Source organism: Benincasa hispida, chromosome 9, assembly GCF_027475165.1.
Source record: "Benincasa hispida cultivar pf3 chromosome 9, pf3_genome.v1.1, whole genome shotgun sequence".
Lineage (NCBI taxonomy): Eukaryota > Viridiplantae > Streptophyta > Magnoliopsida > Cucurbitales > Cucurbitaceae > Benincasa > Benincasa hispida.
The window spans coordinates 52,614,189-52,686,277 of NC_143486.1; the positions used below are offsets into that span (position 1 = coordinate 52,614,189).

Below are 72,089 nucleotides of genomic sequence, written 5' to 3' on the forward strand. Positions count from 1 at the left end.
CCTATAGATTATGTCATCGAGACTCATTCCTTTATGGTAGTTTTTTGTAGAACGATGGTTCATTTTACTGAACACATCTCGTCTGGTGAGAGATACCTCATGATTTTGGTGACGCCAATAAAAAAATGGACCTAGCTTTCTTGTGGAAAATCATTAGTTGGCCCTTTTGCAGATCTCTGGCCAAATTTAGACAATAACATGATTCTTCCTAAATTATCAATGGAAGTGCCTTTGACTTAGGGAGAATGCGTGTGGGTCTTACAATCTTCCATTCACGACAAGGTCCCTACTCCGACCAAGTGTTAACTCTCAGACATTGTATAATTGAAGGTCAAGTTCACTAGAATGCCATAATAAAGGTTCCTAGAGAATTTGGCTTTACTGATTGCTATAGGGAGTGGCTTGAATTCGTAGTCAGCCAAAATGAGTGATTCCTTTACGATGTCAATTTATTTGGTGCAGTGATGGCTTCTCTATACACATATGATCATAATAGTTATCGTTCGAGCCTTTTGCAAAGCTTGGTATCCTTCAACCAACATTTTTCACACTATGGAAGGAAAATTATCAATTTCTTTATGGGACCTATGGTCATTTGGAGGTTTTATAATCAGGGGGAGCTTTTATGAGGTGGTGATTCCTTCCCTGGAAAAGGTCGAATCATCTTGCCCTTAGTGAGGGTCGAATCATCTGACCCCTAGAGAAGGTCGAATCATCTTGCCCTTAGTGAGGGCTGGATCATCTGACCCTGATGAATCGTCTCACTCTTAAAAAGGGTCAGTTCATCTGACCCTAATAAATCATCTCACCCTTAGAGAGGGTTGAATCATCTGACCCTACCAAATCACCTCACCCTTAAAGAGGGCATAAACTCGTTAAAGCATCAATGGATCTTCGGGTGTAAGCTTGGTGAATCATCAATGGATCTTCTGACTTAAGCTTGGTGAAGCATCGATAGATCTTCGAGCATCTGCTTGGTGAAGCATTGACGAATCCTTCGCACTTGAGCTTGGTGAAGCATTGGTGAATCCTCTACACTTGAGCTTGACGAACCATCAACAAATCCTCCGTACTTGAATTTGACGAACCATCAGCGAATCTTCCGCATTTGAGCTTGATAAAGCATCAATGAATCCTCCACATTTGAGCTTGACAAAGCATTGGCGGATTTTCTGCATTTAAGCTTGACAAGGCTCAGCAAATCCTCCACATTTGATTTTGACGAAGCATCGATGAATCCTCCGCATTTAAGCTTGAAAAAGCATTGGCAAATCCTCCGCACTTGAGTTTTACAAAGCATCGATGAATCCTCTGCATTCTATTGGCTTCGATCTTAGTGCTTGAGCTAATCTTGCATATAAGGAAAAGTTTGGTAGACCGAACATGGAGTCTGATAGATTAGACTTGATCGTGCAAATGAAGCAAAGCAAGGCAGACCAGACTTGATTGTGCAGTTGAGGCAGAGTCAGGAAAATTGAACTTAATCATGTAGATGAGGCAGAGATAGGCAAATCAACTTGATCTCTAGAGATGAGGTGGAGCCCAGTGAAATATATGAGGTAGAGCCCGGCGGACCGGAGTTGATCTTGCATATGAAGTAGAGATAAACAGGTCGAAGTTGATCTCGCATATGAGGAGGAGCTAGACGAACTGGAGTTAATCTCGCATATGAGGCAGAACCAAGTGGACCAGATTTGATTTTTGGAGATGAGGCGAAGCCAGACGGACTGGAGTCAATCTCGTATATTAGGCGGAGCCAGCAAACAAGAGTTGATCTCGCGTATAAGACGAAGCCAGGCGGACCAAACTTGATCTTGCATATGAGGTGGAGCCATACCAACATTTTTGGAGAGGAAGTGAAGTTGCACCGAAATTTTGGAGAAGGAGCGAAGCTGCACCAACATTGTTTGTGAGGGAACAAAGTTGCACCAACATTTTGGAGAAAAAAGGAAGGTGCACCAATATTTTGTAGAGGGAGCGAAGCTGCACCAACATCTTTTGTGAGTGAAAAAAGCTGCACCAACATTTTGGAGAAGAAAGAAAGCTACATCGATATTTTGAAGAAGGAGCAAAGCTATACTAAAATTTTAGAGAGAGAGCGAAGCTGACTTCAAAGAGGAAGTGGTGAAGTCTCCGAACTTGAAGATGGAAGAGCATTGATGAAACTTCTGAACTTGAAGATGGAGGAGCATCGACAGAACATCTGAGCTTAAATTCGATGAAGCATTGACAAATACTTCAAACTTGAATTTGAAGAAGCATCAGCGAATTTTTCAGGCTTGATTTTTAACATGCTTCGTCGAAGCCTCTGATCTTGAGCAAGTGAAGTAAAGAGACCCATACCAGAATTTGAAGCTGAAATGCCACTTCAGATAAGCAAAGCCTCAATGTTGAAGATAAAGGATGCCTTAAACCTAAGGATGAAAAAGCAACAATGAAGTCTCTGAGCTTTAAATTTGATGAAGCATTGACAAGTCCTTCAAACTTGAATTTTAAAAAGCATCGGAAAATTTTTTTAACTTGATCTTGAATAAAATCTATAGCTGAGGTTGAAGAGTCGAAGTATAGACGAGTGATGCTTTGAACTTGAAATAAGTGATGCGTTATTTTATGAATCGAAATATGGATGATATGCATTGATGGATTGCGTTGTGCACTCAAGTTTCCCCAGCGGAATCCAAGTGTAAATTTCTCTGAGTTTCTTGATAAGTCCAAGGTCAAACACAGGGACTTGTGAAAATAGTTGCGTTAGTAATGTTTATGAAAACTTTGTGGTAACCAAGTAAATAAATAAAGTGTGGGTGTGTTGTTGCATTGATGAAAAAGAAGTAAGTAAAGTCAGCGGATTTGAGAAAGATAGTTGCGTTGATAGATGCAATGAGTATGCGATGAACGGATTGAGAATATCTTTAGCTAACGTTACTCAGGAATGCGTCAAACTTTGCGATCATGTTATAACCATGCATAGCAAGTCATTTCCCAAAGTAAATGCGATGCTCCTAATTCTAGGATGCATGTATTGAATGCAAAATATCCATAGAGCTTATCCTTAAGTCTCTACTCTTGTCCTATGCATTGATGCAAAATGCATGAAAGCAAGGTGACCGCATACAATCATATCTTATTGCTAAGATGCATGCGATGCGTTAATAACAAATAGTGCACATTTCTAAGCGCCTATCTTCTATTTATGCATTCTAATCTGGTTTTTCCAAACCTAGATTTTGACCTGACCTTCCCAAGTCTAGATCCTGTCTTTAGACTACCCTCCCGAGTATCTCTAATTGACGAATGAAGCATATATAAATAAGATGATCGCAAAGATGAAGATTCTCTCGTTGTGCTAGCTAACTACTTCTCAACCCATTCAACTAATTTAGCTACTCATGCATAAATAACAGAGAGTGAATAGATATAGAGAAAGACATTCAATTCTTATAACTGAGTTGAGTACAAAATGACAATGGAAAGTAAAGGTAGAGAGCCTGGTAGCAATTCTTTGCTGAATGAGGCACTGAATCTCTATTCTGATCTACAAATGTTCTCGCTTCCACAGGCGTCGGCCCTCTCTCTGTCTTGGAGCTTCTGATGCTTTCCCAAGCTTACTGGAATGATCTACCGGCACACCTTCTTCCTCGCGTCCGCCGTAAAATGAAAGAAAACTATGGACAAAGGCGTGAACTTGTAAAGTGATGAAGTAATCGACTGCTTAACCCCTTCTCTGAAGAACACACTTGGTATTTATAGAGCTTCCATGGTGAAAGGCGGTTTCTCTCTCCCGGTTGTACAGATGGGATAGCTTTAATTCCTGATTGATGCGTCGAATAATTATTACGAATAAAGCTAAATGTACTTTGTGATCGTTATCGGCTGTCAACTTAATTTGGATCCGACTGTCATCAGCTTTCTATCCCATCGCTCTTAATTATCCTTTCACCCGGATGTGCCCACCATGTTGCACTAACCAAGTTGCGGTAATTCTTCTTGGGCGAATGTTTGCGAGCACGATCAATACAAAGTCTTGCGGTGAAGTTGCACTCGACCAATGTATTCCTATGATCGCACTCTTTGCATTGCGTTAACGCATATTCTGCACAAAAAAAAATGTAAAGATAAACTGCTCTAATGCGTTGGACGTATGAGACTGCAATATTATAGAATTTATGCTTAATGGACGCAATTTAACATATTTCATCAACGCAATCCAACATTGTTTAAGAACTTAGTACTATGATAACGTGCATTTCTACCCATTATCACACCCCCAAATTTAAACAATGCTTGACCTCAAGCATAAGCTAAAGATTCCTTTAGCAAGTTTACCGCAAAGTTTTCTTTCTCTAGATTTCTCAAGGATACTTCATTCAAATCCTATATGCCAGAATTTCCTTAAGTCTAATTCAAGTCTCTTCCTAAAATATTTCTAAGACTTAGGGATTGCAAGCTTAACTTCAAAAGAACTTTACTAATTCCGAAACATCGCATGATTTATTTCAAAAAGAAAATTTTCCTCCAGGGTGTCAAATGATTTATCCTTGCACAAAAATTTTCTTTATTGCTATTTTTTTCTGACCTTCCGCTGATCCGAGTGCCTTGCCTTCATTTTGGTTTGCTCCCACGTGTGTCATGCGGACATCCAACTACGAGCAATACACTCTTTCTCAGACTAAACTCATATCGATTTGGTAGTGGAGTTGTGATCATTGATTTATACGTTGATCTTGATGACTTACTTTCGTTTTGGCTTGCCCCACGTGTGTCATGCAGACATCCAACTACGGGTAAGTGCCTTTCACAACTTAACTCTTATCAATCATGGGTTTCCCATTGTGTTGACAGTGGAGTCGTTATTCTCAAAAAAAAAAAATTATAGCAAGGTCGAAAATAAATACCACACCCTTAAATTTAAAATGCGGCAATATCCTCATTACCAAAAGAAATTAAAATAGGTCATGCGATGGTCATAAAATGCGTTGTAAAGAGAGTTTGAAAGAAAGCTAGCAAACCCCTAACTTCTAGAAATATTTCATAAGGTGACTATCTTAAGATTAAGTTGACTCTGATATATACAAAAGACATAGAAGCATATTTTTCATCATTGAAATCTTACTTGGCAAAGAAACTACATGCGGTAAACTACTAAATTTATCTACTTGTCAAATGATTGTGGTAATCAAGGAGGATGCGGTGATAAAACTTTGAAAAGTGAAACACAATGTGATTGCGCAAAATTTGAAATAAAGATAATGAAGAGTACACCCCCCAAATTTGGCATTGTCGCCCGCATTGTGTATTGATGCATCCATCCTTACGGCGATCTTTGCTTCTATGGATTGCGGTCATAAAATGAGATCATTTGCTCATTGCAATCTTGTGCTTTAATCCTTGTAAATAGACAAAGAGATGGTCAAATGATTTTAAAACAAAACAACAAGTTTTTTTTTTTAGAGAAAGAAATAAGTGAAATACAGATAATAGTAAAGTGACGAAGAGTTAAATGTTCAAGAGTTGAGTAAGAGATAGTCCGGGTTTTTCAACTTTGCAGAGACTGTTTCTGGCTGGAAATCTCCTCTACAATATGCCTTGATCCATTGTCCATTAACTTTAAATATTCGACTACCATCCTCGGTGATCAGTTCCACTACACCATGTGAAAATATTTCCTTGATGATGAAGAGACCGTACCAGCGCGATTTTAATTTTCCTGGGAAGAGCCACAATCTCGAATTGAAGAGTAAGACTTTTTGCCTGACTTGGAGGTTTCTATCGCATATGCGTTTATCATGCCAGCATTTGGTGCGCTCTTTGTAAATCTTCGCATTCTCATATGCGTTGACCCTCTATTCTTCTAGCTCGACCAGCTGTAGTTTTTGCGCTTCCCCTATTTTTTTCAAATCAAAATTCAGTTTTTTGACCGCCCACAATGCTTTATACTCCAGCTTCAAAGGCAAATGACATGCCTTGTCGAATACCAACGCATAGAGGGACATACCTATTGGTGTTTTAAATGTGGTCCCGTATGCCCACAACGCATCATCAAGCTTTATTGCCCAATCCTTACATGAAGGTTTTACTACCTTCTCAAGTATCAATTTAATTTCACAATTAGACACTTCAGCCTGGCCATTTGTTTGCGGATGGTATGCGGTGGCCACTTTGTGAAGGATATTGTACTTGCACAGCAGCTCCTTTATATTATGATTGACAAAATGTGATCCTTCATCACTTATGCCGTGCCAAAACGAGTGAAAATATTTTTCTTGAGGAACTAGAAGACTACCACCACATCACTTGCGACACATGAAATTGCCTCTACCCACTTAGAAACGTAATCGACGGCCAATAAGATATAATTCTTGCCATGCAAAGGAGGGAATGGTCCCATGAAATCAATCCCCCAGACGTCAAATAATTCCAGCTCCAAGATAGTGTTCATTAGCATTGCGTTCTACCATAAGATTTTGTCGGTGCGTTGACACCAATCACATTTCATTGCGTAGTCAGCAGCATCCTTAAATAATGAAGGTCAAAAGAATCCACTTTGCAAAACTTTAACTGAAGTGCGTTGCCCTCCAAAGTGCCTTCCATATGGCAAATTGTGGCACTGTGACAATATGCGTTGTTGAGCAGCATTTGGTACGCATAATCGAATGATTTGATCTGCACCTCTTCTATAAAAATTCGGTTCATCCCAATAATAGTGTTTGTAATCATGCTTGAGCTTCCTCTGTTGATGGTAGTTGTAATCTTCAGGGAATTGTTCACAAACCAAATAATTAACGATGTCCGCATACCAGAAAAATTCTTCTTTTTTGCTTTTTTTCTTTTTGTCTGGACTGAACTTAAAGTTTCCTTCAAACGTACCCTTTACAATGATAGGGATCAAGTCATAACGTAGTTCAAAAGAATGTTTTCTTTTTGGGTCGTTCAGCCTTTAAGCTCATGCGGGTCAAGAGTAACATGTAGTTTAGGCTCTTATGATAAGGAGCTCTTTACATTTAAATTTCAAAAGCTCCTGTTTCATCATGACTTTGATCATCCTCTTCATTTGTAGGATTCATTAATATGATATGCTTTGGCTTCACCATGAAGAAACCTTCTGTATTTATATCAATAAACAACTTCCTCTTCATGCGTGAAGGGTCACGATTATGAATCTTCTCGTCATTGTTTCCTTCATGAAATGTTATTGCCTTCAAGGTTTTCATCTTTCTTTTATGTTGATCACTTATCACCTTGAGACAATCACAAGCAGATGTTAAAGGTCGATCTTTCTTTGATGTGGAAATACTTAACCTTTTAAAGACTGAAGTTCGAGCAGAAGTAGATGTTGGACATTGGTTTCCTTCTTCTATTATGGCCATACTCAATCTTTGGAAGACTGAAGATCAAATAGTTGAAGGCTTGATATGATCGAAGACAGAAATTCTTTGCTCAATTTCTTTTGAGTCATCGACTTCTTTAGCAGTTATATATTTGTTGTTAACCTCCACTATGCTAATAGCGTGACATGTAATAACTTCTGATACTTCCTTTGGATGATTATCAAGGAAGTTCCTTGGTAAGAATTCAGCCAAAGTTACTTGTCATTGAAGTTAAGGGTCTTTGTCTTCTTTATTAGCAAACTTAGGCTTCCATGCCTTTTTTTTCTCTTTCTTTTTATGAGTCTTGTTCCTTTTCTATAGCTTCGATAGGAGCGTGACTCTTTTTTGGTGAAATTTGGTTGTCTTCTTTTGACTAGTCACGATGATCCACCCTTTGTCATTATCTCCAACAAGCTCATCTTTCTTCTAGGAGTCTGTCGTTTGAATCTCTTGTTTGAACCGAAGAACTATAGGCTCAAAGATTCCAAACTGGATCATGCTTTTTTTTATCATAAGACGCAGACAGTGTTGAAACACTAGAAGTCATTGCTATTGTAGTGTGATTTTCCTGTGCTACTTCGTTTAGATCTAGCTCAATGTTTCTTTCACGAGCCAACCTCAAAATTAGCTCCTTCAGCATAAAGCACTTTTCCACTAGGTGGCTAACAACCCAATGGTACTTGCAGTAGTTAGGATCGCCTATTTTTCCTGCTTGTTCCGGGCGCTTGCATTCCAAAAGTTGAATAAGTTGTTTTTCTAGTAGTTGCTCTAACATGTCCGCAATATCAGAGTCAGGAAATGGATAAACCTTTTCCTGTCTTTCTTTAAGAGTTGGGCAACACTTCTCCCTGCCATCATGTTTTTTTTTAGACTTTGTTTCTTTTCGTTTGGAGGAAAATTTCAGTGGGGTTGCATGAATGATCATAGATTCTTTTGTGATACTATTCACGATCTTTTCAATGCCCTTGGTTTCATACTTGTCCTTTCTACCTTCTAGAACTAGGAAATCTTTAGTTCCCCTGTTGGTGATGTTCAACTCATGTCATAAGCGTTGTTGCCAATTCCTCAAATATACGAGGTTTTATCCCTTGTAAGATGTAAAGAAGCTCCTAGTGTATGTTGTTGATGTATATCTCCACTACGGATAGTTCAGTGAGTCGGTATAGTCCATACTTAGAGCTCTCCATCGGTTGATATAGTCGATGACCGACTCCCCTTTCTGCTGCTTGGCATTTGTCAGCTCTATCATGCTAATAGTGCATCTGGTGTTGTAGAAGTGGTTGAGGAATTCTCTTTCAAGTTGCTCTCAACTGTCAATCACCTCAGGCTCTACGTCAGTGTACCAGTCAAAAGTGTTTTCTTTCAGGGTTTTGACAAACTGCTTGACTAGTAGATCTCCTCTAGTACCCACGTTCTCACATGTTTCAACAAAGTGGGCGATGTGTTGCTTCGAATTGCCCTTTCCATCGAGTTGCTAGAACTTCGAGGGTTGGTACCCAACAGGCATTCTCAAGTTATCAATTATCTGAGTGTACGACTTGGAATACATAAAAGAGGACCGAGATGGGCTTCCATACTAAGTTCTTATAGAGGTCATGATCATGTCTTGTAGTTGTTGAACCGATAAAGTGGCAACAGAAGTTGATTGCTGTAGTTGGTTTTCCTACAACACTGTCTTCCTTTTGTCATTTGCTTTAACAGCAAGAGTTTGGCTCGACTCAGTAGCTTCACGAGTCTGCATTTGTTCTCTTAAGGCAGCAATCTCATGATCTCGCTCCTCAACAACTTTCATCAGAAAATTTATTTTTCTTTCCAGTTCTACCATGGCCGACTCAGTCGTTACATCAGCCATCATGACAAACACTATGTCAAGGTATGATTCTTCCTTTGATTGGTCAGAAGCAGAAGTAGAGTTATCGAATAAGAAATTTTCTCTTATGATAATCCCACCTTTAGGAGATTCCGTTAGTTGTTCCCAGATTTTCTCTACAGTGACAGAACCTTGTTCTTGCTACTGCATGATCTTCTTTGAACGACTGCAAGTGACAAGTCCTGTGTATGTGTTGCTTGCAGTTGTTGCTTTGGATGCAGCTTTCTTTAGTGCCATTTTTTTATTTTTTGATTTGGATAATGAGAGAGAGATGAGAGGTAGAGAGGACACACTAGGCGTGCCAATTTTTTCGCTTGAGGTTTCCGGTGAAACTTGTTTCATGAAATATGAACCTTTGTGTATTGATTTCAATATAGCAAGTACAATCTCTAATATATAATTCTTTGATGCGTTTAAAATAAAATTTAATCTTTAAGTTGGTTTATCTTTTTGGATGATTGGCCTTTAGGCTTGTTAATCTTCTTGAATGATTGGCCTTTAGGCTTGTTGATCTTCTTGAATGATCGACTTTTTGGCTAGTTGATCTTCTTGGATGATCGACTTTTGGGCTTGATGATCTTCTTGGATGATCATTCTTTGGGTTTAATGATCTTCTTGGAGAATCAGTGTTCGCATGAGGCTTCCAAAGAAACATATTTCGTGGAGTTGAACTTAAATTGATGTAGATGTTAATGTTGATGGTGATATGGTTCGATCTCTAATACTTGATCCGCTGACTCTCTCTCAGCTGAATGCGTATACTTGACTTGAAGAATCGGAGCGTGATGTTCTTGAAGTCGAAGTCTTGGAAGAGTCTTTGTATCTTCAAGAGACTTGTGTCTTCAAGGAGTGTGCAGCTTCAAGAATCTAGGAGTCTTCTGATTGTTGGGAGAATTCTCTCTAGGCTCTCTAGAATGTGGAATTGTTGACCCCCACAAATGAAGATAGCTCCCTATTTATAGAGTTCTCTAGTGGGCTTCGTGGTTGGTCCATGGACCTGGCTCTTGGGTTCTATTAGCTGGACTTGGACCTACTTTGGTCTTTGGGCCAAATTAAGCCCATTTTTGGACTCAACTGGACTTTACCTCAAATTATAGTATCAAATTTGGTCAAATTAATTTCACTCAATCCAACGTTTATGATGAAAACACGCAACATCATCGGACTTTGTCAATTTATGTCTTCAACTTCAATTTTGGGACACATGTCAACTTCTAATTTGTCTCAAGTTCAATTATTTGGAGTTTCGTCATTAATTTAGTGAATGACGTGGCAATTTTTTATTGGTCCAAAATTTCTCTTTCAACACTCACATATAGCATGTCATATATTTACTTAGATACTAGCAAAATGATACTAATATGCAATAAATGTGGGTGTTACTAAGTATATATAAGGAGTCGATGGGACTTAGCTTGCATTAAACATCTCAAAGTAAAATGTGGAGAAGTGTATATGCTTAAATGTGGGTAAGTGTAGCATACTAACAAATACATGGAGCATAGAAATACCAACAATCCAAAGAGTAAATTAAAAAAAAAACTATAAATACATAAATACATATAAAATTATAATAATATCAAAATAAACAAGTAAATCTTCATGAGTATATACAGGGGCCCATGGGATCTAAGTTATGCCTTAAACATTTAAAATTAAATATTGAAAAGTGTGGCAGATCCCAAACTCCAATTAAAAATGATATTTTCAATAATGTTTTCTTTTTTCACGCAAAAATTAAAGTTGATTTAAGCCCTACCTTCACCATGAGAAAAATCCTCCATTATAAATATTACGTAAGCTTGTATATATTCTAAAATCTTATAAAAGTAAAAATTTATGCTAAATGAAAATTCAACAAAATTATTATAAAATATGTTCAATCATCTTAATTTAAAGGATATCGATTGAGGATTTGACTGTAAATATCAAGATATACCATGGGTATAAATGGAAAACAATAATTTTACACACCCAAATGCAACTATATAATTCACACCAACGGACTTTCCTTCTTTTAATTTTAAAAAATATATTCTGTTGAGTGGGATGGTTTGACTGTAAATATTCCAATATAATAAGGGTATAAATGGAAAAAATATATCTTCACAATCCTCCCTAAAAATCTACTAAACATTTTTGCAACAACACTTTCAAATTGGGTATTTTTCATTATATGGGGTATCTTTTGTAGGTATCTTCATAATTTTCATTCGTGCTTTATTAACTTCATATATCATGGACACTACAACTTCTCAAACCTCACAACTCTCCTAAATATTAAGTTGTTGCTAAGTTAAATAACAAGTTTAGTTTAACTTTTAAGTTTGAGTCTATTTAAGCTTCGTTTGAGATTGTGTTTGTAATGGTAGGAAGTGATTTTGAAAAATTCTTAACCGCCTTTATTGTTTGGTAAATCAAATTATTAAATAATCTAAGAGAATTACTTTTAAAATTATAACGTGTGAAAGCTAATAGTAGTAGCTTTTAGATTCAGCTTTTCTAAAAATCTTCTAATTTCTTAACCATTTAAATAAATATATTATAATAATATTCTTCCATATTGATTTATTTTTTACTTGTATATTTTCAAATTTTAATGGATTCATTTTTTATAACAATTATTTTTCTTAAACTTTTATAAAAAAAAATAAAGATTAGAAACAATGAAAATAATTAAAATAATAAGTCTACTTTGGTTCACGTAATTATATTACCCAATTTAGTATAAATTTATCAATACCGTAATTAGTTTTTCTAATTTAAAAATAAAATTTACCAAATATTATTTTACTTTCTTCCACATCTATTTTTTTTTTAAAAAAAAAAACAGAGTTGGCAGCAATTATTTTAAAAGCTACAACAATCCCAAACGAAACCTAAATCTTTAAAATTTCAAAAGTGTTTAATATATCCTTGGTGCCTAATAAACTTTCAATTTTATGTCCAACAGATGCCAACATTTCAATTTAATGTTCATCTGGTCTCTAAACTTTAAAATATTTAATAAATTCCTAAACTTTTAATTTTGTATCTAATAGATCTTGACATTTGAAAGTGTTTAAAAACTAAAATCTCGTTTGATAACCATTTGATTTTTTAACATTAAGTTTATAAATACTACTTACATTGAAGGCTCGAAATCTCATTGTTGATGGTAATATCGAGGTTCCAAATTTATGAAAATATCGATGTTTATGGAAGTTTCGAAAAACTTTATGGAAATTGATATGAATTTGTTATAACTAGTTAATGAAACATTGATTGTGGCTCAAGTAGACTATAACTGACCATTTTTAATCACCATTTCTATAAAGTTAAACAACATTTAGATATATATTGTAAATATATATGTAAATGTTGATGCAAGAGCTAAAATTTAAAAAAAAAGTAAATGAAAAACTAATACCAAAATAATGTCAAATATTGATAATTATTAATTAATTACAAAATCAAAGGAGATAAGAAACATTTCCATACAAAATAATGGTAAATTTTTATTATAAAATGTACATGTCTAATACCAAAAAAAAAAAAAAAAAAAAAAACTTTGGAGTATCTAATCCACAATCTTGATAATTCTTAAATGAATATGATAGGACTTAAACAACATAAAGACCATATTATATTCTTTTTTGTGGTTTTTTTTCAAATGTAATTTCTTTGGAAATGAAAGTTTTGGATTGAAAATAAAGTTGACAATTAAAAAAAATTGAAATTAGAAAAATTAGCATATTGGAAAACCTAATTATTGAAAAAAAAATAGAAAAAACAATATATAAGAAAAACAATATGACATGTCCGCGATATTTAGAGATATATGGATGATATATCAACAAAAATTTGATCTCACAATATCTCTATTGGTTACTTGATTTTAGGGTAATTTAGCGGTATTTCAATAAAATATTGTGATATTTTTATTGGTCATGGTTGGAAATAACATTGACATGTGAAACTGTACGATTGACATGTAATCATGTTCATAAAACTTAAAAAAATTAAATTGAACTGACAAAGCAATTTTTTTTAAATAATAATTAAAAAACCTCGAAGTTTGCTCGAACTTTCATGGAAATGGAAACATACACATGCTTCCACCCATGAGCTTATATGTTTTATTATCCATACTTTCTAATTATGTTTTCAAACATCAAGTTAAGTTTTGCAAATTTAAAAAAGTATGAGTTATTCGAAGACCAATTGATTTTTCATTTTTTCGTTTTTTAAAAAGAGGATTTGTTTGGTATCCAATTGGGTTTTCTATTTTTTTAATTTTAAAAATATTTTTAAAATGTTAAAATATTTCAAAAGTACAAAAAAACCATTTTAGCAGTTTTCTGTTAATAGAAAAATATTTTTTCACTTTTGTAATATCAATTTCCACTTTCTATATGAAATTTGTTAGCGATGACAAAAGTTTAGATATCTCCACCATGATATGATATTGTCCACTTTGAATATAACATTCATGGGTTTGCTTTTGGTTCCACCCAAACCCTTCATAGTATTGGAGATAGTTGTCCTCCCTTACAAAACTATGATCATCCCCTTATTTAACTGATGAGTGACTTTGATCAATTTTGAACAATCCCCCTTCTCCCGTACAAAGGACCACCGAACATTCCTTCAAAAATTCATTTGATCTCCAAATTATACTTGAGTGCACTGCAAACTCAACCATGGACCATCCGAATTACATTTAAGTATACTACATGTCTAAAGGCTCAACCACGAACGAATATCTAGTCTTGATTACATCTTTCGAGACCTCCAGTTCTTTGTTTAACACGAGAGGATTCCACTAAAGGGCATGGCTTGGATACCAATTCACAACTAAAAAACATAGAAAAAACATAAAAAGTAGAGAATCGACATACAAATTTACGTGGCTCACTAGTAGTGTGTTATCTACTTCCACCGGGCAGAGAGAGAACAATTTTATTAGAGAGAATGATACAGAATTACAAAATAATAACGCCTCTCTTGGTCACTCAAAGCGTCAAATAACAAAGACATTCCAACAAATCTCCATATTGACTTGAATTCTCTCAATGATAACAAATATACCAGATGCAACACAACATTGTCAAACATACCCAGACTTCTCCCTCATTCTTCATAGCATCCCTAAGAGGACAATAAACAATTCAAATCATTCAATAAGTCCAAACAATATTGGAACTTGTCATGTGAAACCGGCTTGATGAACATATCATCAGAATTATCAACTGAACTAGTTTTCATCACCTTAACCGTTTACTCACTTCTTAGGAAGTGATAATATACGTTTACGTATTTAGTCCTCTCATGATGAACTTGATCCTTGGCTAGGCATATTGCACTCAAATTATCACAATACACAATTATCTAATCATGATGTAATCTAAGATCACCAACTAGCTCTCTCAACCATATTCCATCTTTAGCAACTTCTGCCAAGGTCATGTACTCTGTATCAGTAGTAGACAAAGTAACTGTAAGCTATAAGGTTGCCTTCCAACTAACAACAGAACTACCTAAAGTGAACATATAACCAACCATAGACCTCCTACCGTCAACTCTAGCATAATCAGAATAAGAATAACCGACCACTAAGCACTTTGTATCATTCCTATAAACAAAACTAGCATCATATATACCTCTAAGGCAACGAAAAATTCTCTTAACAGCATGCCAATATTCCTTACAGGTTGATCCATGAACCTGTTGATAACACATAACATGGGCAAGATTAGGCCTAATATACAAAACTCAAGACATATACTTCTTTTCAGCTTCAGACTGTGGTGAAAGTACAGATGACAAGCAAGCATTTGTAGTATTGGGAGTATCTATAAGCATAGTCGATGACATACCAAACATGGACAATATCTTCTGAATATAGCCTTTCTATGACAAAAAAAAAAAAAAAAAAAAAAAAAAAAAAAAAAAACTTGTTTTGGTCTCCGTCCCTATAGATCTCCATACTCAAAATTTTCTGAGCAACACTCAAATCCTTTGAATCAAACTCAATGCTAAAAAGATCCTTCAACTTCTAAATATTAGACTTGGACTTTATAGCTATGAGCATATCGTCTACATATAGAAGCAAATAAATCGTCGAACCATCATTAGCTTTGTTGTAATATACACAACAAAATACGAACTCCCTTTATAGCAAAGTCCAACCATATAGCTATCTGTACCATTTGTATCACTGCCTTGGAGACTGCTTTAGTCCACAAGGATTTCTTCGACTTACAAATACAATCTTCTTTGTTTGGACACTGAAACACATCTAGGTGGATTATATAAATCTCTTCTTCTAGCTCTCCATGTAAGAAAGTTTCCTTCACATTAGTTGCTTAAGTTCTAATTCTATGCGCTACCACTACTAGTAACTCCCGGTAAAAGTATGTCAAATGATAACTTGTCTTTATAAGAAATGTCTCTTAGAATTAAAATATTTAGAAAGAATTGTTGAGAAAAACATTGAGATCATAAGAAAATATGGCAAATTTTCTTCTACGCATTCATTGAATTCAATATAAAGCTCAAGAACATTCACATTACTAATCAGCTAAATGTGCAAGAATACAGATGAAAATAAAGGAGAAAGAAGATATGTGTTGGACGTATTATGCGGTTGAATGATCTATATGATGAAGAAGCAAGCAAACGCATAAGAGGGGACCACCAACTACTGAAACAACCAATGTGAAAAAGTTGTCTGACGCGCCTCTATATTCCTAAGTGGCAGAATGGTCCCTATGCTTAGCTTTATATATATACTGAACCTGAAAGAGAGAAAAAGAAGGGAATACAGAGAAACATGTTCATCCCTAATTTGGTGATGAACCTTCCATCCATTTCCTGAGAAGATCTTCCTCGAGAGTAATCAACTACAGCGCACATCACCTCAAATCAACGGAATACAAGAAATGGCTACTGGCAACTAATTCTCACTTCATTCATCCCTACTATTTTTTGTTCATTTTATATTTTCTATATTTCTTTTATCTTGTAATGAATCATCAATGGTTATTTAAGACATATCATGACTTCCATATTTTTATCATTCATCTTCTCCACTTTTATTTTCTTTACCATGTGTAACTAAATCATTAAAGGGTTGAGATGAGTTAATCCTCATTTCGATGAGGTCAATGATAAATGAAAGTTCATTTAATTTAATGTCAGCTTAAATCCAACTCTTGGTTCCATCTAGCTAATTGAACCAAGTGGTAACAATCAACTACATAAGAGAGCAAGTAATTGTGGATCTCACTAAATCAAGTAAGAAGTGTTGTAGAGATAAATATAACCTTGTTTGAAATAACCTAAAGCATACATCATAAAGATATGATATATGGGGTAACTCACCGAGAGGTGGAATCCTTTAAGGTTATGAACATCAACAAAAGTTTGTCGACGAGTTCAAAGGATTGATGATTGCTCATCTCAACTCCTTCATCTCCTATATTTTTCTAACGCCAACAGTTGGTGTGTTCGTTTTCATCCACCACCACCTTGCACCAATTATACATTGTTCTTATTAGTAATTTCTTTAAATTTACGTATGACACCACATACATCCTTCCATTTTTTTATCCTCTCTCTATGAAGTTGAGTAAAGAACTATTGCATAATATAGTTTTGTTTAATTAATCCCCGTGTTCGACCTCGATCCTCGTCGAGACTACCTCTATTGAGTTATACTTAGGCTTTTTAGAAGAAAACTTACACTTATTTCATGCACTATTGAACATTGATCGAGCCTAATTTCAAAACAAATCTTACTACTGGTGAGAAGATCTTATTATAATAAACTCGTTCTCTTTGTGTGAATTCTCTGACAACAACCCAAGCTTTATACTTAATACTCTATGTATGTGATATTCCTTCTTTTTTTTCTTCAAGACCCATTTACAAGTGATAATTTCTCTCCTTAGGTCATTTAACTAACTCTTAATTTCAATATTTATCAAAGGATTCCATCTCATCCCCCATAATAGCAAGCCACTGAGCAGACTCACTACATGAAACAGTTTCTTCAGCAACCTATAATGCAGTGTTCATCATATCTTCAAAATCATATCTTTTTGGAGGCCGAATACCAACTCTTTTAGCCCAAAAGTCTAGTCTCGGGGAGTTGAAAGGCGGGATATCACAAATTATACTTGGCTAATCTACATGTGGACTAGAAGTCTCAGACACAACAACTTCTGAAATTTTAGTCACTTCAATTTTTGGCAGCGTGTTAGTTTCTATAGTAATGTGTTGATCTTCTCCACCTTGGTGTTGTAATTCATTCACAATGGAAGTGAATTGCATCTCTACCTATTGATCAATACTGCTACTTTCTTCCACAACAGTAGATGTGACAACATATTTCATAATTGAGTTAAGCCTGGAATTCTCATCAAAAATCACATTTCTACTAAGTATAACTTAAGACGCCTAAGCTCTATATTCCTTAACTCCATCCCCAAAACCCATAAATGTGCCTTTTTTAGCTCTCGATTCTAATTTATCCTCATTAACATGATAGTAGACAGTACAACAAAAAAAAATCTTAATAAAGAACGATCTAAATGCATTTTACAATAAACAACTATGTGAGGTCCACGGTTAATTAGATAACCTGTTGCATTTACCGCTTCTATCCAAAGCCTTCTAGCCAACCCAGAATTAAAGAGTATGCATCTCACTCTCTCCAACGATGTCTAAGTCATATGTACTGCAACTCTCTATTATGGAGTATCCCTAACAGTATGATGACAAACAATCCCCTCAGCTTTATAGAACTCATTAAACTCAAACCCATAAAATTTCAGACCGTTATCAATCGACAATCTTTTGATCTTCTTCCCAGTTTGTTTTTCAATCAAGGTCTTCCACTACTTTAAATTTTTGAAGGCTTCACTTTTATGCTTCATCATAAATACCCAAATCAATCTTGAGTAATAATTAATTATAGACATAAAGTACATGCTACCTCTAATGGACTCAACTCTGAAAGGTCCCCAACAGTCTGAATGAATTTAATCAAGTGTCTGTTTTGTAGGATGAATACCCTTTAGAAACTTCCTATGATGAAGCTTCCCAAATATACAATATTTACATAATTCAAGATCTTGCACCTTGTGCCACAGAGAAGATCCCTCTTTAACAAAATTTGCATCCCTTTTTCACTCATAAGACCAAGTCTCATATGCCACAACTTATTCATATCCTACAACTTATTCATATCCTCTTTGTGAATGAGAAATGATGGACAACAACATAAACTATTATTGTTGAATCTAATAGAAAGTACAATGTTCCATGTTTTATACCTCTTAAAACCACATCAGAATCCTTGTAGACATATATAACTCTACCTTTACCTTTGAAACTATAACCCATACTATTGAGCACACCAAAAGATATCAGACTCTTCATCATTAATGGAACATGTCTAACCTCGTCCAAAGTGTAGTCCCATCATGTGTTTGTACCCTGACTGAATCGATTCCAACTATCTAACACACAGTACCATTAGCCATACAAACATTCCTTCTATCTATTTACTGATACGTTGAAAACCACTTTTTGTTTGGACACATATGATAAGATGCTCAGAACTAAGAACCCATATACCATCATAATGTGAATGTTCATTTACAACTAGGCTAGATCTTCTTTAGAATCGACCTTAACTTTTTCAAAATCAATATCAACTTGTGCAATAGAGACAGAAGCTTCCTTCTTTTCCTACTGCCTTTTTTTCTTGTGACACTTGATTTTTCAATGGCCTTTTTTTCTTTACAATAATGAAAAATGTCATCAGACTTAGGACCCTTTGACTTCAAAGACTTATGGTTCTAGTTCGACCTTTTTTTTTTATTTTACTTCTCATGTCCCTTGCTCCCTGTAGTAGCTAACCCATATGCCTAACTTTCTATACTTGAACCAACTAGAGGACCTCTCTACTAAGTAGTGTGGATTTCACTTCTTCTAAAGTCGGAGTTTCTTTTCCTCCAATATAAAAATCAACAAAATTCTCATATGACAAAGGTACAGACGTTAACAGAATTAGGGCAGCATTCTCATCATCTATCTTAACATCTATGTTATGCAATCTAACAAAGTTTTATTCAAGTAATTTAGATGATCATGAAGAGATGTATCTTTCTACATATGTAGATAGTGCATACATTGCTTTAGAAGTAACTTCTTGATTAAAGACTTCGTCATGTAGAACTTTCCAATTTCAACCAAAGACCAGCAATAATTTCTTGATCTACGACCTTGATGACAAAATCATCAGCCAAATATAGCATGATCGTCAAATGGGCCTTCTCTTCCAGAGTCTTCCATTCTTCGTCATTCGCGACTGCCTTCTTCGACTTACCAATCAATGGTGCCCACAACCCCTACTACTTTGGCAAAGATCGCATCTTGATTTCCCAATGAATTCGATTTTTACATTCACAACAGACATCTTTAATTGTCGAACATATGCAGAATTTTAAAATCCTAACGATTAGGCTTTAATACTAATTTGTTGGAGATGATGGAACTCTAGATATCTCCATGATGATATGATATTGTCCATTTTGAGCATAACTTTCATGGTTTTGCTTTTAGTTCTACCCAATAAGCCTCACACTATTGGAGATAGTTATTCTCCTCTGGTCATCCCTTATTTAATCGTGAGGGACTTTGAGTGCATTCCCGACAAAATTGATTGGTAACTAATGTCAAAATATTTTCTAGTTTTACACTTTAATTCCACATCAATTGTCGTTTTTAATTCAACTATTATATCTCAAAACCTTTTTTCAAAAATTGTCTTTTTAAAAAAAAATAAAACGATTTCAAAATTCAAAGTTAAAATTATGGGAAAATATGAACAAAATTAATTTGCTTCATAATTTTTTTTAAAAAAAAATCTTCCTAAGGAGTTTTTTTTCTTTTGTTTTTTTTTTTTTTACAAAGATACAAATTTAATGAAATGATATATATTTTCTCAAAAGACGCAACTCTATATCATATCAAAATAGACCAAAGATCAATTCTAACACAAAATTAAATATTTAAGAACCTATTAATCTCTTTTTATAATTTAAAAGACTTAATTAACACAAAACTAAAACATCACAAACTCATTAAACACAACTAATCCAACCATATTGAATAAGTTTGCAAGTTTATAGTTTTTCAACCCAAAAATAAGTAGGTGATCCAACACAGACTTTTGATTGAAAGGAATTATTGGAGTCTTCCCTCTCTTATTCCATTCCGTGGTCCTCATTCAAGAGATCACAACTAGTTGAATAATGATAGGAAGACACGTACAGAAAATGATAAGAAAACGTCCTCCAAAGTTGGTCATGGTATTGTCTTTTTGATTTGACACAATAGAAAGATGACAGAAAGGAGAAGAAGAGGGCCAACTGCATGGATGAGATTTGAGATTATAAAATCAAATGGAATGGGGCCATCCAATAACCCTGACCTATGCATAAGTATATTAAATGGGTTCTTTTGTATAACAAGGAAAGGATGAGTGTGTTGGCTAATGCCTTTTGAAGTTGCTTCTAATCTTGGGAATTTGGGATTCTTCAACTTAACTAGATTCCTTTGGATTCCTCTCTTTCCCATGTCCCACTTTCTCATACCCATCTTCTTCACACACACACCTGTCATCAACAAGTTAATGTCCTTTGATCTAATTTTTTTAAAGGATAAACTACTAATATCAACCTGAGTCGTTGAACTTTCAAAACGTACTTTTTTAATCTTTGAATTTTTTAATTTTTCAAAACATATCTTTTTTTAGTTTCCAAATTTTGAAGAATGAGTTTAAAGGTATTTGATCTGTCTTTTTATTTTCATTCTTTATAATTATAAAAAATTTTGAATTACAAAAATATGTTTAAAAACTAATTTTTTTAGAGACGTATTACTTTTTATGTAAAAAATAATAATTTTCTAAGTTAAAATGAATAAAAAATTATTTTAGGAAGCTTTTAAACCTACTTTAAAAACCATAGGGACAAAAAATGTATATTTTGAAAACTTAGGACCAAATGAACCTATTCTAAATGACTCGAAAGCTAAAAGGTTATGTTTTGAAAATTTAATGACCAAACATATACATTCTTCAAAATTCAGAGATTGAAAAGGTAATTTTTCTTTTTAAAAAAAATAATAAAAGATATTATCCATACTATCCATTGTGTACCATTAGGAGGAGCACGAACACGAGATAAGGAAGGATCCTAACATATGAGAGCATTATTGTATAGATAATTTTAATTTCACTCACTAAAATAGCGAAAGACAATATAGATAATTAAAACGTTTTCTTAGTGCACTCTAACATTGGCAAAGTGTCATCTTTGGTTATTCTAAAAACCTTGGGCAAACGGCATTACAACAACAAAATTAAGGTCATCCGAAAAGAAAAGAAAGGGAAAAAAAGACTCAAATATGATTTTTTTTTTTTTTTTTCTTTTTGGTTTTATCCATGAGCTAAACAAACCCACCATATTATCTTTCCTGAAAAAGAAAGTATGGTTTAACAGGCATATAAATAAAAAAAATTAATCATATTCCACTCTGCTTTTTCTTTTGTAATAAGTAATAATTATTGTTAGTTTGGATATACTTTGATTGGTTGAAATACTATAATTTTTATCTTAAGTTTCAACTCAACTCCATTATTTGAATATAAGGCTTTTTAAATATAGGAAAATGAATAACTTATATATAAATATAATAATTTGTCACTAATGATAGGGACAAATATTGATAGATGTCTATTAGTGTTACTATTTATTACTGATAGACGGTGACATTTTGCTAAATATTATCAACAATGTTGCCATTTAAAATAATTGTCCAAATATTTAAAAATTAATTAATTAAAAAAAACAATCAAGATGTATTAAGTTTAGGGTAGTTATTTTAAATGACAAAACTCTTTGAAATATTTTTAACTATAGCAAAATATCACGTCGATTAGTAATAGACGTGATAGGCACTGACATACATCTACCAATATCTTAGATGTATATCAATATCTATCAAGTGACTATCACGGTTAGACAATAATATTTTACTATTATTTATTTATAAAATAAGTTAACTCATTTTACTATATTTGAAAATAATTTTAAATTGAGTAAATTTCACAATTATTTTTTTTTTATCAGATTAAAGGGATTGAATTAGATTGTAGAGTCCACCTCAAAATTGTAAAATCATTCCCTAAAAAATGAGAGAATCTTGTTCAATCAAAAATCTCTTTAACCTCTTTATCTTTCTCCCTTAATCTATGGACCTCACAAGCTATTTTACAATCATTTTCAACCTATCTCCTCTACTCTAGACCCATAATCATTATTAAATAAACTAACAATTAAAATCAAATGATGTCTTCCCCCTACATAATTGCTATTCCTTTTTAAAAAGTTATATTAGCTTCTTTTTCTTTAATGGGTTAGAACTAAAGGGGTATTTTGATAATTATACTTAGATGTTCGTTTAATTATCCTAATACAAATAATAAGCAAATAGGAATAGTAATTTAATTCCAATATTAACAAAATGTAATTAAATGAAATGAAAGGAATGTCAATTGTCATTCTTATTCCTAATTTATACCATTCAAATTCTCTCATGTGTGGGTAAATAATAAATATGGTCAAAAGAACAATTAATCTAAATTTACTACAACACCCTTTTGTAACTTTGTAAAATTAAAATAAAATTTCTATTACAAAAAGGTAAAAATTAAAGTTCTCTATCTCTTCAACGTGGACTTCTCGACAGTAATTGATATGCATTCTCTTCCTCTTCTAACCTCCAATCCCCAATTATATTTTAAAATAATAATAATAAAGTTTTGAAATTCCTATGAAATCCTAATCTACTTTGCTTTTTCTTATGAAAAGCGTAAAGGGGGTAAAGTAAGGTAACATAATCCAGACGTACAGTTTAATTCAAAGTAATTCTAGAATCAGAAGTTTAATTCTCAAAACAAGTTATTGAAATCAAATAATTTCGAAAAAAAAAAAAAAACAAACGTGTATCAATTTTAACATTAAACATTCATTTTCATCGAATTATAAATTAAACTTAGACGAGTGTAACAATGAACTAAAAATGTTACAATTTTAGCCCTAAACTTTACTCTAAAAATCATTAATAAAAGCATTGTTATACATTTAATGAATTATAAAACATGACTAAAAATTGATAAAACTGTAGAGACAAATGATGTTAGAGTTTTTTTTATTTTTATTTATTTTTTTTTTGAAATTTTATGAATTTAGGTAAAGTTATTCAATAGTTAATTGGTAACTTGGTCAAACTTGTTATTGTGAACAACTTTATTTTCTTGAAATTAATAAGTTGGTAAAAAAATGTTTTCTATTGAAATTAATTAGGGTGTGAATCAGTGAAAATTAAATCAAAGGTAAAATTTATAGAATTTGTTTAAATTTAGGATTCAAATTAATACACTGACTCTTTTTTTTCCTAATATTTCTAAAGTTGAGTTTCAACTTTTGTCCTTGAACTTTTAAAGTCATATAATAAGTTTCAATTTTGAATAGTGTTTAATAAGTATTTCGATTTTGATGGTTCAAAAAATTAGATGTGTGAAATAAGTATTTAAATTTTGTGTTTCATAACATCATGACAATCAATTTAGGTTTAACATATTTAAAATCCATCAGAAAATCTGTCACATGTAAATTTTTTTAGTACAAAAATTATGGGGCGGGGATTTGGACCTCCGTCCTCAAAGGACAAAAGTCATGTCAATACCATTGAGTCAAACTCATTTTAACCTATAACATCATATTAACCTTTAAATTTTAAAATTTATTAGGCACATTAAAAGTTCAACACTCTAACATTTCTATCAAATTTACATTTTAGATGTCAAAGATGAATTTTTTTTATCTTAGGTTTAAATACTACTATGGTCATTTTTTGCTTTGGTTCATTTTGGTTTCTAAACTTTGAAAATGTTTATTATGATCCTTGTACTTTTAAATTTTGTTCATTTTGATCCGTATCCTTTATTTGTTTTCATTCTTGTACTTTTAAAAAGTTACCACGTTGTCTTTGATCATTCATTTTCATTGAAAGTTCAATTACTAAAATAAACCAAAGTTAAAAATACAATAACTAAAATAAATATTTTGTACGTATAAGAATAAAATAACCAAATTTTAAAATATAGTAACTTAAATGAACATTTGAAAGTTTATGGACGAAAATGAGTTAAAAAGTACATAAACAAAAGTAGTTTTTAAACTTTTAGCTTATTTCTTACTTTAGTTACTAAATCATCTCCAAGATTGGTTTCGCTTGGTAAAATACCAAACAAGAGAATTTCCATCAACAATATGAGTTTAGTTGTTATTGAACATAAAATATGTATTCTCACCGAAAAGTGGAAGATATAAATCTCCCACTATACCCTAAAGCAAAGGAAAATGGTTGCCTTTTGTGGAGGATTTCGGAGCGTCAAGAGACCATCATTGGCCACCAGAAAAGGATACGAAGAAGATAAATATAATTTCAGGGGAAAAAATTAAAAAAAAAAAAAAGATTACATACCTCATGACCATGACTTGGGTCCATGAAAGCAGAGTGGGCTTTTCTTATTTCTTGTGTTTCCTTGATTCACCAACAATCAACTCCTCTATTGGAAATTACGAATAAATCCCAACAAAGGATTATGTAGATACTTTGCTTTGAAGGAGCAAAGACCACGCCTCCAAGCCAAATAATCCTGAGAAAACAAACAAAACTTTACATATATTAATGTGAGAGAGAAACCCCATAAAGTAAAAACAGAGCACCAATAAATGGAATGATCCATTAAGCATACGATCCATCCAACCACCCATAACCCAATTAAGTGCAGTGTAAGCCAACAAACAACCATTTTCAAACAAACCCATTTCGTCTTATCAACCAAAAAACAAAACCCTCTTCCCAAAATCAAGCCTTCAACATCAATGGCGTAAAGCATCGCCAACATCTTGGCGTGTTGGGCACCACTAAAAGAGTCAAATTTTCACAAGATGATATAAGCAATCAATACACCAAATATCAACGTTATTTCATATTTGTTTGTTCATAGATTCTCATGCTTTGATCAGGAAGCAGTACAGAGAAGCAAGAGAGAGAGAGAGAGAGAGAGAGAGAAGAGTATTTGTCTTTATAGGTTTTGCTCTACAAACGTTTATGAGTAATATCTATAGAATTTGCCAACCTGGGAAAGTCCGGAGAGCATTTCCTCGATGGTATCTTCGGTTGCATCAATGAAATCACAGCAGCCCTTGCGTTTGCTAGGATGAGTGAATCAGCTTATAGGGTAGAAACCACATCCCGTCTTGCCCAATGGAGGATCGAAAATCTTGCTTCCTGTACCTACCGCAAATCCGATCCTTTCAAAATCGGCAAGTGGAAATGGTAAAGTTATTCTTTCTTTATTATTTTCGTTTTAAAGCTACAATTTTTGTGAAATGTGTTTATGTAAGAGGAATTGATTTGTATGTGGTGATGAAAGATGAGGATAAGATTCTATCTAACCATCTCCTTTAAAGGAGAGAAAATGGAAGTTAATGATAATAATCTGTTTTCCCGGTCATTGGAGATGTCTAATATTTTTTGTTTGGATTGAAGGCATATATCAGTGGAAAAAAACAAGCTTTTATATGTTAAATTATACCCAGAAATATCAAGCTTAACAAGGGATAATCCCCCGATTGTATCTTTCATCATCCGAGTGGTCTCATCTGCAGGGGATCGGAAGGCTTTGACTCATCCAGGTAATTTATTCTCCTCCTTTACTGTACATATTCAAGGCAGAGTGATTAGTTTTCAGTTTTTTTTTTTTTTTAAAAAAAAAAGATACAAAAAGAGACTATAAGCTGAAACATAAAAAGTGATACAATCATAAATTAACTAATCAAAACTTCAATGATGCTCTAGAAAAAACAGTCTAACAACGATAAATGTCATGAATTGAGATTCTTTCAAAGGATTTGGAGAGATGACACCATGAAGAAGCCTCGAGAGAGTTTGGGGAAGAATTCTGAAAAATGCGATGATTTCTTTCTTGCCAAAGTTGAGAAAGGATAGCCTTTACAGCTTAACCCATAGAGAAGATGCTTGTGATTTCCATCTGCTGCCACATAGAGGCTGTTGAACATTCTCTCTTAAAGATTTTGAGAAAACCCAACTAATACTGAACAATCAAATAATAGCCCCAACAAAAATGTGACCGAGAGATTCCCCATCCTTGTAACAGAGAACGCATACTAAGGATAAAAGGCAAAGAGATGGATTTTCTTATGACTCTTTGACTTCCAAACTGCCTGAAGAGTATCATTTTTCAGACTGAAAAGACATTCACCTTGAAGATATCTCTTTAGGTTCTGATTGATGAATATACGTTCAAATACTTGATATCTAAGATTGACCCAAATAAAACTATTGTCTGTAATTATTTGATGGTGAACCTGGCTATTCTCTGTTAAGAAATTTGATTGACTGATTGGACTTTACCTTCAGTTCTTCAAATGACCAATATTTTTATCCCATCCACATCCATGCAGAAATTATAGACAAGCAGCTTAAGAACAACGACGACTTTATTTGGCAAATTGAAGTTCCATTAACAGGGAAGTTCATCATTGACGTTGAATTCCTTGACTTGAAGATTGCATCACCAGAGGTAAGCATATTAATATTTGTCTGTTGCTATTGCATAGCATATTTCTTTCAAAGATGGTTGTGGGATTAACTATAATAACACAGAATCCAAGGATCATAGATAAAAACAAGCCACGGGTAGAAGCAATTGACAAAAGTTATCCCAGAAAGATAAAAAAAAATAATAATAATAATAAAAAAAAAAAAGTGTGTTAAAGAAAGAAGAATTTGGATACCTACTTAGCTCCTCTTTGAACTTATTTATTATCAAATTTCTAACAGGGTGGGGAACCATCCTCCATCTGGGCAGATGGATTGACACAACAACGATCGAATTCAAGAGCTCTTATTGCATTGGGTCGAATGTTGAAGGAAAGCATCCACACAGATATCATAATTAATGCTTCTGATGGAAGTGTTGGAGCCCATCGCGCTATTCTTGCTTCACGATCACCTGTTTTCCACAGCATGTTTTCACATGACCTGAAAGAAAAGGAACTATCTACCTTAAACATCTCTGATATGTCTTTTGAAGCTTGCCAGGCTTTTCTTAATTATATGTATGGTCATATCCAACATGAAGAGTTCCTGGCCCATAGACTGGCACTTCTTCATGCAGCTGATAAATATGACGTAGATGACCTAAAAGAAGCCTGCCATGATAGTCTGCTAGAAGATATTGATGCCAAGAATGTGCTTGAAAGACTCCAGAATGCATCTCTTTATCAATTGCCAAAACTGAAGACCAGCTGCATGCAGTATCTTGTGAAGTTTGGTAAGATACTCGACATCCGAGATGAATTCAATGTCTTTCTGCAGAATGCAGACAGGGATCTAATAGCTGAAATCTTCCATGAAATTCTTAATGCTTGGAAAGGCTTCTAGCTTGATGAAGGGGATGGTTAATGTTAGTGTGTTTATGGTATACACATAAGATTGCTACAAGGATTTAGTGTCAGAATTCAACCTTGAAGGTGATTCTTCTAATTATTTGTCCTGAAATTAGTCAGGTTTCTCATGATAGATGATTGTGTTATGAATACAAATACAATTGAAAGAAATGTAAATGCTTTGATGTTCTGTGTTTGGAATTTTATACCTACGTAGTTTGGCAGTTTGCCATCACACTCACAATACCCTCATATCCAAAGACCATAATGCACTAAAAACATCTACAAAAGAAAATCAACCCGATCGTTCAAATGCTTCGGGCTCACTCTCTCAACAATACTGCATTAATCATGGAAGATTGTAATATACACAGTAATATGTGCTGGAACCAGAGTATGAGTAGATATAAACGTTGGCCTCAGATTTGCATTGTAATGCAATAAGAAAAACATTCAACATTAGAACACTTTTGGGCTGCCAGAAACTGAAAAGAATCAACATAAACCTAACCAACCTTGAAAATAGTGAGCACATCAACCAAATTCTGCGAGCTATTAAAGAAACCACCAAGAAAAACTCCACTATACGCAACTGTATAGATACAAAAGCTTCTACTAATTGCAGACCAGACCAGTAGGCCGATCATTACATTACCAAACACCAGCATATTCTATTCCTCCGTATTATAGTCACCACATCTCCAATGTTGAACATGTTATGACAGAATCAAATTGACAAGAAAAAAGAACAGGAACACACAAATTTACATGGTTCAATAACGATATGTTAGCTACATTCACATGCAGACGAGACAAACCGACTTATTATCAGCAAAAAAGGACAAAAATACAGAGAAGAATTTAGAGGGTTTATATATGACGCCCCTCTTAAATCCTAAACAAAATTCACCCAAAATGAAAACAGAAACATAATTTCAACTTAGGGTGCTTTGTTCTCGAGATCGATCCCAACTCGCTAACTGGGCAGTAAGACCCGATTCTTATTCATTCGAAATGTCAGATAACAGATTCAAGACATCTCAATCGGACATAGAACATAAGAAATCCAAGGAAAATATGAGTCATGAAATCAAACACATTAGAATTCAATAAACGAATAGTAAACATAAAAGATCAACGATGCAGGAAGGAAGAACATTGGCCGTTGGAAAGAGAAGAGTAGAGGAATGGAAAATGCAGAGAAGAAGGAGATGAAAATGGGAAGGGGAGAAAGAAAGAATTCAGAATTTGGAGGTTGGAATAATGGAGGGAATATAGTTGGAATCTTTTATGCTTATGCCTTTTTTTTTCCCAATCTTTAAGTGGACCTGCTCTCATCATCCATCTCAACTTTTCCATTCACATTTTTCATCTGCCAACCGAAATTTTTATCCTTTCATAAAGAAAAACTGGTGAAGTATGATGGTAGAAACTTTTAATTGTAAAAATTGAGTTCGTAAGCTTCCAATGGTGTTAAAATTGGACCCTTCCAATGGTGTTAAAATTGGACCTTTAAACTTACGATAATTATAGAAATTGAATCCATCAAGGATAAAAATTGAATCCTCAAATTTAATTCAAATTTTATGGTTCAATTTTAATATTTGTATAAGTTTGAGGGTTCAATTTTTAAAATTAAAAGTTTAAATATATAATTGCAACTACCATCATACTCTGGGAGTGATTTTTGCAATTTACCTAAAAAATTATGAAACATAAAAAATACCAAAAATGTCACTAAAATGAATATTATATGAATAAAAACAATTTCAACTTTTTTCATAAGCATAAAATTTGTATTTATTAATTTTTTTTTTAAAATATTGTTTTTATAATTTCTCCAGAAATATCGATTCGATATATTGACATCTTATAAATATTTTCATTGACAATTCATAACAATTGAGACTTCAACATTCTAAACATTGATATAATTAACTCAATTTCTTGAAAATTTTGAAATATTTGAATGCCGAATTTTTTTTTAATGTTTGTAAGTATTTTTTTATACATGAAATTATATTTATATATTGTTAAATTACAAGTTTAGTAACTATAAAGTTTTTGTCTATTTAGTCTCTAAACTTCAAAAAAAGGTCAAATAATGGAGTCGTAGGTTATAATATTTCGTGGATAATAACATTATATGTTTGGAGTGCAGACTATTTAAATATGGGTTATAATAGTTTGTGCTAGTTCGGGTTGTTTTCTACTTTTTTTTTTATTTTATTTTATTATACAGGTATATTAAATATCATGTTTGTGCATATTTATTAAAATGAATGGTTTTATAGTCAAAAAGTTTTTTTTTGTATGACATGTTATTTTCCTCTTCAATAGAACTAGATAAAAATCTGGAAAAAAAAAATCATTTCCTTACATTTTTATATGTTATTTTCCAGCGTTCACACACCAGTTTTGAGGTCCATATATATATATATATATATAGGAAGAACGGATTAATTGGGTAATATTTAAGGTTAATTCCCATTTTACCTCTATTAATAAACTTAATAAATAAGGCTCCGTTTAAGATATTGCTGTAATTTTTAAGATAATTGTTGGTAGCTGTGCTTTTAACTGCTATAGGAACTTAATTAACATTTGATAAATTTCAATTTTAAACATAAAAAGCAGGTAATAGTATTTGGTAAATTCAAACTAGATTTGCGGTAGTTTAGCTATAGTTACCGAATTAGACATTATCTAATTATTTACTTATTATTTTTATTTTTAGTATATTAAATTATTGTGAGTTATTTATTTCTAATTTTTATAGTTTAAATTACAAACTATATTTTACTCCCAAAAGTACCAACTACATGTTGTTATTTCCTTAAATTATATGATAAAAAGTTGAAAAAAAAAAATTTGTTGTATAAAATATTTGTAATGAAGAAATGTTATTTGAATTTAAGTACAGCCAAAATGTGAAAAAAAAAAAAAAAAAAAAAAGAATTGTTATCAATTTAACATAAAAAATTAAAAATTATACAATAAAATAAATCACTCAAGAAGCATTTGGTGGCAAACGGGAGAAGAAGAACGAAAATGACAATTGAAAAAATAAAAAAGGTATGATGACTAAACAAAAATAAAGTAGAAAAACAAAAATTGAATTAATTGTGGTTGATCTTGAATTTGTTTCTGTTGTAATTGTAATGCTCTAATGGTGGTTTAGAAGTAAATCGATAAAAAAAAAAAAAAAAAAAAAAAAAAAAAAAAAAATGATAGGAAAAAGAATGTGAAATCGATAGAAAAAGAGAGAGATTATAGAAACAATTGTTTATAGTAATAAAAAAAAATAATAAAAAAAAAATAATAAAAAAAAAAAGCGTCTGATTATTAAGGAATCTAAAAGATGAAACTAGTCTTCAGCAAATTTTGAAAACCATAAGATTTGGAAAGTTATTTTATATAAATTTTTAAAAAATCTAAATTACCAAACACGTAAAACGGTTAATATTTTTTCTAAATGGTTTAACATAGCCTAAGAGTCTTCCCTCTTGTATGAAGCACATTGTCATTTTAATAAAAGATTCACAATCTTGATTTAAGGGGATTGTTTCCATTATATATAGGAAAATTCTTATAAATAGAAAAAATTCGAAAAATATTTACTTTATAGCAAAAAGTTTCAAAAGTGTTGTATTTTTAAAACTTTTTGCTATAAAGTGTAAATATTTTTAAATATTTTTTATATTTAAAAATGCCCCTTATATATACTATGAAAAAGAATAGAGAATATTTTTTTTGTTCATAGGTTTTTGGTCAAATCTTTATTTGGTCCCTAAGTCTCAAATTGTTACACAAGTTAATCTCAAAAGCATTTTTATACACAAGTTTGTTTGATTTGCTATATTCAAAGTGTTTCGATTAATGACAAATTACTTTAAACTATAAAAAAGACTATCAAACACTTTGAACTGGTCGTCAAAAATAATTGTCAAAGATGGCTATCAAAAGGCATCTCGAAGTTAGTCGTTGGAGGTGGTCATTGCCAAAATTGGAGTAAGGTGGTCTTTGCCAAAATTGGCCATCAGAGTGAGCACTAGGTTGGCCACCAAAGTTAGTTGCATGGATGATTGTCAAAGGCAAAGGTAATTGTCGAAGTTGACCGCCAAATATAGTTGAAACTAGCTGCCAAAATTAGGTATCAAAGGTGATCTTCACCAAAGTTCACCACTATAATTGGTTGCATAAGTGATCGTCAAAGTTAGTCAATAATATGTTGTCAAACTCTTGCCTTACAATGCTAACCTATCCAATATGATAGTAACCTCATTATAACTTCATAATAGTTATTCTCATTGTTCACATCTAAATCCATGATATCCAGAACAATCAAAGATTTGGATAGGTTGTGTATTTGATATGCATGTCTAACAAAATCCTGCCTATAACAAATATATTTTAGACAAATTTATACCATTTCAAAATCACTATCAAACATGCATTTTATATATGTACTTCATGAATGAGCCAAGAGTATTCTTCAAACTACCCCCACGAAACATGGTTTAGTACTCCAAAGTTAAGTTAACCACTTGCGAGTTGAAGGAAAGTTTGAACATTTTTTATATCTAATTCAATGGGTAAGGAAATATATTAATACAAACTTGGAAAGAATATTTACCAACACTGAAGAAAATAAAATTACTTATAAGATCCTGACTTGTGGCTTACTGAAACAGGAGATTCGTCACATCATATAAATTGATCTTTAGAACAAGGAAGAAAAGACAAACATGAAAGCTTGAACCTATCCATTATAACATTAGAATGTTTGAGTTTTTGGTTTAACATAAATATTGTTTGAATATAAGTTTTAAATTAGAATAGCAAGCAGATGAATGTTTGTGGATTAAATTGATAAAAATCTAAAACAGATAATCCACAAAAGAAATGGACTCCAAACATTTTGTATTCAGATTACTCATCCAAAAAGAAACCCAGCTGCCTGCTCTTCATTTCCATCAAATAGTTTGAGAGCTTGTATTACAGCCTCTCTTTGGAATCCCAATTCTACGAGCTTTGCTACTTTAGCTTCGAATTCCAGACCCTGTAATCACAATAGAGGTAAAGCATGTGGTTAAATTATAAATTTAGTCCCTCAACTTTGATGATTTTGCCTATTTAGTTCCTTATCTTTGAAAATATGTCCAACTTTAAATTGCAAGACATATTTGTGGGTCAAATATTGCTTAATTCAGCGAACATAACAAACATGTGACAAAAGGGAAGTAGAGTTACAAAACATAGTATAAGTGGGGCGGGCAAGTATGTGTACTCGCACCGCCTTATTTTATCTAGCTGGACCATTTCTTTCTAGTTTCTAGCGCTTTAGTATGTTCATTGTCCAATAAGTATCTCATATCATCATTTGATGAGTGAAACCAACTATACATAAAATTACAACACAACTAAAGATAATAAGTGCAATTTTTTCAGTTTAAGGGAACAAATAGACAACCAACAAAATTTGAAGATTAAATTTGTGATTAGACATAAATTTTTACAAGAAATTTACCTGGGCTGCTCCCCCGACATTTCCTGCTTTTAAGAAAGAAAAAGGCAAAATAAAAGTTAGAGGCAAGAGTAAGAAACGAACACCTCTTGAGACTGTGTACATATAAAGCCTCACAAGTCTACAAACGAAAGTAGCAGCCAAGATGAACAATAAAAAATGCAGTTGGAGGAGAAAATATTATGATAGAATCTTCTTGGATATCCATAACCCTAGAAAGAGATTTTGAATCCCTGACCGCGTGACCATATATAAATGTTTTTCTTAATAAGAAATGAATCACATATTAAAACAACTAAACGAGAGACCATACAAAAGGGGGAGATGAGATATTTCCAAGGCTAGAGAGGTACAAAAAGGACTCCCAATTGGTTAAACCTAACATCTTTTCATTAGGAAAATACCAAAGATATCAAGACATCACAGTGTAGAGAAGTATACTGTTATAACCTGTAGGCTGGCCCGCTCTTGCATTTCTGCTGTTATCTGTTGGGGATGAAGCCACCTGGAAAAAGCAAGCAATGAAACGGACGATTCAGACAGACAGGCAGATGTGAAAATTTGTTCATCCAAGACACTTTGAATTCTTCTCGCGAGTCTAAAACATCTTTGATTTATATTTTACAACTGCTTTTTCCTGAAAGCATTATCTCCTACTCCTTAAAATATATCTAATAATTTTTTTTCTTTTTTTTTATAGGAAATATTTCTAATAACTCAATCCCTCTTCTTTGTTTATTATTATCATATAAATAGATAATTATCATTATATAATAATAATAATATAACCTTTTTAACATGTTATAAGAATAGACTTTGTTTTATGCAGAATTTTCCATTCAAGATTTATGTTTAAATTAGAATGTCTGTCTTTCCAGCTTGGTCTTTATATGTTGTTTGCTTTAGTATCTTTATTGTATTTTTGTTTTTGCTACTTTTGTTTCCTTATAATTTAACCACTAATCTCTTTTCATTTATTCAATGCAAAGTATCGTTTTCTTTTCAAAGAAAAAAAAAACACGTTACAAGAATAATTGTCATGATTATTGATTGTGGGGGGTGGCAACCCATAACCTTCTAGCCTACAATGGAGTTTGTCATGGGTGAAGACTGGAGAGTTGGTATTTTTAGGGTCTATCAAAACCAACAGGCCTAAGTTCTGATTCTATAAAATTGTCGCAAGGAATTGAGGGATAAATCAACTTCTTTGGAAGATTTTTGAGCCCCTTAATATCACAAGTTTAAATTATATCGAATATAGTGTGCGATCAATTTTGTAAATGACTTTATTTTTAAATAGACGCCAATTAGGAGCCCCTACCTGCAAGCACCATTGACCTTAGACTAAGTAATCAATTACAACTTTTATTTTCAATCTCACTCCAATAACCAAAAAGCATCATAATGAACAAACACCCATGTATTCTTCTTGAAATTCAACCCACATTCTTCTATCATACATAAAATATGCTAATCGGTTTGATGAAAAACAGAGTAGAGAAAGAAAAATAGCACACCAAGATTTACGTGGAAAACCCTAATCGAGGAGAAAAAATCACGGAATAAAAGGATTCTTATTAGAAAACTGATACACTGAATACAATGTGACTACCAGCTTAAATAGAAAAAATGGAAACCCTAGGGTACAATGAAAAAGACAAAAATGCCCTTAGAGTAAAAAAAACTCTAATTTCAACACTCCTCCTCAAGTTGGAGCGTAGATGTCAATAAGACCCAACTTGCTCACACATGCATCAAACAGCTGTCTGGGCAGTCCCTTTGTTAGGACATCTGCAATCTGTTGATTGGAAGAAATATAAGGAATACAAATATTGCCACTATCAAGTCTTTCCTTGATGAAATGTCGATCAATCTCCACATGCTTTGTTTTGTCATGTTGAACTAGGTTATTTGCTATGCTTATTGCAGCTTTATTATCACAGTAGAGTTTCATTGGACCAGTATGCTTTTGATCAAGGTCTTTTAAAATTTTTTCAAACCAAATTTCTTCACAGATTCCCAGACTCATGGCCCTGTACTCAGCCTCGGCACTGCTTTTGGCAACAACACCTTGTTTTTTACTTCTCCATGTAACAAGACTACCCCACACAAAGGTACAATACCCTGACGTCGATTTTCTATCTACCACTGATCCTGCCCAATCAGCATCGATGTAAGCATCGATGCATCGTCTTTCAGCTTTCCTAAACATCAAACCTTTCCCTGGAGAGGTTTTCAGATATCTCAAAATGTGTTCCACTGCCCTCATATGTTCTTCATATGGAGACTGCATAAACTGACTTACCATACTCACTGCATATGAGATGTCGGGCCTAGTGTGAGAGAGATATATTAATTTCCCAACAAGTCGTTGATATCTTTCTTAACTAACTGGAACACCTTTACTCATATTACTTAACTTTGCATTTACTTCTATAGGAGAGTCAACTGGTTTGCAACTTGTCATACGTGTTTCCTTAAGCAAGTCCAGAGTATACTTCTGTTGGGAAACTGAAATTCCTTCTTTCGATCGAGCTATTTCCATTCCAAGGAAGTATCTTAGTTTTCCAAGATCCTTGATTTCGAATTCCTCAGCCATCTTTGCCTTCAATCGGTCAATCTCTGAGGCATCATTGCCTGAAATAACAATGTCATCAACATAAACAATCAAAACTGCAATCTTCCCGGATACTGACCTTTTATAGTGAAAAGAGTATAATCAGAATGACCCTGTGTATACCCTTGCGACTTCACAAACATAGTAAACCTGCCAAACCAAGCCCTTGGGGACTATTTTAACCCATATAAAGGCTTCCATTTTGTTGAGGGGTGTATGCACAGGAACTCTGATGGACAACTCCTTTTGAGATTAAGAATTCTCGTAAGGTGTTATTAAGGTATTCTCGACCATTATCACTCCGGAGAATAGCGATTTTGGCGTTGAACTGGGTTTCGATAGAATTGTAGAATTGTTGGAAGACCGAAGTAACTTCGGATTTGTCTATTAGAAGAAAGACCCAAGTTAGTCTAGTATGATCGTCAATAAAGGTTATAAACCAACGCTTCCCAGTTATGGTAGTAACAGGTGACAGACCCCAAACATCACTATGGAACAGGGTGAAAGGTTTAGAGGGCTTATAAGGTTGAGACGTGAAAGAAACACGAGGCTATTTGGTTTGGACACACACATCGCATTTCAACTTAGAAATATTAATATTGTGAAACAGAGGAGGAAACAAATAATTTATATACTGGAAATTAGGATGGCCTAGGCGATAGTGCCATAACATATAATCAATTTCAGACATAGAAAAATGAGAAGAAAACAAACTAGTCCTATCACATATCCTAAATGAGGCTTTTTCAATGAGGAAATAGAGTCCCCTGTCATGCTGGGCAATGCCAATCGTCATCCCCGAGTTCAGATCCTGAAAAACAACAGCATCAGGTGAGAAGATAACACGATACTTCAAATCTCTTGTAATTTTACTAATAGATAACAGATTGTAAGAAACTTTTGGCACATGCAACACATCTTGGAGGATTAAGCCTGCAATGGGCGACACTCGTCCTTTTCCAACAACGGGAGCAAAGGACCCATCTGCAATTCTGATTTTTTCATTTCTAGCACCAGGTTGATAAGACAAAAATTGATCAAAGGAACCAGTTAAATGGTCTGTGGCTCCTGAATCTAATATCCATAGTTTATTACCAATTATACTCACAAGGCCAAAGGAGTGGAAAGTACCTGATTAAGCGATTGCACTTACTCCCACTGTAGTAGTAGTGCTCTAAGTGGTTTTCTGATTCTGAGGTTGAGTATCTCCAATAATAGATTCACCTACAAGAGCCCGGCTTGGCTATCGTTTCTTACCATTTGGCAGTCAGCCGTGAAGTTTCCAGCACTGATCTTTCATGTGCCAGGGTTTCTTGCAATGTTCACACATTGGGGGCGGCTTACTGATCTGCTTATCTTGGACAGGGCCTGATGTTTTGAAAGCAGCGGAATCTGTTGGTGTTACAGGTGTACTGTTCATGGCCCTCAACCTACATTCCTCCAGGCGAACTTCAGAACAGACTTCCATTAGGGAGGTCTGGTCCCCAATATATAGCTTCGCATAGTATCAAATTTAGAGTTGAGTCTGGCAAGAAAGTCAAACATGCAGTCAGTTTTCTCAGACTAATAATGTAAAACTCCTCCACAAGGACAGTTCCAAATCATTTCACGGCACAAATCCATCTCTTGCCACAAGAGAGACAGTTTATTAAAGTAAGCAGTAACGTCCATTGTCCCCTATTTGCATTCATGGACCTGCTTACGTAAGGGATATAAACGAGAGACATTCTGTCTCCTGGAGTAGAGTTTTTGGGCTGCCTCCCAAATATCACGGGTTATGGCTGCATATAATAAGGGTTTTCCAACCTGAGGTTCCATACTTCCAATCAAAATTGATCTCAACAAAGAATCTTCTCCTTTCCAAATTCGCTCTTGGGGATCACCTATCCTTGGTTTTGGTACTTCATCTGTCAAATATCCAAATTTGTGACGACCCTCGAGGGTCATTTTAATGGATTGGGACCAAGAGAAGTAACAACTTTTCTCCTATAATAAAGCTAGAAGAGTTGCCTATAGCTCCAGAACAAAAATTTGAGGAGTAAGTAGGGAACGAAGTCACCGAATTTTCAGAATATTGATTTGGATCTAGTTTGATATTAGATGTCGATCCCAGGGCTTCCCCAATAGCAACTATCTGCTGTTGGAACATCTCGTTTTGTCGTTTAATCTCCAGCTGCAACTGAGAAACTTGATCCTGGATTATACTCCCTTGGTCCTGGTGGTAAGATGAAGAATCTCCCCCTCCAAATTCACCCATGACTGGCGAAAACAGCCCCAATCTATTGCTCATATTAGGCTGAGAAAAACCCACAAATCTGTCGTCGGTTTTCTGGTTCGGCTGAGAGACAAAGTGGGTATGGTTCGAGGAACAGGGCATCGCCGGCGACTGAGACGAAGCGCCGGTGAAGATCTGGGCGCCGAAGACCTGGGACGGCATCAGGCGTGAAGAGTTGGGCGCCGGTCGTGACTGGGTAGCACCTATCGTGGCGCCAATCTGGTCGTGGCTAGCCTGGTCGCGGCTGATTGTGACTGGCGACTGGATCTGGTCGCGATTGGTCTGTTCGTGGCTGGTTGCGGCTGGGGACTGGATCTAGTCGTCGATTTGGTCGCAACTGGCTCGTCGGAATGGGTTTGGTGGTCATCACATTGAAAGTAAGGAAGAAGAGATTGAAAATATCTATCAATGGCTTTTTGGATAATACTGGTTATATCTAGATTATTGGTTTGGGATTCTCCTATTGGATTTTCCTCAATGGTGGCCAAGGTTTTGTCTCCATGCTCTGATACTATGATGAAAAACAGAATAGAGAAAGAAAAATAGCACACCAAGATTTACGTGGAAAACCCTAATCAGGGAGAAAAAACCACGGGATAAAAGGATTCTTATTAGAAAACTGATACACTGAATACAATGTGACCACCAGCTTAAATAGAAAAAAGGGAAACCCTAGGATACAATGAAAAAGACAAAAATGCCCCTAGAGTAAAAAACCCTAATTTCAATATGGTTAATGGAAAGTTGAAACCAGCAATGACATAAAATTTATCCCATCATCATCAAATCCAGAGTCGTACAAGAAACTTGAACAGATCAGTTTGCATTGACTTTTGGCAAACATGATACTACAATTTGGAAAGATTACATCCAGAAATTCAGGATTTAAATTTCTTTGTAGACGTTGGTGAAATGTACGGACACTATAACTTGTTTCCAAATTACTATGAAATGCAAATATAAGAAATTTAGCAAGAGAACAATATTTAAGAACTCACTGGTGCTCCAGAGCTAGAGGCTTCCTTAGAGAGCCTTTCCTCATCAAAAAGAGAAGCGGGAATATCTTTCTCTGCGCATAAAGTTTTGACACGAGAGGACACTTCAGTATAATTAAAAAATGTGTGGGTGGAGATCAAATTTGCAAACTAGAAATACCAACCTTGCAAAAATGGTACAGAGACCTCTCCTCCACCAACTCTCAAAACATTCTCCTTCAAATCAATAATACACTGCAAGAAAATAGCTACACTTTTCAAACAATACGAAGGAATGATATCAACAAGTTCAACCATGAGTTTCAAATCCAGTAAAGCATAGAGTGCTACCTGGTGTTTCCGTAGCATATCCAGACCAAATAGGAAGTCCATATTTGGAGAATCCAGTACCAGAAATGAGCAGGGGTAGAATATATTACCAATCTAAAAAAAGAGACCGGTAAAGATTTCAGACAGGAGTAAGCAAATTAAATTCCTTCACCAAACACAAGGAAATTTATTGATGAAAAAATGATACTCAAGAGTCAAGATTATGTAGCTTGGTTTACCAAGTGAAACAAAATTACATTACTGCACATAGGGCCTGGTTCAAACGAGAAAGAATACTAGTGACTCCATACCTTGATTGGAGCTACATGGATTCGACCTAAGATCTCTGATTGGCCTACTCCACGAGCAATACCCTTGTAGCGTTGATCTAAAAGCCTCAACAATCTGATGATCAGCCCCCCAACCCCAGAAAAAAAAAAAGGGCAAAATCAACCTCAATGTTTCGATCCTATATATAATATCTGCATTTGCAAAAAAGATACAGCAGCCATCTAAACAGCATTGGTCACCCTTCACTAGCACAGTCATAGAATTAATGATATCACCAGCAAGGAAATCAACATCGATAGTTAGAAGTAAATGACCAAGCAGATATTTTGTTGTAGATACTTCGAAGAGGCAATTGAAATAAAGTAAGATCTGGATTGTATTCAAGTGTGTGTTAGGTATCTAAAGTATATTATTCACAAGTAGAATATCAAATGGATGTCACACCACCATACAAGCCACCCACCTAAACAACTTCAACTCTCTAATTTTCAATTTAAATTTCCGGCACAAAAAGATACAAGATCAATATTTTACTCACTTGAATTTGATGAAATGGCGTAAGAACATGTAGAAAGGAATGATATTTGAAGGTGAAACAGTTCCATTTGGAACACATCTTGTGATACACTTGGTCCAATCTCATTGTTGAAAAATGTTTAGTCCTTGGGGATACAATTTACTAAACTAAGCACTCTTCAGGAATTTTTTTTTTTTCTTTTCCTCTTTTGATAGCTTTATGGACTTGGTTATGTCTACTGCATTTTTTTGGTGCAAAACTAAGCACCCTTTTACACATTATAGCTTCTCTTATTTAGTTTCCAATTAGTTATGCTGTAATCACCCTTTTTTTAATAGAATCAACAACTTTCAACGAGAAAAATGAAATAATATAGGGCATACAAAAGACAAGCCCACAAAAGCAACCCTCCTAAAGAAAAGGTTTCCAACCAAGCAAGATGTTACCCAATGAATAATTACAAAATAGCTTCAAAACCGATGTCCAATGTGAAACATGAAACCTTTTAAGAAAAAAACCTATAATCACCTATAGATGTTGGGGTTTCCCTTCCTTATTTCATTTAAGGATGAAATGTTTCTTTTCCCAAAAAAATACAATTTAGTAAAAATAGATAAATTTGCTTTAAGTCGAGTTGAGTTCAGAATATGAGTATGCATCCTGAAATATTTACATCATATAATTTAATATGTTTGACAATACTAAATAGTGAAGTCAGTAAAATATTTCCCAAAATCATAGTTTATTGTTAATATGCTTTCCATATTCATCTTTTCAATTTTTTTAGAAAATGATGCTCTGTAATGTTTCTATTTTTGGTTGTGCATTCATGTTCCTTTCAAGAAGTTTTGGGAAAATGAAAATGTCAGAAAGAAACCTTGCTCCTGTTACTAATAGGCTCTGTGGTTAATCTTCAAAAGTAAAAGATTTACTATGCAAAACTATTAAGAGAAACTATGGATAGGATCCTTCTGGTGGATTTTTTTTCTCTTCTTACTTTTATTATATATATTTGTGTGTGTGTCTGTGATAAGAAAAAGAGGTATATATGATGACCAAAAGAGGAAACAAAACAGTGTAAGGGATGGGGGAAGAGGGATCCCCTACCCTTATTATCCACTTCAGGTAACAGTAGAGTTGCCAATACATTATTATCTGTAGTTGTGTCATTACGTTAGGAAGGCTTCTTCCTTGGATGGAATGGTAGACGAGAGGAAGACTCTAGGTGGAGAGAAATGGAATTCCCTTGAAATGGAATTCCCTTCTCCATTACGCTCACTTTGTGTGGCTCCTAAATGTCTCCTTTTGTTGCATAATGTCCAAAGATTTTGGTAATGTCCAATTGATGTAGCTAAAGAAAAACCGGAGAATTCTCTCTAAGAATCCAATCAAGTCTTTATTAATAATGAAAAGTTGTATACAAGAGGGGATTCTCTATTTGTGGAGAATTAAATGCAAGACAGAATTCTAAAAGGATAACTAAAAGGAAACTAATTTCTAAAATAGAAAAAAAAATGAATTAATCAAGGAAGAAACCAAGTTATCCTAAATCCTATTACATCATATTCTATACCCCTCCTCCCTCCCCCCCCCAAAAAAAAAAAAAATCATCCTCGAGTTTTAAAACGAAAGTGAAGGTAAAAATAAAAAAGTAAGTCATTCAAATAGAAACATCTCTGAACATCGGGCACCAATAACAACTAAATTTCATGAGCCACACCAATATATCGAATATTTGACTCTTGAAAAATAAAATTGTTTCCATCAATATTATCACTAATGAACCCAAGAATTAAGTTGTTCAAAAAATCCTCTGTTCTCAAAATATATGCAGACCCCTCCGAGAATGGAGGAAAAAGATTTTCAATTTTCTTCGGATTAGGTTGCTCATGGATATCTTTTTCTTCCACACTTGAAGAATTCACATCCGGCCAATATTTCCTCTAATATAATCTTAATCTTGGTTGTTCTTGAACGATTCTTGGTAAATCTTGGGCATTTCTTGCATACCACTAGTGTTGTTCATTCCTTTGTTGTCTTCCTTGGTGACCAAGGTTAATTTCTACTCTATTCTCTTCTGGTGGAGAAGCTATGTGTGCCTCAATTAATTGATCTAAACGAATGGACACATTCTTTGCAGTGACTTCATCTTCTTCAACACCTCCATCTTTGATTTTATCAATTAATCGTTCCTCATCATCTGATACAAATTGAGCAACCTCTGTGTTAGTTCCATCGATTTTTTCTTCTTTCGACACAAGCTCCTCAATCTTTCTACCTTCCTTATTCGACTTGTCTTCAACTGATTTTTTTTTTTTTCTACTCCATTCATTTTTTGCACAATTTCACTAACCATTTTGATGAGTTCTTGATCCTCTATTAATCCAACAAGCTCTTGGTTGTATTTTCTTAAATTGTTTCTTTTTTGAACTCTTGCCATTGTTTTGGAAGTCGATCCATGTTTTGCGTCATCTTTCCTAACAAATGTGGGATCTCTAATACTCCCTCCTTTATTTCCTTCAATATTTCAAGATTGATATACAAATTGGGTGTTCTTGAATAAGTTTCAGCATCATAGTTGTTGTAGGACTGATTCTTGGATTTTCTTGAATATGTTTCAACCTTTCTTGGTCGTTCTTCATAACCAAGATAATGATTTCTTCTCCAAAACATATTAGTTCTTCTATAAAATTCCATTATGGGATAATTCTTCAAATTTCTTCACACTTCTTGAATTTAAAGGGTTCCCCCTAGTTAGGTGTGTGTTGTTCGGCAACAAGCACAACTCACAAAGCTCCCTCTTGTGATCAGCGTCATAAAGAGTTTTCCGGTCTTTCCCCAACAGCAGTCAACATTGGCTCAAACGACTGTGATACCAAATTGATGTGGCCAAAAGAGATAAAAGGAGAATTCTCTCCAAGAATCTAATCAAGTCTTCATTAATAATGAAAAGTTATTGTATACAAGAGGGGGATTCTCTATTTATAGAGAATTAGATGCAAGAAAGAATCCTGAAAGGATAACTAAAAGGAAAATTAAAAGGACACTAATTTCTAAAATAGGAAAAAAGGAATTGATCCAGGATTAAACTAAGTTATCCTAAATCTTATTACACTAATGGCGTGCTTGCACATTTTAAACAAGATTAACATAGGTTGGTTGGATCCTTCTTGGTGATTAGACCCATTAGAAATTTTGATAATGTCGTGGCCAATGGTTATAAAAAAGTAGAATTAAAAAGAAAAAAGGAACAAAACAACATGCAGCGAATTAGAGCTGGGCATTATAACAGTTATTTTCTTTCTTGCTAGATTATGTCACATGTTATGCATTTTAAAAATCTAATCAGGCAATGAATAGAAATAATGATGATGAAAGCCAAGTACTAATGCCAGTATAGAGGGGAAAATCAGACGATGCATAGATTCCACATACCCACATTTCTCAGCGCAGCTTTTTGATATAATTGTTGATTGAGCTCCACTATCAACAAATGCCTAAAACAATACCATTAAAACACTTAAACCTTTTTCTCTTCTCAGTTGACGTACAGAAATAATGTCCATATATCACAAACAGTTGAATCTGTTCTAAAATTATTTATTTATTGATCAAGGACCATTAACGAAAGTAACAAGTTGAAATGCAGTGCCTTCTCACATTTTCTAAACTGTAGTAGAATAAAAAGTAAAATGAATTATGTGTGTTAGATCCACTTACCTTTAATGGAACACCATTAACTTCCATGTCAACGTATAACATGACCTGAAGAGTTACACATGAAACGTCAAACCATGAAACAAAATACAATACAAGTGGACAATGTTAGTCAATGTAACACTTACCACCCTTGCAAAAGCTTCAGGATTGTGTTCAAGAGCTGCAGCCCAATTTTCATCAATTCCTTTCTGTATATGTATTGGAAATTTAAAACAGAAATCATTTTCATAAAATGAAAACTGAGGTAACTATCAAACTAGGTTTAGTGTCAATAACTCTTCCATTTCAAGCAGGAGAGAATTATGTATGTGTGCAGTAAACAAAGAAATCTAAAACAAGACCCCATAGAGCCCTCTTGTTATCCTAATTTTGTGGTGGAAAAATAATCTTCATATGAGCCCTAAGAAGTTCTAACTCACCATTTGACCTGAAAATGTCACTGGGAAACAACTTGTAATTTATGCTGGAAGAAAACAAGATGATAAAATAATCTAACCTGGCGTATAGCAGCTTCAATCTTCTTTTGGGCCTCGACATCAAAAGGATCTGCATACAGAAGGGCCTAACAAACCAGAAACAAGGAAAATCAAAATCAGATCAGATCACTTAGGCTATTAATGGAGAATAATTAATAACCTACTCACCATCTCCTCTTCTTGTTGACGCTGTAATACAGATCTTTGACGATGACGCGCTCTTAAAATCTGTTGCAGATTATTAAGGTCGTTTCCAACAATAGCTTGTGCCAATTCAGGATCACTCTGCAGAGCCCAGGTATGACTTGAACAATTACTCACTAGTTGCATAATCATCAAAAAGAAAATGAAACTCAATACAGAAACAAGTTGATACATGTAATCAATTTCCCTGTGCTCGCCGTACATAGCAATCATGATCTAACATCTTGCTATCGTGTTTGTTTGTGTTTGAACTATTCAAGTACTGGAAATCAAATGCATACATAAGAAAAATCATATAGCTTGTTTGGTTCCCGGTTATGAGATGTGGAGCTTGAACACTTTAGGTCTGTGTTAGTTTCAGATAAAATCTTTGATTTCAAAGGTGGATGGTATTAAGTATTTGGAATATCAAATCATATGTGAGGTTGAGAGATTCAAACCAACCTCTTTCATCATCAGTGATGCACTATGGAAGACCAAAAAGTTCACGTAAACCAGTGTTTTTTAAAACTCAAGGTGAAATAAAGCACAATAGTCTTCTGGGTTTAAGCACAAGACACAAAAATAAGCGCATGCTTTTTTTTGTGAGGCATACTATATATAAAAGTAATACATAAAGAAGAGAGAGCATAGTTAAAATGGAAAAATGAAAAAAAGACCCCTAAAAACAAGAAGTTTTTGCATTTAGGCATAGTAAATTTGATTTTTTTAGTTAATAAAGAAGGAAAAACCCTTACTTATAACTATCATTTTAAAAATAATGAGAAAGTCCCAAGGCCCAGGGCTTAAAGCCTTGGGGATTCATAAAAGGTGCGTGCCTAAAGCACGCCTTATTTGTGAGTCTCACCTTGACCTGCGTCTTGAGCCTAGGTACACGCCTGAGAAGGCTTTTTAAAACACCGATGAGAACAAAAAAAAATAACAATTATGGTTTTGAGAATATCTTCTTGTAAATGCATCTGATTGCACTTCAAAATTGCTGTCCTTTTTGGAATATCAACCTAAGTATGTGAGCTAAGTCCAAAGGCAGGATGAACGGTTTTCATTTGTTCTTCCATAAAAAAGTTTTAGGATTTTCTCATACAAAAGATTTTGAATCTCTTGAGTTTGTTGTCCCACTATTGAGAATTATAGGCTTATAGTTCACAATTAGTTGAGGGAATAGATTCTTTAGAGACTCAAAAAAAATTTGTGGGTTAATATGATTCGAGCATTGTTTTAAGGAATTTCGGCTGAAAGGAATCCAATATTGTTTGAAGACAAATATTCTGGCGATAGGAGGGTAGGTGGGAATTAATTAAATATCAAGCGGCTTCTTGTGAGATAATTCTAGTGACTTCTGTAAGACTGACTGTTATGTAAGTGCAATCAATTCTAATCTGGCTTGCTTTCACGTAATCTTTTAAGTGGAGTCTCTATACCCTCACTGTAACTCTTGAAAAATCAATGAAACTTTGTTTTCTTGCCCGGGTAAAAAGGATAAGTTGTGACTTCTATCTCAATAGCAAATCTCGTAATGAAGCAATATGTTAGTTTTTACCTGAAAAAGTTGAGCCATTGTATTTGAATCACGTCTAATGTGTTGCTGGAAGGCTTCAGGGTTCACTGCAGAACCATCTGGATTGAAGCTCAAATTATTGGTAGAAGCACTGCAAGGTAATGGATATTATATTATGAATAAAAAGCATGCATGGGTGTGTAAAATAACGTGTAAATTGTATAGATTTAACAAGACAGAAGGCACAATTCAATTTCCACAAACATCAAACACATGATTAGTAAGAGAAAGGTGACTTCAAAAGCAATCACTATATTTCACAAAACTCTTCCCACAAAACCACGAAGAAGTTATTCAAGAACTTGTAAAAGAAACTCACCAATCCACTTGTTCCTTGAACAGTAAGGTAAAATAGTCTTGTTGGTGTATGTCCAAAAAAGAAGAACAAAAAATTATAACTGCTATTGCGATGAGTAGTAATTTGAGTTTCAAGGACAAAGTTCAAAGGAGCTTTCTGGTCATTTCTACTGAACCCCCTATTCCAATACAATACTCTAGTTTTTTGTTTAAAGAAGTAACGATTATGTTGGCTGTTAAAAGACAGAAATAGAAGACACGAGGTTTACGTAGAAAACCCGAGAACAAGGAGAAAAAATCATGATAGAGAGTCTCCTTTTTATTATTTTTAACATAATATGAAAGATACACAAGGGTTCTTATTATAAGCTCCAACAAGCCTTAATACAAAAAAGGAAAGAAAATTAGAGTAAGATAAATTACTATCATACCCCCAGGCCTATATACAATCACCCAAGTCCCTTAGTTTCAACACTCCACATCAAGTTGGGGTGTAGATGTCAATCAGACCCAACTTGCTAATACATTAGTCAAAAAATTTCCTGAGTAACCCTTTAGTGCGAACATCAGCAACTTGTTGATTTGATGAAATATACGGAAGGCTATGTAATCAGGTATCCTATAGCTATAAGGCTACACCTTCATATCAAAATTAAAGATGCTGCAGTCTGAGAATAAGAGAAAAGTACCTAGAATCGCCAACTGATACCATCATAATCAAATCTTCGTCTTTAACACCCAAAGCACTCAATTTTTCAAAATTTTTCATCTCCTTTCCATTGTACAGCAGCTGCTGCCGCTGAAGCGGTACTTGGGTCTGAGCAGCAACAAAAGTCAAAAACATAAATAGAATGAGCTAACCATAACCATTAAAAGGGAGAACTTCTCCAGGACTTAATCTTAAATGTACGATAGTTTTGGATCACAAAATGCAGCAAATTCGCCAAAGGGGCTAACTCTTTCCCCCGGTTTCCCCAATAAAGATCCAAATGTTCAACACCCACAAGTTCTAAACCCCAAATTTCCTCAGCTACCGATCACAATAATCAATATAAAAGACGAATTCTCACCTCAACCTCAAGCAGAGCTTTCACGTTCTCAACCTATTTGGCAGCAAAGAGGAAAAGCTTCAACATCAGCAAGCAATCCAGGGCAAAAGAAAAGTTGGGTAGGTATAATGGAAGGAAGAAGATAATGCAGGAAATTGGAGTTGGGGTTTTCTGAATGAACAAGATAAAGAAACTTACAGATTCATTGGGATCAACATCCAAGGAAAGAATCTGTTCGTCGGCTGTCATTACAGTGATTCTCATCTTCTTCTTCTTCTTCTTCTGTGAACTGAATCACTTTGGATTCTCTGCTGTTGCTCCACGATGTGAAAGTTTTCGTGGAGAAATCTGATTTAAATTACGGAGCTAGAATTCAACCTTACGAAGAACTTGGAGATTAAGAAAGCTTTTTATTTTCTTGCGGGGGGAGATGAGCACAGTCGTTAATTGACTACAGTATTCGGTTTTTCTCTTTTCCCTTCCCCTTTTCCAATTCCTCAATTCGATGTTAGTTGAGGCCGTTCAAAATCAAATTCTAGGGATTGGAATGCTTCATCATTAATTCTTTATACCAATAACTCTAAATTTAAATTTAAATTTGTTTTTATCTATTTGTTTTGTATCTAATGAGTGTTTTCTTTAAAAAAAAAAAAAGAAATGAGTACAATTTTGTGTTTTTAGAAGAACTACGTTCATCGTTATCAAATTTAATAATGATTTCTTTATAAAAATTTGGTATGTGATTATTATTAATATTTATGTCGTCAATTCATCCTAAATATGTGCAGCGAAATCAATTTTTCGATGAAATTACCACAGAACCAATCTCGAACGTCGAAGAGTGCAAATCTGTCATTGATAGATTGTGATCGATTTTATTCTTTTAAAAAAATTAAAATTTTATCGGTTTGGATTTTTGTAGAGTGATACCGTTCGAGTTCCTCCTCTTCTTCGATCGACCGACTTCAATCCAATCAGTTTGATCGATCGACTCGATTTTTCGATCTATCATGCTCACCCATAATTCATCCTATGCATATAATTACTGATATTTATCTTTTTCATATTTTAAATATCTTATTTTGTCACAATCTCAAAAATAAAATAAAATATAATTATCATTCATCTGATTTAAGGAGACATAGTCTCAATAAATGACTAAGAGATCAAGAATTTAATTTGTGGTGACCTAGTAATTAATTTTCTATGAGTTTTCTTGAGACTCAAAATATTATAGATCAAGTTGGTTGTTCCGTAAGATTAGCTTAGGTACCCGTAAATTGGTCCAAATACTACGAATATCAAAAAAAAAAAATCTTGCTTGATTAATAATATATGAGAATAAATTTAGAACTTTTAACGTATACACAATGTTACAAAATTTTATGTTGCTTTGTAATTTGTAACAAATTTGTAAACTGTGCGGTGTTTTATCTCACAATTGATATGAATTAGTTGCGCATTAGAAACTTTTTAATATATTTATTTAAATATGTCATATTTTTATTATTTTGTGATTTTGTTAATCTATTGGGATATCCTAATAATTAAGTTTGTTATTCAAATATTGTTTTTTGGTTCCAAATATTGTTTAATCTAATAAATAAATAAGAATTCAAATTATTTTATAATTTTGTTAATCATAGTTTAGTTGGAATAGAAAGATTCCTAAATTCAATATTTAACTAAAGTAAACTTAGGTCCCGTCTGTTTGTGCTTGAAAATTTGTCTTCAAAAATAAAAAATTAGTAAAAAACATAAATAAATTTTTATTTTTTACAATTTTCGAAAACAACGTTTGGTTTCAAATTAAAATTAATAAAACAAATGGATGAGAATGTTGACATTGAAAAAACATGATCACTTATTCTTTTAGAATTGATTACTTTTATTATATTATAGATGAAACAATTTTTTCACTTAAAAATAAATTTAAACAATTTCAAGTATACGAAAATATCGAAAATATTCTTAACTTCTTATTTGATATAAAATTTTTAAAGTCATTGGATGATGATAATTTAAAAAGATATTATATTAATTTTGGAAATACATTAAAACATGATACATTTTATAACGTTAACAGTTTACTACGGGTATCATAGTTGAAGGAACCTGTGAAGGCCTTGAGCGGAAACGTAGATCAGTCTCAATTTCAATTTTACACATAATGAAAATTATAGATCATGAATTCCCAAAATAGTAGGTTTATTGAGTTGGCGATCTGGCCACTCTCACCCATACAAATCAAAGAACCACCTTCATAGGAAGGAGTTCACAACTCACTCAGAATTTAGGTCATGTTACCTATGGTCATCCTTATGAAATGTAAGTCTCAATTATGAACGGTGGTGTATAATGAGGCTAGTCATTTCGTGGTCCGGTCTTATACAAACTCCTTTGTATAAAATACCCCGCTCACATGTTTTCATATGAATGATCAGGATAAGATCATTTGTAACACTTTACAACAATTGTAACATCTATAAAGTGGGTTGTATTCGTAGTATCACCAGGATAAGATATCCAGCCTCATCCATCTACTACAGACCATTTAGGTTATCACTTGAATATGATCCACCTATATGTCTCTACATACATGTTTAAGCTACAGATGATAACCTTCGATGTTAGTTTATTGGTTTGTGGGTTTAATGCTACTAAATGTCAAATAAAACATCTCATTTTTTTATTACATAAATAAAATGTTTAAACAATACAATTACAAACTACAAAACTCTACGAGATTTAGGGCATTAACTACAACAAAGATATCCTCTACAACTCGTAAAGGTTCAAAATAATACCTATCGGCTAACTGTATTGTTACGAATGTCTTTTATAAGTCATTCAACTTCAGATCAACATACACGTGGTAAGGTATAACATTTATCGATGCATCCAAATCAAGCATGGCATGACAAATCTTCCTATCTCCTATTACATAGGGTAGAGCAAACATACCTGGATCGTGGAATTTTTTGGGCATGTTATGTTTAAGCATGGTGGAAACATTCTTACTCACCACGACCCGTTCTTCATTTTTTTCTTTTCTCTTTTTGGTACATAATTCTAAGAATTTGGCATACCTAGGAATTTGTCTCACTGCGCCAAGGAGTGGGATGTTCACTTGCATTTTTTGAAGGTCCCAAGAATTTCATTATCCACTATGCTCTTCTTATGCTTGGCTAGCCTGTTGGAAAAAAGAGCCTTAGGCACAAATAGATTAGAGGAAAAAGGGGAACTGGACTTACTTAAGTGACTGGAGGCTTAGGTGCTTATTTCTAGCTCTCTTTACTTTTCTCTACCTCATTAGAAGTAACCACAAGAGGGATAATAAGAGAAGCAGCTGGTGGTGGAGCTACAGATGGAAGCTCCTTACCACTTCTCAAAGCCATGGCACTAACGTTGTGATGGTTAAGTTAGGAGTTTAACTGAGGACTTGCTTTCCAACCTGTTGATTATAGTCGCCAATTGGGTGATCTGAGTGCCAAGATTACTCAACCCCATCCTAGTTTTCTGCTGAAACTAAAGAGAATCCTTCTGTAGCTGATGGATCTCCTATTGGAATTTAAGAGAATTATCAGCAAAGGATTTAACTATACTTTCAAGTGACATACGTGAAGATGAAGACGGTTGTTGATTGTTCCCTTGATGGCCCCATTTAAAATTGGGGTGATCCTTCCACCACGGATTATACTGTTACTGTTGCAGTTGTATTTCCTTTGGTATCCTTCTATGGCGTTAACCTCCTAGTGAGCCTTTGGGCACACTTTAGATGTATGTCCATACACATTGCAAGCTCCACAAGCTTTAACTTGTTGAGTGCCTCCAATAGTAACCTGTTTCAAAAGAAAAGTTAAATAAAAAATTTGAGATTTTAATTCATTAATTTCCCTAGAGCTCGAGGTATCCACATCAGTTGCTCTAGTGCCAAACTTTTGAGAATTTTCTACCATGGTTGAAATCAGCTCATGAGCCTCTGTAGGAGTTTTTTCAGCTAAAACTCCATCTACAGTAGCATCTACGGTGTTCTTGCCACCTGCAAGCAATCCAGAATAAAAATATTGTTTGAGTAGTTGATCGAAAATTTAATGATAGGAGAAACTTCCATAAAGCCTCTTGTATCATTCCCAGTATTCGAACAATGACTCCCCAATTCCTTGCTTGATTTTGTTGATATTCTTCCTCATACTGTGCGCTGGGAAGAGGGAAAAAACTTCTCCATAAACCTCTTCTTTAACCCTTTCCAAGTCGTGATTGAGCCAAACGATAGGTAATAAAGTCAGTCCTTAGCTTCGTCTTTAAGTGAGAATGAGAATTCCTTGAGCTTCAGTTGCTCCTCATATTGGGGTTGATGCCCTAAAATCTCGTGTTTTATAGTTTGTAAATAGTTTGTACTAATGCTTGTGTTGTATAATATATGATATTTTACTTCAAATCTTGATTTTGCTCAGTTGTATGTTTTATTTGCTTTACTACAAACCAATAAACATTAAATCCCTAGTTATCTGGATGTAACTTAAGTATGTATGTGGTGACATACAAGTGGATCATGTCTTATGGTGACATACAAGTGGATCATGTCTTAAGTGATAACCAAAATGGTCTGTAGTATATGGATATAGGAAGGAAACCTTATCCTGATAACGCTACAGATGCGGCTCGCTTTGTGGAATGGTCACAAGTGTTGTGATTTGTCACAGATGGTCTGATCTTGATCATTCGTGTTGGGGACATGCGAGCAGAGGCGTCCTATATAAAGAGTTTGTATAAGACCTGACCACGAAGTGTTAACGTCTCGTTATATAACACTGTTCATGACAGAGACTTCACTTCATTAGGATGACCATAGGTAACATGACCTCAATCCTGAGTGAGTTGGGAACTCCTACCATTGAGGGTGGTCCTTTGATTTGTATGGGTGCAAGTAGCCAGGTCATCGATTCAAACCTACCATTTTGGGGATTCGCCTGATTTGGGAGCTGGGAACTCAGCTACACAAGATGGAATTCACTCTTTTCCCGAGGCAGAGGCAAATAAAAAGATAGCTCCCTTAAGGGCTGATTCTAGGGTTTGAATGATGTGGCGTCACACACCTTCTCTTGGCTCGAGAAGTGTTCACACATAGTTGGACTATGTTGTATTGTTCATTAGAGGAATCAGTGGTACTTAAGGAGTGAGATGTAACTACAGGGGCAAAATGGTAAATTGGCCCAATTGTACTTACGAGCATCTGTGAAGGATCATCGTACTCATGATTGGTTATATCCAATAGACACAAATATATCTGTGGTAAGAAAAGTTCAGTTGTTGGTCTTTAGTGGAATACTTGGCAGTTAACGGATGGTAGATCTCGTGGCTAAAGAGTTTAGTCAGCTATTCACGTACCGTTGGAGCTTCGAGCCATAGGTTCATAAGATCCCCTAGGTAACTTGGATAAAGTCGAGAATCAGTTTTTGGGTCAGTTTAAAATGTTCAAATTGACAAGAGGAAGTTCAATTATATATGATATAATTGAACTGGTTAATTATACATGATATAATTGACTAAATGTATGAGACATTATTTTGGAGGAAATTAGATATAAATATGATTTATATCAAGTGGAGGAGAAATTACTATAGTAGATATATGATATTAAACTATAGCGTAAGAATATAATATGATTATATTCATTTATTATTAAATTGGTTAATTATGAGATAATTGGCCGACATATTCTCCTCAATCGTGCGTTAGTGGGAGTAGCCATATTCGGTTATAGTAACCGAAAAATAAAATGAAAATTTGTTTCATTTGGCAAAGAGTTCGAAAATTCGCAATCGGTGTGAAAACATAAACGATCGCCTAGCTGAGAGCCTATACGATAATGTCTCATCGTTTAAACGATCTCACGCCTTTCTCTAAACGATCGCTTAGCTTTTCTAAACGATCGTCTAGTGTGCCACATTTTCTAAACGATCGTTTACCTATTACTAGACGATCGCTTAGTAAAACCTACACGATTGTGTAGCTTTTTCTAAAGATAAGAATTCCGCTATATGATAGTTTTCTCTCCCACTTGCTTATTGTCTACACAATCAACCTTTCCTCCAACCTCTATGAAAATTATCAAAGACCACACTTTGGATTCTCAATCCGAGAATACCAAGGGCTCCAACTGGTGGTGTCGTCCCCGCTTCTGCTTGTTCGTGTTGCTGCCGTTCGTGTAGATGACCGTGCTGTCATAGCCGATTGATTTTTTGGGTGATACAGTTCATAGAGGGTTATTTCGTTGTGTTGAGTTCGAGTTTGAAGAGAGTCTTCAACTGGTATGTGAACTCAATCCCTTGTAGTTTATTTCTCAAAGCATGCTGTTAATTAGTGTTAATTTGCATAACTGTCTTTTAGAATGTATATGTTGTATTTCGGTCACGATGAAATTGGAAAGATCCAAACGCGCTCATGGATGCTCTTCGACAAGAGTTCCTTCAATTGGTATCAGAGTCGGGTTCTGATATTCCAATTTCATTGTTGCAACGAATTGCATATACATTCTTGATGGATGCATATTTGCTCTGTTTAAGCGTTAAATTGTTGTGGATGTGCAGATTAATGGAGTTTTCTGGGATGTTAGCCCCAGTTTGATTTAATTCTTTTACATTTTCGGTTGATTGTAAAGACTCCTGTATTTTTTGGGCATTAATAATCATTATCGAGTCTGTAATTCAAAGTTCATTTAAGTCTTGAGTTGTTCGTGAAGAAGATCGGAGCAAGAGTTGCAGTTCTTCGAGGAAGAAGACGATCAAGGGTTGATCGGGTCGTGTAGACTATGGGGTTAGCGATCGCTGAGTATCGGATCGTGTAGATGATGGGATGCTCACATATCGTTTAACGTACACGCATACTAAACAATCGTTTAGCTCAGTAAGCTTCATCGCTTAGTAACTGACTAAACGATCGCTTAGCAACTCACGATAAATCGTTTACCTTTCGCCGCGTTAAACGATCGTCTAGACGATCAAGCTTCGCAGCCTCATTGTCATCTAAGCGATCGTTTAGCTTTTGCGCCTATTGTCTAGTGTACACTGGGGGATCGTTTACCTTCGGTGTTTACTAAACGATGGAGTTCTTCTGGTGGTTCAAGACCCGATTCGCCTGTGAACCGATTTGCTCGATGGAAAATATAATAGATAGGGTTATTTCATTCCGATTTTTTGTAAAGGCTCATCCCGGTCCATTAATCCTTAGTTTATTACATGCGATGTATGGTTTTTATATGTCATATGGTATGCACATATAGTAAATCCCACCTTAGGTTATGCAATGGTCATGCATCATCTTTTTATTATAATTGTTATAATTTAGAGAAGCATGATTTAATTATATAAGAGCATGCTCATGCATCATATAATATAAGAGTTATATTTATACATGCATAAGAAGCATTGACATGCATCATCTTTATATTATAATTGTTATAGTATAAGGGTGAATGTAAAGCATGTTTGCTTATTTATTACACACACACATATATATATATATAAAAGTTATGTATAGTAATGATAGGACATTGCATGAAGCATGACACATAGATTACTTTATAAGCGTTATAAACACCTTGTTGTGCGCAATAGTTTTTTAGTTGTTTCTTTTTAAAAGTTAAAGAGAAATTAGAACTAAAATCAATAAGAAAGATATGCATGCTCACTTAGGTTTAATTCATGGTTTTAAAATGTTTAAAACTTGGATGACATAAACCTAAGATTACAGTTCTAATATGATTAGCAACCCTACGACTTTAATCTTTTTCACCAGTTTAATAAGATTAAATTGACTAATAAAAGGTTAAAGTGTAGTAAATCTATCTATAAGGGACCTTTTGTCTAAGGCGGGTTCTGTCTAGGCTGGGGTATTTAAGTTGACGGAAACGTAACACCCCTACTTGGGAACTTACTTAGAAAGGTGAATTAGATAGATTTAATGCATGCATGCAAGTTAAGGACAATCCATTAAAATGTTTAAATTTGACTACTTGAGCTTGTTCATATCATAAACAAATGTTGTTTATGAGCGGGAATTAAAAAGATGACTTAGACTAAAATCAGTAGTTGGATTGTCTAAGTTAATGAACCCCTAGGTAGAACATTCAGTGGGAGGTACTTGAGGCATAAGATGCTTCACTTATTCCTTTCACGTTTCTCCTATATAGTCCACATCGTGAGTTCTACCCTCGGCCTTGAGGCACCTTTGGCATGTCCTCCTAACGGATGGTGTTTGGGTAGGTCAATATCAAGGTGGATGGAGAGAGTGTTCATAGTAAGTGGGAGTGGGAAGTGCGACAACATATCCTCGATCTCCCTCGTTGGATTGAATAAAGTTACTACGCATCACCTCGAGGCACTCTGGGAGCGTCCCCCTAAAAGATGACAGTTTTGTGTATTTCTTTATTTGATCTCTGGTAAGAAGATAAGGTAACTTAGTCTCTTTTCCTAATATGCTTCTTCCCTACGGTGGGCTCATTAAGAAGGGACTCTGGCACCAAAAGTGAGGGGTGACACTTACATGGAATTGTTAAAGGTTAACAATTCTGGACCGAATAAATGGTGGTTGTTAGGTTTAGTTTCAAGAGTTGGTTCTGCCTAATGGTTGAGAATGTCTCATCCCAGAGAAGAGGTATCTGATCACCCCACCGATGACGTTTGTCCTGCCTCATTAGGGCATCATTGAAAAATAGAAGTCTTTCACTTAGGGTACTTAAAAATATTTTGCAAAATTAATTGATTAAATGTGGTTTAGCAAAATCTAATAAAGTTTTGTTTGTATTTTCAACAACAAGTTTTCAAAATGGCTACATCCACGTTAGCTTTGCTTAGCACCGAAAAATTAACTGGTGATAACTTTTCAACATGGAAACACATGATCACGACAATACTGATCATCGAGGATCTCATGTTTGCCCTTACAGAGGTCTGTCCTTCTATTCCAGCTCCCAATGGTGCTCAAAATGTTTGAGAGGCATACGAGCGATGGACATGGGCAAATGAGAAGGCCTGAACCTATATCTTGGCAAGTCTTTCTGAGTCTTGGCCAAGAAACATAAGCCTATGGTCTCAGCGCGTGAGATCATGGAGTCCCTGCAGAGGATGTTTGGACAACCGTCTGAATAGCTTATGCGTGAGGCTCTTAAGTACATATTCAACTCCAAAATGGAAGAAGGCACCTCTGTTCGTGAACATGTGCTTAACATGATGGTCCACTTCAATGTGGCAGAATTGAATGAGTCTACCATCGATAAGGGTAGTTAGGTTAGCATAATCCTGCATTCTTTGCCGGAGAGCTTCTTGCACTTTGTTAGCAATGTGATTCTTAACAAAGTGAAATATAACCTTACAACTCTCCTCAACGAGTTGCAGACCTACCAATCTTTACTGAAGAGTAAGGAGAGAAAGAAGGGTGAGGCAAATGTTGCTTCATCCTCCAGGATGTTTCATAGAGGTTCGACCTCAGGAACGAAGTCTGTACCTTCTACTTCTAACTCTGCAAAGGGGAAGAAGAAGAAGGGTGGTAAGGGAAAAGGGAATGCGCCTGTAGCCCGCCACATGTCGCCCCAAGAAGGCATCCACCACCGGTTGAAAAGGGAAAGTGTTTTCACTACAACCAAGATGGACACTTGAAGAGGAACTGTCCTTGCTGACTGAAAGAAAGGAAGGTCGCCAAGGCAAATAAAGGTAAATATGATTTACTTGTACTTGAAACTTGTTTAGTGGAGAATGATGATTCTACCTGGATAATTGATTCGGACACCACAAATCCTGTTTGTTCTTCTTTTCAGGGGATTAGATCCTGGTGACAGTTGGAGGCTGGTGAGATGACGATGTGAGTAGGCACAGGGCACGTAGTCTCAGCTGTGGCAGTGGGAGGGCTCCAGTTCGCTTTACATAATAGGTTTCTAGTTTTGAATTATGTATATATTATTCCCGAACTTAAGAGGAACCTAATTTCTGTAAAGTGCTTACTACTATGTAAATACACTATTTCTTTTAATGTGAATAAAGTGTTTATTCATAAAGATGGTGTTACTATTTGTACAACATATCTGGAAAGTAATTTATATGTGCTAAGGCTATTAGTCATTAATTCCCTCCATAACACAGAATTGTTTAAAACTGTTGTATCTCAATCAAAACAACGACATATTTTTCCAAAAGAAAATGTCCATCTTTTGATGGAACACGAGACATACGCAGCGAAATAAGGATCTAATTGCTTCTAATTAAAAGGAAATTAGCATGCAAATATATATATTAAAAAAAAAAGTAAACTAAAAGGAGATAGTGTACAACCTTTGTAGCTCTCGAAAAATGCTTTTTCTCACTGAATCTCGACCCGAACTCTACCGGGCCACCACTAGAGTTTTCCTACTATTCTCTGGACTCATAACCGGGTTGTGGGACCTAGTGAATGAAGAAATGAAAAAAGAAGAAATGAAGGTTCAAGGTTAATGTGAAAAAAAAGAAGTTTTGGTGAGAATTTAGAAACCAAAAAATATAGAAAATTTAGCTAGAAGAAGAAGTTTATTTTTTTTTTTAAAAAAAAAAACTTCTTTTTATAAAACAATTACATGCATTAAAGCTTACCAAAAATCAACACCTCACAAAACACTAAATCAAAGTGAGCTATGTGTCATTCTATAATGTTTACATATAGTCCACTTAAGTTAGTAGGATTATCCAACAAAAATGTTGGATAAATCCACTAACTCTAGTCAAGGGCGAAATGGTTTTTTTCCATTTAATCAAAGTCAAACTTTGACTTTTCCCTAGCGAAAAAGTCAACCCTTTGACTTTTTACAATTTTGACCTCCTAAATATGAATCTGCATTCATGTTTTCAAAATTCAAATCACATTTGAATATAGAGCAAAAACCATAGCGATATCACATATACTTGTCGGTTTTAATCCCTCTTCCTAATTCGAACAATTCGATTTAATCCAACATACTGTTCTAAGTTTAATCCATATGAGCTAGCAGGGGGACCTAATGGACCTATAGATCATGGGCTCCAATAATCCGAGATTAACCGGTAAAACTCTTTAGCCTAATTAATCAACATTTGTTAACTAACGGGTCATTCCACTAAAGTCCCGTTGTTGCACTCTTCTCACTATAGATATATTTCTATCCATCTAATATAACCATAAGCAGTAAGTCAATCTTTCACAGGTTGGTTGTGGTATTAGCTGGGTCAAAATACTGTTTTACTCCCAAGAACACTTCTTGTTCCTTCAGTTCCATTGAACCTCTAAAGAACAATTGATTTATGGTCCAAACAATAAATCGAGTCCCTCTCAGCCTAGTGAGAGGGTGGGGCCCCTTATTCTAATTCTGAAGTCAATACTTAAGGGAACAACCTATCTACTACCACTAGAGACGGGTAGGAGTGAAGTCCGTCTTGCATCATATGTCCCCAGCTATTTACTCAGTCTTACCCTTGAAATGGGAGGTTTATTGAGCCAACGTTGTTGAGCTGCTCTCACCCATGCAAATCTAAGGATAATCTCGAATAAACAGGAGTTCACAGTTAGCTCAGGATTGAGATCGACTTACCTAGGTCATCAAATTTGAATTAGTCAGTTTTATATAGTAAATGGTGTTATAAAGCAAAACTGGTTAAGTCGTGGTCCAGTCTTATACAAACTCATTGCATAGGATGCTCCCACTCAACATGTCTCTATATGAACGATTCAGGATCACATTGTTTGTACTACTACAAAGTAGGTCGCATCTATAGTGTCCCCAGAACAAGGCGCCCAACCTTATCCCTATACTATAGACCATTTTAGACTATATACTCGAATTTGATCCATGTTTTATGTCATCACATAAAGTTTAAGTCTACATTAAATAGCCTCAGGACCTTAGTTTATTGGTTTCAAGATTACAATTTCAATAAAAATTTTATCGAAAAAACAAAATAGAATATGTTTATCAATTCGAGTTTTAGGACATAAAATCCAACATCTTTGTCATATTCGTTTAGGGCACATCAATCTCAATAAGATTGAGAGATTGGTGAAGAATGGACTTCTAAGTGAGTTAGAAGAAAATTCTTTACCGGTGTGCGAATCTTGCCTTGAGGGTAAGATGACTAAGCGACCTTTTAATGGAAAAGATTATAGAACCAAAGAGCCTCTTGAGTTAGTACATTATGACCTTTGTGGTCCTATGAATGTGTGAGCCTGAGGTGGCTATGAGTATTTTATCAATTTTACTGATGATTACTCTAGGTATGGGTATATATATCTTATGCAACAAAATTCTGAATCCTTTGAAAAGTTCAAAGAGTTCAAGGCTGAAGTTGAAAACACATTGGATAGATGGATTAAAATATTTCGATTTGATTGAGGTGGAGAGTTTTTGGACTCGAGATTTCAGGACTATTTGATAGAACATGGAATCGTTTCCAAACTCTTAGTGTCGGGTATACCTCAGCAGAATGGTGTAGCAGAGAGGAGAAATAGAATATTGTTGGACATGGTTCGATCGATGATGAGTTACGCTTCCTTACCGGACTCGTTTTGGGGTTTCACAATGGAGACTGCGGTATATATACTCAACTGTGTTCCATTCAAGAGTGTTGCGAGAACACCTCTGAAGTTGTGAAACGGGCGTAAAGCTAGTTTACGTCACTTCCGCATTTAGGGTTACCCTGCACATGTACTTGAGGCAAATCCCAACAAGTTGGAACCACGGTCGAGGTTGTGCCTCTTTGTAGGCTACCCCAAAGGTACACGAGGGGGTTATTTTTATGATCCGACAGAAAATAGGGTGTTTGTTTCAACGAATGCTACTTTCCTGGAGGAGGATCATATAAAGGAGCACGGTCCACGAAGTAAAGTCATGTTGCGTGAGCTTTCTAATGAAACTACTGAAACTTCAACAAGAGTTGTTGATGGAAGTTCATCTAGTAGGTCGTTTCCACCTTAAGAGCTGAGGGTGTTGGGGTTGATGCCCTAAAGTCTTGTGTCCTGTAGTTTGTAAACAGTTTGTACGAATGCTTGTGTTGTTAATATATGATATTTACTTCTCATTTTAGTATTTTGCTCGGTTACTTATTTTATTTGCTTTACCACAAACCAATAAACATAAAATCCCTGGTTATCTGTATGTGACTCAAGCATGTATGTGGTGACATACAAGTGGATCATGTCTTGAGTGATAACCAAAATGGTCTGTAGTATATGGATATATGAGGGAAACCTTATCCTGGTAACGCTACGGATGCGACCCGCTTTGTGGAATGGTCACAAGTGTTGTAACTTGTCACAGATAGTCTGATCTTGATCATTCGTGTTGGGGACATGTAAGCGGGGCATCCTATACAAAGAGTTTGTATAAGACCTGACCACGAAGTGTTAACGTCTCGTTATATAACACCATTCATGACAGAGACTTCACCTCACTAGAATGACCATAGGTAACATGACCTCAATCCTGAGTGAGTTGGGAACTCCTGCTATTAAGGGCAGTCCTTTGATTTGTATGGATGTGAGTGGCCAGTTCACCGATTCAAACCTACCATTTTGGGGATTCGTCTAATTTGGGAGCTGGGAACTCAGCTACACAAGATGGAGTTCACTTATTTCCCGAGGTAGGGGTAAGTAGATAGATAGTTCCCTTAAGGGCTAATTCTGGGGCTTGAATGATGTGGTGCCACACACCTTCTCTTGGCCCGAGAGATGTTCATACATAGTTGGACTATGTTGTATTGTTCATTAGAGGAATTAGTGATACTTAAGGAATGAGATGTAACTATAGGGGCAAAACGGTAATGTAGCCTAGCTGTACTTACGAGCATCTGTGGAGGGTCATCATACTCATGATTGGTTATATCCGATGGACACAGAAATATATCTGTGGTAAGAAGAGTTTAGTTGTTGGTCTTTAGTAGAATGCCTGACAGTTAACGGATGGTGGATCTCGTGACTAAAGAGTTTAGTCAGCTATTCACATACCGTTGGAGCTTCGAGCCACAGGTCCATTAGGTCCCTTGGGTAGCTTGGATAAAGTCGAGAACTAGTATTTGGGTTAATTTGAAATGTTCAAATTGACAAGAAGAAGTTTGATTATATATGATATAATTGGACTGGTTAATTATATATGATATAATTGGCCAAATGTATGAGATACATTTTTTTTGGATGAAATTATATATAAATATGATTTATATCAAGTAGAGAAGAAAATACTATAGTAGATATGTGATATCAAACTATAGATAAAAATATAATATGATTATATTTATTAATTAATTAGTTGATTAATTATATGATAATTAATCCAAAGTTCACGTTCGGACATAGGTTAGTGGGGAGCGTTGGTTAATGTAAGCGATGAATTAAAATGAAAAAAGTTTTCATTTTGATTCCCCGTCGTTCAATCGCCTGAAGAAAAAAGTGAGAGCGCGTTGGTGTTGATCAAAATGACCGCTTAAGCATTTCGAGAGACTATACGATAACTCTTCTCTGCCTGAACGATTGTCCATCTCGCGCTAAACGATCGCACACTGTCATTTACACGATCGGATAGCTTCTCTAAACGATCATATAGTGTGTCGATTTTACTAAACGATCGTGTACCTTTTCCTAAACGATCGTTCAGTAAATCCTACACGATCGTGTAGCTCCTCCTAAATGATAAGCATTTCTGCTATGCGATAGCGACTTTTTCCCTCCCACTTGCTTATCGCCTACATGATTCGTGTTCCTCTTTCCTCTACCAAATTCACCAAAGCCCACCCTTTGGGTTTCACTCCGAGAATACCCGAGACTCTTTAGTGGTGGCGTCATCCCCGTTGCGGTCGTGAGTTTGCGTTGTTCGTGCTGCTGCAGTCGATGTTTCCGCTGGACGTTGGTAGATCGCATGGAGGTTTTCCACTGTGTTGGAGTGCTGAAGTTTGAAGAACGTCTTTAATTGGTATGGCACTCTTTCCTTTATATTTTTGTTGTTCATAACATGCCGTTAATTAAGTTTTGTTTGCATAACTGTATGTATTGAATGTATAATATATATTTCGGTCACTGTGAGATCGGAACGATTCGAACGCGCTCATGGAACTCTACGATATGAGATCCTTTAGAGGGAACCTCGATGTAGTGGGAGGGTTGTGAAACCGCCCGCTCGCTATCTGGGTTTCACGAAAATCCTTGCTATGGTAGCAGATGGCGATTTTGAGGATCCGTTGTCTTATCAGAAGGCAACGAAGGATGTTGATCGAGATGAATGAGTCAAAGCCATGGATCTTGAGATGGAGTCGATGTACTTCAACTCAGTATAGGATCTTATAGATCAGTCTGATGGGGTAAGACCTATAGGTTGTAAATGGATCTACAAGCACAAACAGGGTGCTGATGGGAAGATGCAAACCTTCAAGGCTCGACTTGTGGCAAAGGGTTATACCCAGGCAGAGGGAGTCGACTATAAGGAGGCTTTCTCACCTATTGCCATGTTAAAGTCGATCCGCATTCTCCTGTCCATTGCAACTTATTATAATTATGAGATCTGGAAAATGGACGTCAAAACGGCCTTTCTGAATGGCAATCTTAAGGAGACCATTTACATGGTACAACCCAAGGGATTTATAGCCCAAGGTCAAGAGCAAAAGGTTTACAAGCTAAATCGGTTCATTTATGGGCTGAAATAGGCGTCTAGATCTTAGAATATACGGTTTGATACTACGATCAAGTCATATGGCTTTGACCAGAACGTTGATGAACCTTGTGTCTACAAGAAGATCTTCAACTCTTCAGTAGTCTTCTTAGTGTTGTATGTAGACGATATATTACTTATTAGGAATGATGTAGGTCTACTGACTGTAGTTAAGAACTGGTTAGTGACCCAATTCTAAATGAAAGATTTTGGAGAGGCTCAGTTTGTTCTAAGTATACAGATCTTTCGAGATCGTAAGAACAAAGTGCTAGCACTATCTCAAGCATAGTACATTGACAAGGTGTTGCTCAAATACTCGATGCAGGACTCCAAGAGGGGATTACTGCCATTCAGGCATGGAGTCACTTTGTCTAAGGACATGTCCTAAGACGCCTCAAGAGGTTGAGGAGATGAGACAGGTCTCATATGTGTCTATCGTTGGCAGTTTGATGTATGAGATGCTCTGTACTTGTCCAGACATCTACTACGCTGTGAGCATAGTCAGTAGGTATCAGTCAAACCCTGGCCAAGGTCACAGCTAGTTTGAAAATCCATTGAGTCACAAGCATGGAAAACACATAGAGCGGAAGTATCATATGATTCGTGAGATAGTGTATCGAGGGGACGTGATGGCCACGAAGATCGTTTTAGAGCACAATGTTGCTGACCCGTTTATGAAGGCTTTCACGGCTACAGTGTTTGAGAGTCACCTACGGAGCATGGATCTATAGGATTGCCTGCGGTTGGGCTAAGGCAAGTGGGAGATTTTCTTGTATTGGGCTTTTTAAGCCCTAATTTATTGTTTTGTACTTGTTTCATGTACACCCCACTTCGTTTTAGGACAAATGAGAGATTGTTGGGGTTAATGCTCTAAAGTCTCATGTCCTGGAGTTTGTAAACAGTTTGTACGAACACTTGTGTTGTATAATATATGATATTTTACTTCACATCTTGATTTTTCTCAGTTGTATGTTTTATTTGCTTTACTACAAACCAATAAACATTAAATCCCTAGTTATCTGGATGTAACTTAAGCATGTATGTGGTGACATACAAGTGGATCATGTCTTAAGTGATAATCAAAATTCGCAATCGATGTGAAAACGCAAATGATCGCCTAGTTTAGAGCCTATACGATAGTGTCTCATCGTTTAAACGATCGCACACTAGCGTCTAAACGATCGCACGCCTTTCTCTAAACGATCACTTAGCTTTCCTAAACGATTGTCTAGCGTGCCACGTTTTCTAAACGATCGTTTACTTATTACTAGATGATCGCTTAATAAAACCTACACGATCGTGTAGCTTTGTCTAAACAATAAGTATTCCGCTAGACGATAGTTTCTCTTCCACTTGCTTATCGTCTACACGATCAACATTTCCTTCGACCTCTACCAAAATCACCAAAGACCATACTTTGGATTCTCACTCCGAGAATATTACGGGCTCCAACTGGTGGTGTTGTCCCCGCTTTTGCTTATTCGTGTTGCTGTTGTTCGTGTAGACGATCATGCTGCTGTAGCCGACTCATATGTTAGGCGATACAGTTCGTAGAGGGTTATTCCACTGCATTGAGTTTGAGTTTGAAGAGAGTCTTCAACTAGTATGTGAACTCAATCACTTGTAGTTTATTTCTCAAAGCATGCCGTTAATTAGTGTTAATTGGCATAACTGTTTGTTAGAATGTATGTGTTGTATTTCGGTCATGATGAAATCGGAAAGATCCGAACGCGCTCATGATGCTCTTCGTCAAGAGTTCCTTCACCTGAGTGACCCCTGTGAGGCCTCATACTGCCACATACTAAGTGAAAATCCTTAATGTGTTTGTGGGGGTCTTCTCCAGGAGTACCCTTGAATTGTGGCAACAGATGGACCAATCCAGGCTTCAAGTCAAATGGAATGGCCGTCTCAGGAATGATGATACACCATTTTTGTGTCAAATCAAGCTCAACAAGTTCTCTTAAGATCCTCTATCGTGCTTCATCTATATCGACTTATGGATTATCTTCTTTCTTTTGCTCCTCCTCTTGAGGTTCGAGAATCTCCTCTTCCTTAACAACTTCGGCAGCTAATATTTTCCCTTTACGAATTCTAGGCTCTTCCTGATCGATATCAGCAATAAAATCAAACATATAGCTCCTAGAGGAGCTGATCATACACCAACACAAATTCATACACACTAATTGATTCAAAAATCGATTAAGACTAGTTGTAAGATTCCTCGAAAATGGTGCCAATTTGTTCTTAGGCCTGTCGAGACCTAAAACAAATAAAATTCACTGCCTTTATGAGCTTACAGCTAGCGGGAGCAGGTCATCTCCTCAGTGAATCAAGGACAAACCTAGCCAATTTGTGAATTCTGGTAACGAGGGAAGGGGGGTTTGTAATCAATTTTGCGAATATTAAAGGAACTAATGTAAAGGTCCAAGAATTTAAAAGGAGTAAGAAGATTTGTGAGAACTTAATATGGAAAAATTTAACTTGGGGATAGGTAAAAATTAATTATTTCTTATTATTGGTACTAAGCATCTAAACTATTATTTGTGGACACTCGAGAAAATTCCCATTAACCCTAGATGCATCTAGCTGGTTGACGAAGTTCATTCATCCAACTAAACTGCATTAGTTACCATGGAAATTAGATCTTCAGAAACTACTATGATTCATGTTAAGAACATAGGAAATTTTATCGAGATGAACGAAAAACTAGATAGCTAAGTTTATGCATTCGATTATCTAACGAATTTCAATGGTTCGAGAAATTCAAACTACAAGTCTAAGCTCAAGTGGAAAATCTTTACCCAAAGTTGCCACTATTGCAAGGCATATGAACTATAGCAAACAAGATTAACAACATAAGAGGCACCAACTCATTAATCATTAATCTATATAAAGTAATGCAAAACTCATTAGAATCCACAATAATAGTTCAGCAATACAATCCAAAACCTCAAAGAAAGTAAACAATTCCTATACCCAAGTTGAAGGATTACCTAAGCCGCTCATCAACATGTGAAAATCTCGATTACAATCCAAAAATAGGCAAGAGATGAAAATAACTAAGAGAGGAGGAGAAATTCTAGAAGAATGAAGGCAGAGAGCTCAAGATGGCTGGAAGACTGTGGTGAAATCAGATTCCCCTTTAACCTAAAAATTTGAGCCATATATATAAAAAAAAAAAAAAAAAAAAAAAAAAAAAAAATTGGGAGAGTGTCGCGACGCTCAATCGGAGCGCCTGGCCAGAGTGCAGCATGTTGGGTTTTATGTCCTAAAACTCGTAGTTTTGTAAACAGTAAACATATATTAAGTTTATTCAGACAAGTGTTGTTGATTGTTTAATAACTCTAAATCCAATAAACTACAAGCTCTTGACTTTATGTGGAGACATAAACTTGATCAAGTTCAAGTAAAATCGTCTAAATCGTCTATAGTACTTAGATTAGGTTGGGTACTTATTTCTGGAGATACTATTAAATACGACCCGCTTTATGATTGTTACAAATGTTGTAAAGTGTCATAAACGATGTGATCAGTTCGTTCATGTAGAGACATGTGAGTGGAAGTGTTTTACACGATGAGATTGTGTAAGACAGATCACGAAATAATCACTGTTACATATTAACACCGTCTACTATTAACAATCATGAATTTCACTTCTTGATGACCTAGATAACTTGATCTGAATCCTGAGCTGTCTATGAACTCCTGTTTATTCACAATTGTCCCTTGATCTGCATAAGTGAGGGTAAGCCTAGCGTCGTTGCTCAATATGCCTCCCATTTCAGGGATAAGACGGGGTAGATGGCCGGGGACATAGAATCTGCAAGATGGAATTCACTCCTACCCATTTCAGGGATAGTAAAAAGGTTGTTCCCTTAAGGGCTGATCCCGGGTCTTGAACAAGGGGCCTTATCCTCTCGTTGGCCTGAGAGGGAATAAATTTAGTGATTATGATCCTAATTTAATTGTTCATTAGAGAGACAGTGGTACTTAAGGAGAAAAGATGTAACTCAGGGGTATTTCAGTATTTGACCTAGCTGAGATTACGAACAACCTGTGAAGGATCAACTTATTGATGACGGTTATATCAAATGGACACATAATATATCTACAGTGAAGGGAGTACAACTGTAGGCTATAATGAACAGTCCTGTTAGTTAACAAACGTTGATTAACTAGGTTAAAGAGTTTGACCGGTTAGTCTCGAATCGTTGGAGCCCATGATCTGTAAGTCCTTTGGGTCTCCTTGCTAGCTCAATACGGACAAAATTGAAGAACTAGGTGAAGTAAGAATTTGAAATGTTCAAATTCGGGTTTTAAGAAAAATTGTATTTTATATGAGATATAATTTACAATTAAATAATTTATTTATTAATTAATTATTTTTTAGAGTATACTTGATCGTTAGCATGAAAGTGTTTTCTAAAACTTGATTAATGTGATTAATCAAAGCTAGGTGTCAAAGACAATTTAATATGTGATATTAAATTTGTTTATTTTTATTTAATTGAAATTATTTTAATTAAATAATTTTCAAATTTTGAAAATTGTATTTCATTTTTTAATAAAAAATAGTTAGTGGAAAAATCCAATTGTTAGATTTTTTTCATTAACTAAATGGACTTTGAAGTGGCATTTCCCAACCTTGATGCCTAGAGATTACATGCTAGCAGAGTTTGAGGTGGAAGACATGCAAAATAAGATTTTGCATGTGTTTTCTCTATAAATGGTTTTGTTTTTGAAATTTGCAAGACTAATGCTTCCTCAACTTTTGACCTAAAATCTTTCACCTCATTTCTATTTACTTTCCATTTTTCTATAGTGAAATTCCCTTACTTTCACTAACAAAACGGTTCCACACCCGTGTTCTTCAACCGGAGAATAGCGAAGATTTATCGTTGGTGGTGTCGATTGAGCTCGGGAGAGGAAGATTGCAGTGGAGTATTCAAAGGTTGCATTTTCTATCCCTTTTGCATGCTTATTCTTGTTTTTATTGCAATTAGAATGTTGTCGATTTCATCGCTTCCGCTGTGCATGCATTTCTTATGTTCCAACACAGTGCACACTCACAAAGCGCATTGTTCTGTTATAGTCAGGAGCGCCACAACACCGACGCTCCCATTTGGGCAGCTATTTCTTCGAGCGTAGTGTATGAGCACCGTGCGGGCATAGCTGCGCTCTGCTTAACTATGTTACTTCCTTTGAGTGCTGAGGGCAATGTCGGGGCAGCGCAACAATGCTCGACAAGGTTCTAACTTCCATCCTTTGCCTCCTTGATCAGTTGATGCTTCTGAAGCGTAGTTGGGATGCATTTAAGGCTTATTTCGGCTCTGATGGCCCGATCTACCTTCTAACTGCTCACATACAAAACCAAAAATTCAAACGATAAAATCAAGGAACAAGCATGGATTAAGTCGGGAAGATAGCTCTTTTAAAGAACTATCACTATACACTTATTATTAGTCCTAAAATTGTTACTCGTTGCAATTACCCTAAAATAATTAGTCAAGTGATTGACTCACCAACTTCACAACTGAGTATTAACTAACTCAACTTCATTGATTTCATATTGTTCATAATTGAAGTCTACACAAAATCAACAAACTACATCTTCTTCTCTTTTTCTCACCCTCATTCAAACGAAAAAACCTTGATGACATCTCTGATGGCCAATTCAACGATCACCAATGTCGTTTCACTCAAACATTAGTCATATCGTCGATGACATGCTTGAATGACCATCTTTGGCTTGCAATTTTGGCAAAAAAGTATCTTCAATTAAGGCTATGTCTGAGGATGAATTTCAGTCACCAAGGTCACCTCACACAAACAATAGTTTAATGTCATGTTTATGAATACTGACTCACACAAATGCTCTAAACCAACCACATAGATGCATAATAAACCATAACCTATAATTTGATATAAGATGTCAAAGAAAATTTTAAACTTCTTACTGACCTACTTCTCTCTCTCTCTCTGTCTCTCTGTATATTTCCTTCACACATTCAATTAATGTGAAAATTATAGTTTTCTTTTCATTTTTTAGTATTGGAGCTCTCAGTCTCCACTTTTTTGGTAGCCTCAAACTTCTCTTTTGGTTCATTCCTATTCACTAATTCATCCTTGTTTCGAGCATTAAAATTTAAAAAGTATAGCTTTAGAAGTATACCTCTTTGAATGCATGCTCCTTTTTTCCTACAATTGATCTTCAATTTGAATTGCATAATGATACATATCTTCCAAGTAAGATAATAGATGAGCAATTTTTCGATTCAAACCTTCAAGGAATCTAGACATGGTGTCTTCTTTTTCTTCTTGAATTTTTGTTTTGTCCATCAAAATCTCCATTTCTTGATAATATTCAGCCACACTTGTTGTTCTCTATCTCAAAGCTTGTATTTTAGTTTTCAAATATCTTTCATGATGTTTTGTAGGATACCTCTTTCTGGCGTCTTTAAGTTCTTCACAATTTTCTATTGGATCTTTTTCTTTCCTTCTTCTTCCGAATTTAGGATGTTGAACCAATCTCTGGGATGATTGGTGAATTCAACAATGACAAGTTTTATCTTCTTATTCTCACTATATGTGTTACACTTAAACACATGTTTTATCTACCTTTCCCATCGCAAGGATGTCTTAGTGTCTGTCGTGCCATGTTCCACTAAAGGGTGGAATTTTGAGCTTGAGTCTGCTATCCCTTTCTTCCAAAATTCTTTCAATTCTTCTAGGTTGCATAACATTTTCCAAATTATTTCTTCCTCTTCCTCTCATGTTTCCTCTTCCTCCAACTTGTATTTCTTATTTAGCTAAATCAAAATTTCTTCATCTTCTTATAAAACTCATCATTCTCTTTGTTGTTGTGCCCTCCTTTCTTGCCTATCTTCCCTCGTCACTTCCATCATATCTTGAATTGCATGAAGAATAGCCATATTAGGATCTTGTAATTGTGGTATTCTTTCCTCACCTTATGACACTTTGAAGATAGTAATAAGGACCTTTCTACACTTCTCACCAATTTCACTCAAGGACACTTGTGTTTATTGCTCAAGGGTAGACTTTTGGTACTAATTCAAAGATGTATAGATTGGCCTAAATTTTGGTGCAATCTTACTAAAAGTTTAATGTAACCAATTCAAATGTACTTGTTGGGTATAAGGTATGCTCTAGTTTATTGTAAAGTCCCACTGCTTTAGTGCAAGTGAGAGATTGTTGGATTTTATGTCCTAAAACTCATAGCTTTGTAATAAATGATTTATTGATAATTAATAAAAATATTTTGTTATTTTATTTCACATAACAAAATCCAAAATAGTAAAAATTCAAGGTCGTTATATGTAATTTTGTATCATGTTCAAATAATAACCTAATGAGTCTATAGTATATGGATAAGATTGGGTGCCTTATCCTAGTCGCATTATAGATATGACCCACTTTATAATCGTTACAAACGATTTGATCCAAATCATTCATGTGGAGACATGTGAGTGGAAGTATCCTATATAAAGAGTTTGTATAAGATTGAATCGTGAAATATTTAATCTCTCTTTATAATCCGTTGATTAAAGAGATTAATATTTCAAATGATGATCATATGTGACTCGATCATAATCTTGAGTGAGTTATGAACTCTTGCCTGTGAGAGCTCGTCCTTTAACTTGCACAGGTGAGAGTGGCCCGAGTTGCTGACTCAATATGTCTACCATTTTGGGGACTTGACCAAATAAAGAGTTTAGAACATAATTTCACAAGATGAAATTCACTCATTGCCATGTAAGAAAAGTAAATGAGTAATTTCCTTAAGTGTTGATTTTGAAACTTGAATGATGAGGTCATGACCCCTCATTGGCATGAGAGAAACTTGGTTTATGGTTAAATTATAGACAAATTATTCATTAGTAGATCTGTGGTACTTAAGGAGATAAAGGTAATTACAAGTGTAAAATGGACTTTTGACCTAACTGTAATTAATTAACAACTTTAGTTAATTAATCTTGTTGGAGCTTGTAATTTTTAGGTCCATAAGATCCTCTTGCTTGCTCACAATGGACTAATATGTGTTAAATTAAGGGAATATATTTATTATATTAGGTACAGTATAAGTATTGATGTACTAAGATACATTATATAAAACTGATTTGAATGAGATTCAAATTAAAATGGGAGAAAATGTACTTAAATATGATTCTAAATAAAATGAGATATTAAAATGAATAACTATAATTAATTAGGTTTAACCTAATTAGGTTCTATTTAAAGGACTTTATAGAGTGGAAAAATAATATGAATAGTATTTTCTTTAGTATAATTATATAGAGAACAGTTCTCTGAAAAAAAATTATCTATTTCCTTCGATTCTTTCAAGAAGACTCCCACAAGTTAGATCCTTACCAGAGTCATAACAAGGAAGACCTCAGGGTGGTAGATATGCTTAATCCTTTAATTGTTAATCTTTATGTTTTAATTCTAAAATGAAATAAAAGCATGAGATTCAATTGCTTATGTTGCGGGATCGAATGGTTTGATCCCATCACAACTCTCACAAACTAAGACTAGAGTAACTTAGTCTTAGGATCAATAACTCAATATTTGAACAAAATAAAATCTAATGACAATAATTTTTCGTATGACTTAGATCTTTGAACAATTTTTTTTGCTATTGGTTTTTTTTTGCTAATATTTTCTTTCTTTCTTTTTCTTTTTGGTTACTATTTTTTTTTAAAA

At 34.8% G+C, this 72,089-nt stretch overlaps 2 protein-coding genes and 2 long non-coding RNA genes across 7 annotated transcripts; 1 reads left to right on the forward strand and 3 right to left on the reverse strand.

The window, feature by feature from the left end:
- Window positions 1-14,134: 14,134 nt before the first annotated feature.
- On the reverse strand, window positions 14,135-25,641 carry LOC150033900 (uncharacterized). 3 transcript variants are annotated; one of them, XR_016531919.1, is made up of 4 exons: window positions 25,502-25,641; window positions 24,841-25,015; window positions 14,877-14,940; window positions 14,135-14,687 (listed from the first exon to the last, which is right to left on the reverse strand). It is a non-coding gene; the product is annotated as an uncharacterized LOC150033900 (long non-coding RNA). The 3 variants fall into 3 exon arrangements; XR_016531921.1 differs by lacking the exons at window positions 14,135-14,687; window positions 14,877-14,940 and adding an exon at window positions 20,297-20,903; XR_016531918.1 differs by lacking the exons at window positions 14,135-14,687; window positions 14,877-14,940 and having other exon boundaries at window positions 24,527-25,015.
- On the forward strand, window positions 24,865-28,042 carry LOC120085830 (BTB/POZ domain-containing protein). Its single transcript, XM_039042041.2, has 4 exons — window positions 24,865-25,701; window positions 25,915-26,060; window positions 26,850-26,968; window positions 27,229-28,042. Exons 1-4 carry the CDS (start codon window positions 25,583-25,585, stop codon window positions 27,829-27,831), a joined length of 987 nt encoding a protein of 328 aa, XP_038897969.1. The 5' UTR covers window positions 24,865-25,582; the 3' UTR covers window positions 27,832-28,042.
- A 4,539-nt stretch (window positions 28,043-32,581) lies between these two features.
- Window positions 32,582-48,324, reverse strand: DDI1 (ubiquitin family protein). 2 transcript variants are annotated; one of them, XM_039042558.2, is made up of 16 exons: window positions 47,870-48,324; window positions 47,693-47,725; window positions 47,312-47,439; window positions 46,308-46,416; window positions 44,732-44,848; window positions 44,584-44,649; window positions 44,213-44,275; window positions 44,088-44,132; window positions 43,803-43,864; window positions 39,871-39,964; window positions 39,581-39,673; window positions 39,415-39,484; window positions 39,254-39,324; window positions 33,814-33,868; window positions 33,367-33,389; window positions 32,582-32,898 (listed from the first exon to the last, which is right to left on the reverse strand). In XM_039042558.2, exons 1-16 carry the CDS (start codon window positions 47,933-47,935, stop codon window positions 32,773-32,775), a joined length of 1,221 nt encoding a protein of 406 aa, XP_038898486.1. In that variant the 5' UTR covers window positions 47,936-48,324; the 3' UTR covers window positions 32,582-32,772. The 2 variants fall into 2 exon arrangements, with proteins under 2 accessions (XP_038898486.1, XP_038898485.1); XM_039042557.2 differs by having other exon boundaries at window positions 33,367-33,392; window positions 47,870-48,245.
- LOC120086112 (uncharacterized) lies at window positions 36,590-37,247 on the reverse strand. Its single transcript, XR_005484156.2, has 2 exons — window positions 37,112-37,247; window positions 36,590-36,791 (listed from the first exon to the last, which is right to left on the reverse strand). It is a non-coding gene; the product is annotated as an uncharacterized LOC120086112 (long non-coding RNA).
- Window positions 48,325-72,089: the final 23,765 nt, after the last annotated feature.

Excerpts from the sequence above, each read along its gene's own strand:
- LOC120085830 (XM_039042041.2), top strand. The coding sequence starts at position 25,583 with ATGAGTGAATCAGCTTATAGGGTAGAAACCACATCCCGTCTTGCCCAA. Across the intron at positions 25,702-25,914 it reads AAAATCGGCAAGTGGAAATG|GCATATATCAGTGGAAAAAA; the intron begins GTAAAGTTATTC and ends TTTGGATTGAAG. Across the intron at positions 26,969-27,228 it reads TGAAGATTGCATCACCAGAG|GGTGGGGAACCATCCTCCAT; the intron begins GTAAGCATATTA and ends AATTTCTAACAG.
- DDI1 (XM_039042557.2), bottom strand. The coding sequence starts at position 47,935 with ATGAGAATCACTGTAATGACAGCCGACGAACAGATTCTTTCCTTGGAT. Across the intron at positions 47,726-47,869 it reads ATGTTGATCCCAATGAATCT|GTTGAGAACGTGAAAGCTCT; the intron begins GTAAGTTTCTTT and ends GCTGCCAAATAG. Across the intron at positions 47,440-47,692 it reads AAGCTCTGCTTGAGGTTGAG|ACCCAAGTACCGCTTCAGCG; the intron begins GTGAGAATTCGT and ends GTTGCTGCTCAG.